Genomic DNA, 72,089 nt, shown 5'->3' with positions numbered 1-72,089 from the left:
GTTCCAAATTGATAGTATAATATATTTTATGAGACTGATATACTTAATGAGACTGATTTGTGGATTATCATTATTTTGACCACCGTGGAGGACACTACACTTTGTGTGGCGCCCCTTAGGTGTTCAACTTGATTGATCTGCCTTTGTGTTGAATGGTTGATGCCTGTCCAATCGGGTGAGATTACCAACATATTGTTGCTGTTGCAAGGACAGCACCAGTGTGTCTTGGTGGCCCTCGCTAAGACGGTATCACAATTTACCAGAATTGCACCCACATTCACCCGGCGCCTGCTCACAGGGTAAGGTACCTACATAGTCTGGTACTCCCATGTGAGGCTGGTACCAATTTCACCTACATGCTATTGTTATGGCCACAGAGTCACTTTCGGGTGAAGTATGAAGTGTTTTGGTGGTTGTAGTGCATTTAGCACCAAAACTTTAGCTGATGTGCTCAGGTGTGTGTCTGTGAAGCAAACTTTGTCTGTAAAGCATACTGTGTGAAGAGTGTTGAAAAAGTGGACATGGTATTGAGAAGTGTGAAAATGATTGTAAAAAAAAAAACTGTAAAATAATTTTACTTCAAATTAGGAGTTCAGAAAAGGTTTTATTTTCAATGTAGATATTTGGTGAAAAGGTCTCAAGGAACACAAATCAGTCAGATAGTTTGGACACATCTCAAAACCGTTGTCTGATTCATTATGTCACTGTGCATCAGCAAAATTAATAGAATTTTATCAGCAAAACCTTTTTTTGGAGGCCTGTTTGTTTTTTGGATTCTTTGCGACTTTGAGCTTCGGTTGTCTCTGTTTTCTATTTTTCCCTTATTCAATATATTTTTTTTTTATAGTTAACATTTTTCCCTCTCCGACGTTGTCTGCCAATTTTTCATACTCTTTGTTATTGTTAATTGGCAGATTGTAGGATAAAACTTATTTTTCTTCTCCAAGCATTTTCTTTGGCTTAGTGATTTTCATGCGCCTTCATTTTGGGGAAATAAATGAACGTAGGTCTATTGAAATATTTTTTTTTGCTGTCGATTGCCGTAGGAATTGGGCTGCTGGTCATAGACTTGCTACCATAGACAAAGTTGGTTAGGATTTGATAGAGTATTATTTTTGGTTTAATTTAGATTGCACTCTGTTATAGTTAAAGATGCCTGTGGTTGATGAGTTTATTCAACTACTACTGAACTCCTTCCGAAGTTCTTTTGCAAAATTGTACTAAAGACCAGTTAGTTCAAATTGCAGGACATTACGACGTTAGCCTTACAGCTGAGGATAAAAAGCTTAAGATTAAGCCTGTTTCAGGTACCTTGGGGATTACCTGCAAGTGCAAGATGCCTTTAAGATCTTACCTGGCAGCAGGACATGCAGCCCCACTCCACCTACCCTTTTCCCTGTATGCTTTAATAAATATAGTTCTAAATGAAGTTTGGGTTTTCCTGTTCTCATTCTGTTGCTTCCCCCTGAGCCAGGGTTGTAGCACTTGGATGAAGTTTGTGGTCAGTGTATGTCTATGGTCATTATTTCATAATATGTATGTTAGAGTGTTTTCACCAATTTCTAACACAAAAAGTCATCCTCACCTGTGCTCTGGCGGCCATCTTCACTGAGGGTGGAGCATGAATTTTGAGATGACATCAGTTGCCTATAAAAACCAGACAGTGGCGAATTGTATAAGGCATGTTAGTAAAAGGTATCAATGTGGGGCCCAAAATAAGTGGTGTTATGACTCATATAGGGTGTATCACAGAACAGTTTGGGTTTGGACATTAGGACCCCATACGTATTCTAAAAAACTATCTAAATCCTGGAAGGGGTGGTGAACAATCCAACCTCTGTATTGTCTGACTATTGTCTGACTCCTATGTATGCTGTATGATCACATGTGTAAAACTGTAACACCTCAGACCTGTATCTAAATGCATCAAAAGGCAGATGTGAGTGTGTGGGATCACCTCAGACCTGTATCTACATGCATCAAAAGGCAGATGTGAGTGTGTGGGATCACCTCAGACCTGTATCTACATGCATCAAAAGGCAGATGTGAGTGTGTGGGATCACCTCAGACCTGTATCTACATGCATAAGAAGTCAGATGTGGGATCACCTCAGACCTGTATCTACATGCATAAGAGTTCAGATGTGAGTGTGTGGGATCACCTCAGACCTGTATCTACATGCATAAGAGTTCAGATGTGAGATCACCTCAGACCTGTATCTACATGCATAAGAGTTCAAATGTGAGTGTGTGGGATCACCTCTCAGGCTTCTCTGGTTCTGGTGTCTGTTCCTCCCTCAGCTGGGAGCAGACAACAGACTCCTGGTCTCCCCCCCCACCAGGCGAAGACGTGTCCACTGGATGGATCAGCTCCTCTGAGTCAGGTGGTCCTTTAATCTGGGCTAGCTCAGCAGCGCCTCCTGGCTGTTCCTCAGGAAAACTGGGGGGTGGGAGGGGGATGGACTCCATTAAACTCTGGCAAATTAAATTATTTTCAATAGCAAATGTCTGCTCTGCTACAAACACTAATCAAAATGAAATCAAATACTTTGTGTCGGACACTGCTGTTATTTCGTGACACAGAAACTCTCCCCTAACTCAGCATTGTCTCGGGCACCTTTGGAAGCTGATTACTTCTCTTAAAATGTAACCCTTTAATTCAATTCAATTCAATTCAATTGTATTCATATAACGCCAAAACAATACAATTGTCTCAAGGTGCTTTACTCATTATCTTTTGGAACAATCAATCGACATCTACAAAATGCATACTATACCGACAATCAACCATAGTTCATATCATGATTATAGGGACCAAAATGATCTCGGTTATCAGTGTTATCACAGTATTGTTCAAATCTGCTGAAAAAATGTTCAAAAAGTACTGATACACAAACTGAGATCACCGGCATAAAAGTTCACAATGCAATAGCCCCGATTAAAAAGGTGTGCACAAGATACAATTTGGGATGAACACGAGACGCATCATTTCTAGCATTTTTGCATCGGTAAAAAACTCAGAGATGGAGATGCAACACACACACACACACACACACACACACACACACACACACACACACACACACACACACACACACACACACACACACACACTCACACATGAAAACGCACGTACGCACACCGACACCGACACACACGCACATCAGCCTCAGAGATGGAGATGCAAGACACACACACACACACATACACACACACACACATCGGCCTCAGTGCTGGAGATGCACAGCCCTAGTCTGAACAATATGACACCAGGTAAACAGGGTAGGCAGATTGGAATATATTCATTTAGCTACCTGGAAAAAATTGTGTTTAAGTAACTACAGTATATTCTACAGTGGTACGTAATTCTAATGTAATTACAAATAAATAAAATGTGTTAATGTAATGAGTTTACGGTAATCAAATGACTTGGTAATGCATTAGTCCCATCACTGGGTATTAATATGTGTACCTGGATCCTTCCCCTGTGAAGTCTGGTCTGATGCCTGTGGATGCATCACTCCTCACAGACACTCTTGACAAAGGGGAGTCTGATCCACTGAATCTGGATGCATCACTCCTCACAGACACACTGGACAAAGGGGAGTCTGTTCCGCTGGATCTGGATGCATCACTCCTCACAGACACACTGGAGACACCGGAGTCTGGTCTGCTGAATCTGGATGCATCACTCCTCACAGACACACTGGACAAAGGGGAGTCTGGTCTCTCCATGACATTCCTGTGAGAACTAGTCATAACATTCATAACATTACAAAGAGGATCCAAACAGACAATAATCTGTATAATAAAATAATAAAAGAGCAAATACAAAATGTGAAACAATTCTAACAGAAATAAAAGAATGAAACTAGTCTAGTGAATCTGCTCCTCTGTGCAGTGAGGTGAGGGTTGACTTACTCTGTGACCTTCTCCTGTTCTACATAGTGCTCTTTGCTTCCTATGACCAGAGTGACTCCTAATGGACATCACACTGGACACAGGAGAAGGTGGCCATTCTTTTTGCGTCCTACGACCACAAGACACCAGAGGAGTTTTGAGACTCTGGATTTGGATGATGTTTTGTGGGGATGGGTAGGGTGCTCTAACTTTAGAAACCAGACCAGTAAAAATGCTCTCTCCCTTAATGAATGTGATAGTTTGCCAATAAGAGGTACCTTTGGAACTTAAAACAGCAGTAAGGGGTTTTGGTCAAACACTAGGGAGATAACTACCTAAAGGCCAAAGGCAAAAACCTGTATCTACATGCATCAAAAGGCAGATGTGAGTGTATGGGATCACCTCAGACCTGTATCTACATGCATAAGAGTTCAGATGTGAGTGTGTGGGATCACCTCAGACCTGTATCTACATGCATAAGAGTTCAGATGTGAGTGTGTGGGATCACCTCAGACCTGTATCTACATGCATAAGAGTTCAGATGTGAGTGTATGGGATCACCTCAGACCTGTATCTGCATGCATAAGAGTTCAGATGTGAGATCACCTCAGACCTGTATCTACATGCATAAGAGTTCAGATGTGAGTGTGTGGGATCACCTCTCAGGCTTCTCTGGTTCTGGTGTCTGTTCCTCCCTCAGCTGGGAGCAGACAACAGACTCCTGGTCTCCCCCCCCACCAGGCGAAGACGTGTCCACTGGATGGATCAGCTCCTCTGAGTCAGGTGGTCCTTTAATCTGGGCTAGCTCAGCAGCGCCTCCTGGCTGTTCCTCAGGAAAACTGGGGGGGGGGGGGGGTGGACTCCATTAAACTCTGGCAAATTATTTTCAATAGCAAATGTCTGCTCTGCTACAAACACTAATCAAAATGAAATCAAATACTTTGTGTCGGACACTGCTGTTAATTCGTGACACAGAAACTCTCCCCTAACTCAGCATTGTCTCGGGCACCTTTGGAAGCTGATTACTTCTCTTAAAATGTAACCCTTTAATTCAATTCAATTCAATTGTATTCATATAACGCCAAAACAATACAATTGTCTCAAGGTGCTTTACTCATTATCTTTTGGAACAATCAATCGACATCTACAAAATGCATACTATACCGACAATCAACCATAGTTCATATCATGATTATAGGGACCAAAATGATCTCGGTTATCAGTGTTATCACAGTATTGTTCAAATCTGCTGAAAAAATGTTCAAAAAGTACTGATACACAAACTGAGATCACCGGCATAAAAGTTCACAATGCAATAGCCCCGATTAAAAAGGTGTGCACAAGTTACAATTTGGGATGAACACGAGACGCATCATTTCTAGCATTTTTGCATCGGTAAAAAACTCAGAGATGGAGATGCAACACACACACACACACACACACACACACACACACACACACTCACACATGAAAACGCACGTACGCACACCGACACTGACACACACGCACATCAGCCTCAGAGATGGAGATGCAAGACACACACACACACACACACACACACACACACACATGAAAACGCACGTACGCACACCGACACCGACACACACGCACATCAGCCTCAGAGATGAAGATGCAAGACACACACACACACACACACACACACACACACACACACACACACACACACACACACACACACACACACACACACACACACACACACACATCGGCCTCAGTGCTGGAGATGCACAGCCCTAGTCTGAACAATATGACACCAGGTAAACAGGGTAGGCAGATTGGAATATATTCATTTAGCTACCTGGAAAAAATTGTGTTTAAGTAACTACAGTATATTCTACAGTGGTACGTAATTCTAATGTAATTACAAATAAATAAAATGTGTTAATGTAATGAGTTTACGGTAATCAAATGACTTGGTAATGCATTAGTCCCATCACTGGGTATTAATATGTGTACCTGGATCCTTCCCCTGTGAAGTCTGGTCTGATGCCTGTGGATGCATCACTCCTCACAGACACTCTTGACAAAGGGGAGTCTGATCCACTGAATCTGGATGCATCACTCCTCACAGACACACTGGACAAAGGGGAGTCTGTTCCGCTGGATCTGGATGCATCACTCCTCACAGACACACTGGAGACACCGGAGTCTGGTCTGCTGAATCTGGATGCATCACTCCTCACAGACACACTGGACAAAGGGGAGTCTGGTCTCTCCATGACATTCCTGTGAGAACTAGTCATAACATTCATAACATTACAAAGAGGATCCAAACAGACAATAATCTGTATAATAAAATAATAAAAGAGCAAATACAAAATGTGAAACAATTCTAACAGAAATAAAAGAATGAAACTAGTCTAGTGAATCTGCTCCTCTGTGCAGTGAGGTGAGGGTTGACTTACTCTGTGACCTTCTCCTGTTCTACATAGTGCTCTTTGCTTCCTATGACCAGAGTGACTCCTAATGGACATCACACTGGACACAGGAGAAGGTGGCCATTCTTTTTGCGTCCTACGACCACAAGACACCAGAGGAGTTTTGAGACTCTGGATTTGGATGATGTTTTGTGGGGATGGGTAGGGTGCTCTAACTTTAGAAACCAGACCAGTAAAAATGCTCTCTCCCTTAATGAATGTGATAGTTTGCCAATAAGAGGTACCTTTGGAACTTAAAACAGCAGTAAGGGGTTTTGGTCAAACACTAGGGAGATAACTACCTAAAGGCCAAAGGCAAAAACCTGTATCTACATGCATCAAAAGGCAGATGTGAGTGTATGGGATCACCTCAGACCTGTATCTACATGCATAAGAGTTCAGATGTGAGTGTGTGGGATCACCTCAGACCTGTATCTACATGCATAAGAGTTCAGATGTGAGTGTGTGGGATCACCTCAGACCTGTATCTACATGCATAAGAGTTCAGATGTGAGTGTATGGGATCACCTCAGACCTGTATCTACATGCATAAGAGTTCAGATGTGAGTGTGTGGGATCACCTCAGACCTGTATCTACATGCATCAAAAGGCAGATGTGAGTGTGTGGGATCACCTCAGACCTGTATCTGCATGCATAAGAGTTCAGATGTGAGATCACCTCAGACCTGTATCTACATGCATAAGAGTTCAGATGTGAGTGTGTGGGATCACCTCTCAGGCTTCTCTGGTTCTGGTGTCTGTTCCTCCCTCAGCTGGGAGCAGACAACAGACTCCTGGTCTCCCCCCCCACCAGGCGAAGACGTGTCCACTGGATGGATCAGCTCCTCTGAGTCAGGTGGTCCTTTAATCTGGGCTAGCTCAGCAGCGCCTCCTGGCTGTTCCTCAGGAAAACTGGGGGGGGGGGGTGGACTCCATTAAACTCTGGCAAATTATTTTCAATAGCAAATGTCTGCTCTGCTACAAACACTAATCAAAATGAAATCAAATACTTTGTGTCGGACACTGCTGTTAATTCGTGACACAGAAACTCTCCCCTAACTCAGCATTGTCTCGGGCACCTTTGGAAGCTGATTACTTCTCTTAAAATGTAACCCTTTAATTCAATTCAATTCAATTGTATTCATATAACGCCAAAACAATACAATTGTCTCAAGGTGCTTTACTCATTATCTTTTGGAACAATCAATCGACATCTACAAAATGCATACTATACCGACAATCAACCATAGTTCATATCATGATTATAGGGACCAAAATGATCTCGGTTATCAGTGTTATCACAGTATTGTTCAAATGTGCTGAAAAAATGTTCAAAAAGTACTGATACACAAACTGAGATCACCGGCATAAAAGTTCACAATGCAATAGCCCCGATTAAAAAGGTGTGCACAAGATACAATTTGGGATGAACACGAGACGCATCATTTCTAGCATTTTTGCATCGGTAAAAAACTCAGAGATGGAGATGCAACACACACACACACACACACACACACACACACACACACTCACACATGAAAACGCACGTACGCACACCGACACCGACACACACGCACATCAGCCTGAGAGATGGAGATGCAAGACACACACACACACACACACACATCGGCCTCAGTGCTGGAGATGCACAGCCCTAGTCTGAACAATATGACACCAGGTAAACAGGGTAGGCAGATTGGAATATATTCATTTAGCTACCTGGAAAAAATTGTGTTTAAGTAACTACAGTATATTCTACAGTGGTATGTAATTCTAATGTAATTACAAATAAATAAAATGTGTTAATGTAATGAGTTTACGGTAATCAAATGACTTGGTAATGCATTAGTCCCATCACTGGGTATTAATTAGGGATGGGTATCGTTTGGTTTTTATCCGATACCGGTACATAACCGATACTTTTAAAACGATACCGGTGCCTAAACGGTGCCGGAACCGATACTTTTATAAAAAATAAAAAATAAAATACGATTGACAACATTTAAGAAAGGCTTTATTGCCAAATATATTAACTGTTTAAAGTAGATTATATATATAAATAAATACAAAACACCTTTTAACTTAAAACTTAAATAATATATGAACTGTTAACAAAAGTTTAGACTATACTTAAATAAATACAAATAAATACAAAACACACACACACACTCTGTACACACACTACAGCTTCAATACTTCAGCAATTCTTTTGTTCAATTACATTTTTTTTCTTCAAATTGAACAATATATTAACTGTTTAAAGTATATTATAAATATAAATACATACAAAACACTTGGCTTCAAACTTTTTAACTTCAAACTATGAACATTATATTAACTGTAAACAACAGTTTATAGTATACTTAAATAAATATAAATAAATACAACAAACAGCTTCAAACTTCTTTTGCAAAAATATGAGCATATTTGCCTTTGGAGTCAAAAATGTATTATTTTGTTTGCATTTATTTCATGAAATTTCACCATTTTATGATTTGTTTATACCTATCTTTTCTATCTTGTTTATAGTTAATCTTGTTACTTGAACACACTGAGTACGAGAAAATGTGTACTGCCCCTTTAAGAGACTACCGTAGGTTAAGTATAGCTGTCATCTCCGTTTATTTTTCAGTCTTCGGTTGCTGATCTGCCGTTGAATTCTTTGTCTTCTCTCCACTCTTTTCACGCAATTGTTTAGTTGCATTTGCTGCACGTCGCGATGTTTGAATATTTTGGTGCGAAATACAGCCACACTTTTGACCGTTTACCTTTCGGTATTTTCTCTGTTTTAAGGTTGATGGCTAGTTCTGTTCGTGCTTGCTCTGTGAAATGCTGCATGCTCTTCACTGTCATAAGACTGTTGCTATGAAAACACCAATGAGCGTGAGCGACACAGGACAAAGTTTACATTGGGAGCTGGGGCAGTTTTACATGTGCCCCGCAGAATCTGCCTAGCAACCGTTTTCAATTGGCTCAGGCACCGAAATGAAGCACCGAAATCTGCGTTGCATTTCGGTCCGGGTAGGTACCGGTTATATTGGAACCGGTTCCATATTGGTACCGGTTCTCGGTACCCAACCCTAGTATTAATATGTGTACCTGGATCCTTCCCCTGTGAAGTCTGGTCTGATGCCTGTGGATGCATCACTCCTCACAGACACTCTTGACAAAGGGGAGTCTGATCCACTGAATCTGGATGCATCACTCCTCACAGACACACTGGACAAAGGGGAGTCTGTTCCGCTGGATCTGGATGCATCACTCCTCACAGACACACTGGAGACACCGGAGTCTGGTCTGCTGAATCTGGATGCATCACTCCTCACAGACACACTGGACAAAGGGGAGTCTGGTCTCTCCATGACATTCCTGTGAGAACTAGTCATAACATTACAAAGAGGATCCAAACAGACAATAATCTGCATAATAAAATAATAAAAGAGCAAATACAAAATGTGAAACAATTCTAACAGAAATAAAAGAATGAAACTAGTCTAGTGAATCTGCTCCTCTGTGCAGTGAGGTGAGGGTTGACTTACTCTGTGACCTTCTCCTGTTCTACATAGTGCTCTTTGCTTCCTATGACCAGAGTGACTCCTAATGGACATCACACTGGACACAGGAGAAGGTGGCCATTCTTTTTGCGTCCTACGACCACAAGACACCAGAGGAGTTTTGAGACTCTGGATTTGGATGATGTTTTGTGGGGATGGGTAGGGTGCTCTAACTTTAGAAACCAGACCAGTAAAAATGCTCTCTCCCTTAATGAATGTGATAGTTTGCCAATAAGAGGTACCTTTGGAACTTAAAACAGCAGTAAGGGGTTTTGGTTAAACACTAGGGAGATAACTACCTAAAGGCCAAAGGCAAAAACCTGTATCTACATGCATCAAAAGGCAGATGTGAGTGTATGGGATCACCTCAGACCTGTATCTACATGCATAAGAGTTCAGATGTGAGTGTGTGGGATCACCTCAGACCTGTATCTACATGCATAAGAGTTCAGGTGTGAGATCACCTCAGACCTGTATCTACATGCATAAGAGTTCAGATGTGAGTGTGTGGGATCACCTCAGACCTGTATCTACATGCATAAGAGTTCAGATGTGAGTGTATGGGATCACCTCAGACCTGTATCTACATGCATAAGAGTTCAGATGTGAGTGTGTGGGATCACCTCAGACCTGTATCTACATGCATCAAAAGGCAGATGTGAGTGTGTGGGATCACCTCAGACCTGTATCTACATGCATAAGAGTTCAGATGTGAGTGTGTGGATCACCTCAGACCTGTATCTACATGCATAAGAGTTCAGATGTGAGTGTGTGGGATCACCTCAGACCTGTATCTACATGCATCAAAAGGCAGATGTGAGTGTATGGGATCACCTCAGACCTGTATCTAAATGCATCAAAAGGCAGATGTGAGTGTGTGGGATCACCTCAGACCTGTATCTACATGCATAAGAGTTCAGATGTGAGTGTGTGGATCACCTCAGACCTGTATCTACATGCATAAGAGTTCAGATGTGAGTGTGTGGATCACCTCAGACCTGTATCTACATGCATAAGAGTTCAGATGTGAGTGTATGGGATCACCTCAGACCTGTATCTACATGCATAAGAGTTCAGATGTGAGTGTGTGGGATCACCTCAGACCTGTATCTACATGCATAAGAGTTCAGATGTGAGTGTGTGGGATCACCTCAGACCTGTATCTACATGCATCAAAAGGCAGATGTGAGTGTGTGGGATCACCTCAGACCTGTATCTACATGCATAAGAGTTCAGATGTGAGTGTGTGGGATCACCTCAGACCTGTATCTACATGCATAAGAGTTCAGATGTGAGTGTATGGGATCACCTCAGACCTGTATCTACATGCATAAGAGTTCAGATGTGAGTGTGTGGGATCACCTCTCAGGCTTCTCTGGTTCATCTGTCTGTTCCTCCCTCAGCTGGGAGCAGACAACAGACTCCTGGTCTCCCCCCCCACCAGGCGAAGACGTTTCCACTGGATTATTTTCCCCCCAGATCGGCTCAGTAGCTTCCCCTTGCTGCTGCTCAGGGAAACTCATCTTCGAGGAGTCCCCTTCACTCCCTCTTCCTCTGAGAGCAGTTCTGCTTATATCACCTCCTATGGGGGTTAGCATGGGGTGAAAATGGACTCCATTAAGCTCTGGCAAATGATTTGCCGTTTTAAGTGCAATATTTTCAATAGTAAATGTCTGCTATGAACACTAATCAGAATGAAATCAAATACTTTCTTGTTTGTAATCCTGCTCTGTCTAACCTAAGCCTCTGTGTTGGACACTGCTGCTAATTTCTGACACAGAAACTCTCCCCTAACTCAGCATTGACTCAGGCACTTTTGGAATCTGACCAATGCCTCATATGGGTTGAATTAAAAACGTACGTAAATGTGTCATTAGTATGAACACTTGAGACATTGACTCCATCGGGCTCGGGTCGGGTTCGGACAAAATATATTTATGGCTGTCGGGCTCGGGCCGGACTAGGACAGAAAAATGTGGCCCGATCCACACTCTAGTGTGAGTGTGTGTGTGTGTGGGGGGGGTGGGGGGGGCTTTGTGTGCTTCCTCCTCTCTCTGTTGTCTCCATCTTGTTGTTCTCTAACTCTTTCACTTTCTGTTATCTCTCACTTCATAGTTGCTAAAATGATACAATACAAATGACAACAGTTACCTAATCTGGTTGTCCCAGAAAAACACTTCCAATCTGCAGAGTACTTCTTTCACCACAGGTTTTTCCTGTTCTTGTACGAACCACTGAGGGCCGAGGTGATGGTGGGATTGGTTCCTCCAATGGGATCCTCAAGTTGATAAATACACATTGCACACATAATAAAATAAAGTTAAAATCTGGATTAGATACTTCTACCTGCTATATAACATGGACATAGGTCAGCTTCTCTGAAGGAAACATGCCTTTCCCTTATCTATGTTGCCTCCTACTTCACATATTTTACAACGGTCAGCCTTAAGGGTGCAGACCATTACATCACCAGATTATATCCACACACCAGGGGGGGTATTCGTCGTAGCTCACTAAGCGATTTAGCGAGCTAATTTTCAGGCTAAGATAAAAAATGCCCCTCTTTTTGGTTCGTGGAAGCAACTTTTGATAAATCACCATAGTTACATATCGATTAGCACTAACCTGCTCCAGGGCAGGCTAACTTAAGTGTAGCTGGATAAGCTTGCCATACCCACGGAAAAAGGAGGGATCCCATTGACCAAGGACTGATGTTAGAGTTAGATTAGCGGAGGGAGTTCTTTGCGATCGCCAAGATCCATTATTCTTGTATGAGCGCTACCGATTCAGCCGACAAGGAATAATTATTTTACAAGACCTTCTCGAGTCATTTATTGCAAACACCACAGTCGAACATTGACTGTCTTGCGCTTTTTTGCGAGTGGTACATTTTTGTAGTGTCGGTGATGCGGAGAACAAAGCACTCATAATTATATGAGTGTTATTAGTACACCATAGCATATCATTATTGTAGAAAATGATTAAGGTGGACTCATGATAAGAATAGAGAGAAATACAGACAATTTATTTTCACTGCTTCAATTTACTGCATTTGTTATTAATACATTTAGTAATTTAACAGACGCTTTTATTCAAAGCGACTTCCAAGGAAATGTAAAACTACATTGAGGAAGGAGGTGAGGGGATTTGAACTAGCACCCATGCAGATTCTAACCGGTAGAGGAAACCTCTGCACCAGTGGACACTTGCCGTCAGATATTAATACATAGATATCACGCTATAAACATCCCAACACACCTTGCTCTCACAGCGGTGGTGGTGTTGAATTTTGCCATGATTATGGTCTTGTATTCTTCATAAGCGTTCATGTTCATCTCCTACTCGCCAGCGGAGAAAAAAAGAGCCCTTTTCTTTGAGTTTAGAACCATTATACCGTTAGAAAATCATGGTTTTGGTGATCGACCTTTCCTGCCTTTTGAAGTAGGACGTGCACGCGCAAATGCCATGATAACTTTAGCCTGGTTGAAATTAACCACATGATTAGGATGCGGATCAGCCGTTAACGAACCGATATTTGCTGTTCTCAATCAGCTCGCTAATCTTAACGGGCTAAAATGCCAATTGATTAACTTAGCTTCAATCCTACGACGAACGTACCCCAGTTCATTGCCCTCACTGTGTAACAACCATAAAATGGTATTCATTAACAGATTGGTCACAGTTTATCACTTATATCTTGAAGCTTCAGCACAGGTCGAAATTGCAATATAAATCAAGATGCAATAGTGAAAAGTATACTGAATAAGTGTGTATTAGACTGAGCCGCCAAACAGGTGCAGTATAATAAGAGAATGTTGGGCGGACTTCCTGATTCTGAGAAATCCTTGTTGAACAAAACATCAAGCACTGATTTAGGCTTACATTATAAATACACAGACAATAGACTGGTTTGTTCCTGCAGAGTATGGCTGTTGTTATATAAAATGTTCTACAATGTTAACGTTATTTAATTTTTAATTAATACATACTTGGTGGGCCTTCTCGCCGTATCCTACGCACACGAAGCAACAATTTCCGCAACACTCGAATTTGAGTCAAAAGTAGTCTGAATCAAACTTGCCTAGGCGAACTGAAAGGTTACACAAATCTCATTAAGTAATATAGTCCAGTTTCTATTCAGTAAAATATGCTATAGCCAAATCATTTTTTCGAGAAAATGTTATAAGAAAACATGACAGCCAGACTCACCTTCTCAGTATGACGTTCACGAAAGTGATAGTAAAATAGAGCAGATACTGAAGTCACGTGACGTTGTTGTTGACGCCTTCACTCCATAGGGCTGAAACACACCAAACGTGTTTTTAAAACGGCAGACGCTTCAAAAACATCTTGGCAAAGTGCAGCGGGCAAAACAGCCGCAGGGGCACCGGCAGTGGCGTATCTAGCCCTATTTTGGGGGGACTGGAGCCCTCCCAAAAGTTTCCTTAGCCCTCCCAAAAATATATATTTGTTTTTATTTTGAGATCGCCAAATTCACACCTAACAACCGATTTAGTGAACTTATTTTGTTTAATTTTTAGTTAGAAATAAAATAGTCTCGAGTAGCACAGGAACTCTGCCTGTTTGATACCATTTAAAAAATGCTAGTGTAGGATATTTTCTAAGACTAAATGTACATGTGTAGAGAACGGGACCTACGTCCTCTTAGTAGGGGTAATTAACTCTTCTCTGAAAGGCTGGAGATAAAAGGATCTGAGTCCCTAACCCCCAGGCCTACTAGTCTCAAGCCTAACCTGCCCGTAAGTAAAACGAATATAATAGTTTAGGCTTTAGGATTTGTACATGTCACGGTGATGACCTAAAGAACAGAATACAAGCATAAGTGTCTGTATGTTCAACTTACCCTGTATTTCCCCTAACTACCATACTCTACTGGCAGAGGATGAGACGCCCCTACTTCAGGGAAGATCAAGAACTTCACCGTATAAGCAATAGTTAAACAGTTGAAAATGAGTGGTCATTTATTATACAAAATCAATTGAAATATTAAAACAAATACAAAGAACATGGAAATATTGCTGGTTACTCAAAATCACCCTACCGTTCACCCTTCACAGTAGTAATTCAAACATGTTACCACTAATGTTGGCCAACATACTAAACCTGAGCGTTCAGATAGGATTTATCATATTAATCTAAATAAACTTGAATTAACCCCTTTCATTCACAGTTGCAATATATTGAAAATAACTTATATAGAATTTAAACAATGTAACTTCACAACAAATTAACAGCAGTCACTAAATACATAGACAATAAATGTCACTAAATACATAGACAATAAATGTCACTGGCCAGTGTCTCCAATAGTTGCTTTAAACAAAAAATTATTTCAGTCCATACAATCAGAAAAATAATAGGTTCCAAGTGGAGGAAGTTTTCTCGTTCAGGAAAAACGGCAAAGTATCAAAGCAAAGGCTAGCCAAAAATGTCCTGGTCCTAGCATGTAACAAAGCGACAAATCAATTAACAAAAGTTTCAGTCCAGGCAGTTATCTCTCTCCGTAGCATTCGCGAGTAACACAATGGTTTATCTCCACTATAGCTTGCTGTTAAATAACAAAGTCAGGTTACTTCACCTCAAGTCTTCCCTTCAGTTTGCACTCGGTCGCTGGAACTCTGGAGCAGTCTCTGAATGGCAGGGAACTGTCGACCTCAGTGGCGGCAAGGATCAAAGGACAGCGGACACCAACCCCGATTCTAACTTCTTCCTCTGGCCGATGCGCTTAAAAGTTGAACTATTCTCAACTTTCCGCGTCGGAGGCGCACCGCTCATCAATGTCAACGCTCAACTCTGTAAACAAACGCAAGTGAATGGTGGAGCTGCGGTTCCTTATCGCAGTTCACTGCTGCCTGGCTGGCTACGTTTCTGACTAGCCTGCTAGCTCGCTAACAACGTGTTCGTTGCAGATAGTGTGCTTGTGTTTTAACATTCTTCTCTACTTTCAGATTGAAAAAAGATGGCCAGACACTACACCGACTGCGGGCACGTCTGTCCCATGGGCGACCGCCACCGTCGGTGCGTGACCTGCCTCGGCAGGGACCACGCAGAGGGCGCGCTTTCGGGCAAGGCCCCTGTCTGTTCCATCTGTGCTAGCCTCCCGCTAGCTAAGGCTACCAGGCGCCTTGCGTTCTGGAAGCGCAAGGACGCCAAGGAGACTGCACTGGTTCCATCCGGGGCTAACGCCCCCATAGGAATGAGTGCGTCTTCAGCCTTGGACTTGGTGAGTGTGAGCAGTCGCCTTGCAGCTGCAGCTCCGCTCCCGGGTCTCTCCCCGTCTCGGCCGCCTGTCAGAAGAGGAGCTTCAACCAAACGGTGTCCAGCCTGAACCAAGGTTATTATAGTTAACGAAAACTAACGAAAAAACGAAAACGAGGTGTGATTTTTTTTGTCGTTAACTGAAATAAAAATAAAAACGAGGCTTTATAAAAAAACGATAACTAATTGAAACTGTATTGTGTCTTTACAAAACTAACTAAAATAAAATAGAATTATAGAGAAAATGTCCTTAGTTTTCGTCTTTGTCAATTTATTTAATACAATTTAGTCTATCTTCCGCCGTACCACTTTTAGTACACGCCCCTCACCTGGTTTCATGGCGGCAAAATTCGGGAGAAAGCGACAGTCCTATTTGGGATTAGGCTACTTGGAAAAGTAACGTGCGGTGAGGTTCGTGGCTGGTGAGGCACTTCAGAGTCAGATTTACAATTATATAAACCCAATACAGCTTAAATCACCAATCAATTTGCAGCTTGCACTTTGACTACTGGTTGTTTTTCATATCAGCATTCTTTACACACACATAGGTAAGGTAGCTACATACAGTTGGCAGCTGCTAGCTTGTGATGAACTCGTGTTAATATGTGTGATTTTGCACTCGTGAATATGAACTCTTACGAAGTTGCACAGGCCCCCTGAGGGTCTCCGCTGTACGTCCAAAACCAAAATCTATTCTTGAGGTTAAAAAATGTTCAAAGCAATTTGGCTTTGGGTGTGAGAAGTCGACCGAGTTATCTTCTGTCCTGTCGTTTGAAGCATACCTTTTAGCTACGGCATTCTCCCATTATTGATCAATTCACGTTTTGATTGAAAGTCCAGTTATGAGAAATGTTTTAGCTTAGCTATAGAATCTTCCATTTTCGTAGTCAAGGTCAAATATACGCAGAACAAGCATAAACCTGACCGGTGGGCTCTCGCATGCTCCCTTCATTGAAGCAGAGGTACAGCATATGCCTTTGGTACTGTTTGCCTCCTCTCCATGCTTTTTCACTGCGGCTTTACGTCAGATCAGCTAAACTAAATAGGTTCTACGCATGCGCTCAACCCAGTTTGTTAGGGATTGCGCAATCTGAGATGAGGCACAGCTCGTCGCTGCCTCACCGTCTCGCTGTCTCCTGTCTGTTTGAACAGGATATGCGCAAATTCTGACTGACACACGTCTGACACACATCTTTCATAGTTGTCTTTTGTGGATGGCTGTTCATCTGTCCTAAGTGAATAATTGTTTGGTGAGTTTTTATTACATATTATTTAATATAGCTTGTATCTTCTATTCATTTTGAGCATTTTGTTTTGCAAGCAAAAAAAATAAGCTTCCCTGACTGGCCCCCCCTTGGTCTGTTGCATTCCGCGGTAAAGACTAAAACTAATACTGAAACCAATAAAAACTAAACTAAACTAGCAAACCTGCTTTAAAAACTAATTAAAACTAAACTGAAATTGAAAACAAAAAGTCAAAACGAAATAAAAATAAAAAATAGTGAAAAATGCAAAAAACTATAATAACCTTGGCCTGAACTCGAACTGGACATCAGCCTGGATGATGATAGTCTGCTAGACTACTCCGATGAGCACAGCTCAATCGCGGAAGTAATGCAGACGAGCCAAGACATTAGGATGCGGGTGGATACACCTCCTCTTTGTCTCGGATCCTGGGCCAGCAACTCCACGAGGTTGCGCTGAGATACCCTACTCGGGCCGAGCCCCGGTGCCGGGGTTCGCGCCCTACATGCAGCTCCACATGGCTAAGGAGAGGGGCTACCTCTCTTTTCCTCAGGTGGAGAATGCAGTAGCGGGCTACCTCTCGCCCGCCTCCCCCACCATGCGCCTCGGCCAGAAGCCTCTCCTGCCTACGCGGGTGGCCAGGCACCAGGCTCAGCTGGCAGAGAAGTCCTATTTGGCTGCAGGGCAGGCTGCCTGCACGACCAATACGGCTGCGCTGCTACAGCGCTACCAGGCAAAACTCCTGACTGAGCTTGCCTTGTCGCTGGGGGAAGATCACCCATCTGTGGCAGAACTCCGTCGCGCGACGGATCTGTCGCTCAGACTAACTCGGTGCACGTCACAGGCACTGGGGAGGGTGATGGGTGCCGCGGTGGCTACCCAGAGGTCTCTGTGGCCATCACTGGCTAAGCTGTCAGACAGAGAAAAAGCACCACTCCTCGACGCCCTGGTCACTGTCCAGGGCGCCTTCGGGGAGGCAGTGGTCACAATGGCTGCCAAGTTCGAAGAACAACAGAAGAGCAGAGAGGTATTCCAGGCTTGGATGCCTCGCTCTAGTGGCACGGGTGAGACGTCCTCCTCAGGACACACCACACCCGCACCGGGCCAGAAGAGAAGCGGGTTCCGCTCGCCAGCGCCTCCAGCAAAGGTGTCCACCGGGCGAGGCTGGCAGAGACACCCCTTCCGCCCTCCAGCGCAGCCTGCAGCACAGCAGCAACCAGCTGCGCGCCCTGCCCAGGGCGCAGCCCAGGCTCCGCGGCAGCACTCCGCTCGCCACGGGCAAGGCAGAGGGAGACCTCAGGCTTCCTGATCGTGACAGTCAGCAACTCGTCACACAGGGGGGAGCGGTGGAGCCCACACCGCCTCCACAGAAATCAGCCCGTCGCTCACATGTGGAAATCATGTCCAGCACGGTAAGCAGGTTCTCACAAGCACCACAATCATATGTCCTAACTCCTGTCCCAGATGGCGCAGTACCCAGGCATGCTTGTGCGACTCCCCCCGCGATGCACACAGTGCAATCGCACCCCCCAAATTTTTTCAAAAACATGAGAGGGCAACCCCAGATCTCGTCCCCCTCCCTAGGCAGAGTGGGTGTAGATCTAGGCTTAGACTCATTGACCATGAGCGGGTTAGTTCCCGACAAATTCAACTCAAAGCACAACCTGGCTGGTTGTGTGGCGAGTTGGCGCGCATGCGCAGTGTCACCATGGGTGCTAAAAACGATCACAAGGGGTTACGTGCTGCAATTCGCCCGTCCCCCTCCGCCATTCAGCGGAGTGATACAATCTGTGGTGCAGCGAGAACAGTCTCACTTCCTACGGGAAGAGATAGTCTCCCTGCTCAGAAAAGAAGCAATAAGCATAGTTCCTCCTGAGGAGGAAGCTGCAGGCTTCTACAGCCGTTACTTCCTCGTCCCCAAAAAAGGACGGGAATTATCGGCCAATATTAGATCTACGTGTTTTAAACAAAGCTCTCATGCCGCTACGGTTCAGAATGTTGACCCCATGCAGGCTTGTGCAGTTTATAAGGCCAAACGATTGGTTTATCACGATAGACTTAAAAGACGCTTATTTCCACGTTCCGATCCACCACAGACATCGGAGATATCTGAGGTTTGCGTTTGGAGGAAAAGCGTACCAATTCAACGCACTCCCATTCGGCCTAGTTGCTTCTCATTCAGAGGCTGCAGCGGTGCAGGACGGCCATCTAGTGGTGGCGCACCTGTATCGACTGGGCTTTGTAATAAACAGGGAAAAAAGCGTTCTCTGCCCCAAGCAAGTTACGCATTTTCTAGGCATGATTTTAGACTCCATCTCCATGGAGGTCAGGCTGTCTCAAGAACGAATAAATGCCATCAAAACATGCGTGCGCCAGTTCCGACGGGGACAGTCAGTCTCGTCGCTGTGCTGCCAACGCCTGTTAGGAATGATGGCGTCAGCCGCCATAGCGCTCACGTTGGGGATGTTGCGTATGCGGCCATTCCAAATATGGTACCTGTCTATGAAGCTCAACGAAGTCACAGACAGGCATCGCAGAGTAGTGGTGTCCTCCAGATGCAGGAAAGCCCTGGCGATCTGGAGAACCCCCTGGTTTCTCGCCGCGTCGGGCACTATGGGCATAGTGTCGCGTCGCGTGGTGGTGACCACAGACGCCTCGACCAAAGGCTGGGGGGCAGTCTGCGAAGGGAGAGACGTGAACGGTCTCTGGTCTGTGACAGAGGCCGCGTCTCATATAAATGTGTTAGAGCTGCGAACAGTAGTCCTAGCTCTACAACACTTTCTGCCCAGACTGAGTGGTCAGCATGTACTACTGAGGACGGACAACACTGCGACCTTGGCGTATATAAATCGTCAGGGCGGAGTGCGCTCCCAGTCACTACACCATTGGGCGACTCGCCTGTTCCTGTGGGCAGCGAGGCACGTCCTGTCCCTCAGGGCAGTTCACATACCAGGTCACCTCAACTACGGTGCGGACCTGTTATCGAGGGGCGGTCCTCGAGCAGCAGACTGGTGCCTTCACCCACAAGTGATAGGTTAGATCTGGGTGCGTTTTTTCAAGGCGCAGGTAGACCTGTTCGCGAACAGGCAGAACACCTGCTGCCCGCTCTGGTTCTCGCTAGGGGGCGACGACCCCCCAATGGGCATAGACGCGCTGGGCCACCAGTGGCCAGCTCTACCCCTATATGCTTTCCCCCCGATCCCGCTCCTCCAGCAGGTGCTGTGCAGGATTGCGGACGAGGGCAGGGATTTGATATTGATAGCCCCCCACTGGCCCAATCAGCCGTGGGCGGCAGATCTAGTCAATATGTCAGTGCAGCAGCCTTGGGAGCTGCCTCTGCGGAGAGACCTCCTAACGCAGGCGCACAGGCAGTGTTGTGCACGTTCATACCTCTCATGAACTAGTTCAAAGTTCAGTTCATACGTACATAAGTAAACATGAATCGTTCACCTTCATAGTTCACCATTTAAATTCATAGTTCAGTTCATTTTCATTTTTTTTTTTAATTATTTCAAACTTTTCAGGAGGACATCATTTGCACAGAAAGTTGAGATTTTTACTGTCGGAAACTTTATCAGACAGTGTGTAAAAATCCTGCACATAATAATAAGGTGGATCGGATGTACTCGTTGAGTCTGCGTCTCTTTTTTCGCTTTCACTTGCCAATTTTTATATTGAGACCGAGAGCTGTTGCCTTGGAATGCGTTGCTTGTTTGATATACATGTGTGTGCGATGATTCATGGGTAATGTAGGGCGAAGTCGAGTTAGTTGATTTAGGTATCGCAGAAATTATACGGGTAGGCCTATTGTTATAGAGGGCGTTCGGAAAATGTGTAATCACTGAGGGTCATCCGATAAGAATGGAAAAGAATGGAGACTTAGATATTCAGTTTGATTCTTCACTCTTTGTATTGCATTAACAACAATGAATGGGATAAATTGTAGGTGTGTGTGTGTGTGTGTGTGTGTGTGTGTGTGTGTGTGTGTGAGAAAGTAAAGTACAAACAGAAAATATACATTAATACACAGCCCTGTAGTACCATTTAAATAATGAATTATACAGGGAACTAAAGGTAATAATTTAACCTCTTCAGCAATGACATGCTACTGGCTTAATCTCAGATCAACAAGGGCATGTACACTAAATGAAAGACAACTCAAAAGTTAGCATAGGGAAACCCTGTAACACTCGTATTTGTACATTAGCAGCTTATGCTAAGCGAGTTCACGAACAGTGCATCATGCTAGATCAATTAAGTGACAGTGCTCGTAACAATTAAGAGAAAGCTAAACTATAACAAACTCATAATGACAAGGTAGGCTACAAAGTCAAACTCACGTATACATGGACGCACACAACTTCAACAAAGTGCAACGTTCAATTATGTGAAAATATGCCCGAAGTTAACTGCTACTCCATCTAAATATGCCGTGAAGCGATATCAAAACATTGCACCATGAGACGTGGAGTCACATGACCAACGCAATTACCAAATATGGTCATTTACAGAAACATGGTCTGTCTGGGCAATTTAACAAATAATTACTATGGCCTTTTTAACAGGTAGCCTACTGAGCAACGACATGGTACAAGCATTCGATTTAGACAGCGTCTTTCCTCAGTAGAAGGAAAACATTCCGTAATGTTTTAGCTTGACCTCAGATAATATGAACGTGTTCACCGTTCAAATTCATTATTTGTCATGAAGTTGCGTTCAGTTCATCGTTCTCATAAAAATGAACGTGCACAACACTGCGCACAGGACAGTGTGGCACCCCCATCCGGAGTGGTGGCGTCTCAGAGCCTGGCACCTGAAACGTCAGGCCATTATTGCAAAGCTTTGAATAGCTAGCTAGCTAGCAGCATGAAGCAAACTAAGTACTCAAGATGCGCTGTGGTGGGCCGCACAGATCTCTACATCACGTTCCAGCCTCAGAAGACACGAGCGAAATGGATTGAATTCATATTTGAAGGCAATGTCCCTGAATGAACTTCAGGCGAGGGAAATGTAAGTATTTTTAAAAATAATTCTGTTACTTGCCCATTCAGTGTGGTGGTTAACGACGTTAGCATGTTGTAGGGGGACTAATTCAAACAGCGATTTATGAACCGTGTTATTTTAGTGGTGGTTAATTGATACAATCGTGAATAAGTGCTGTGTCTTATCTCCTGAGCAAGCAAGAGTGTCAATATGGGCTAACGAGTTGTAGCTAAAGCCCATAGAAAAGAGCTATACAGCTCGCTAGCTATTAGCACTCTAGCTTGCTCAGGAGAGTTTAGCTGCAGAGAGAAGACACAGCAATTATTCACGATTGTATCAATTGTACATCTAGGTTTCTTTGGCGTCTGTTGTCACGTCCAACAGCACAACATATCACGGGCATTTAGAACTTTGTGTGGGTTGTGGCCGTAAACAGCTCGCTAGCTATTAGCGCTCAAGGCAGTATCATAGCTAATAATAGTTGATAACCAACGGATAATAATGTATCGCTAAAATGTATGATTCCCGTTGTTAAGGTTAGAGAATTCTCGCACCAAAAAGGCATCATTCATAAACGACTTGATAAGCAGCTTAGACTCACCTGCAGTTACCAAAACAGTTTGTCAATGTGGGGCATTTGAGGGTTTTGTGTATAGTACAGCACAAGTTAAAAATGCTGTTCACTGTATGATTATTTCATAATGATTTATGAGAAAAATGCCGGGTTGGTAGTATGCCAATGTTATTGTACCTACTTTTCTGTGTTGTGAAACTGATATTAGGTGTAATGGAATACAACATTTCTTCAAATGCTAGAGATGTATTGGCTTTTAGTTCATGTTTCATGCATTGCAGTGCAAGGATAATGGTCAGTGAGATGACATTTTATTTACAGTATGGAGTATTTTCCTTTTATTACATTCAGGAAAAAACATGAATAACATTGCTGCTCTTGTGGTTAAGGAAGAACATCTGAACAGTGTCCTAGGCTACATCATGTGGCCTGTCAGACAGATCCTCCAAAGCAGCATCTGGAGCAGGAGAGCAGGACCACCCAGATTCTCCGTCCCAGAAAGCCCCAAGACCAGCTAACAAAGCTTCTGTACACCAAATACCTGTAACGTCTGAGCAAAGTTTACATTGTATTTAGAGAATAAATGGTGACGCACATCTATTGAGTCTTCCTTTGTTAACAGTATGGCTACTGATGGCACAAATTGTGATTTTGTAATCAATGTTTTTATTATAATTGGTCTTTTTTGTATTTATTACCCATGTACTAGCCAGTACATTTAATAACTATGTTTAAAAAGCTCTGTGGCATTCTTTGAAGCAAGTCTATAGAAACAGTTTTGGTATGTAACATGTCAGTTGACACATGCAAGATGAGCAGTAAGCAAAGTAAGACAGAGGGAAGATGAATTTATTGTATTTTCTTCCCCAGTTATATTTGTATTGCAGAAATCACTGATGACTCATATGCATAAAAAACAAAACAACTTACTGCTATATTCCCCTTAGACATAAGGCCCATAGTCTGCTCTATAGATGTTGAATGCATTCTGTAGTGAGAACACATTCAATCACACAGCTAAAAGTCCCGGATGATGCACGTTGTATGGTTTGGAAGCTGCAGTAGTCTTCTTGTTACCTTGAATATTGAAAGTGTAAGTATCATGGAATATAAAACAAGATGACTGCATAATTATCATGTCATTCACAAATAATTTTACCTGTGGCATCTCCCTGCAGCATCCATTCTCAGGCTCTGTAGGCATTTGCTCACACTTGGCACAATTACGCCTGTATAGATAAAGGGTTTTAAAAAGTGACAACATTGCAGGTGAAGTGTATTTGAATGTTGTGTTACAATTACAGACACAAGTTGACAAATACAACGATATAATGAGAAAACAATGTTTGAACGCTAATAAACGGAGGTAAACTTGTTACGTTATGTTCTACATCTGTGTTAGTGCCATTTTCCACATTGTAATTTAGACTCAGATTAAGATATTATTTTGTTTAGATTCATATTTAGTGATTGCTCATTATAATGATTGCATAATTGTATTTTATAGTTTTGCATTTCAGTTTAATATATGTTTAGTGTACATGCAATGCTTAGAATAACCAGATATGCATGGGACATGAGAGTTGCTTTGGAGTGTGCGTGGTAGTGAGCTACGACGTAGTCTGCTCGACATTGATGGAATGTATAAGAACTGCCATTTATTTCATTGTTCAGTATTCAGTAAGGACGGAGCGAAAACACTGTTTTCTACCGTTGTTAAACGCACTAAACACGCGTAGAGACTCGTTCTTTCCGTCTAGAGTGGTTAAGTGAATGAATATGTTGAAAATGAATTCCTGATAACAAGAAGGGAACTTTAGCCACTACAACCTGCTTGGTCCATTACTGTTGTCAGATAACATTTTGCTTTGCAGCTGGAGCTTTACTCGTGTAGCAGGCATAATGGCGTTCCCGTTACTCGCATTTACATAAACACTTTTCACAAACAGTAACTTACATAAACACACTGTATTTGTGACATACTCGTACATGCACACACTATTATCTAGCATTGCGATGTTCTCGTCACCGACTAGACCGTATGACCTTAGCCAAAGTAAAAACAAGTGAAGTGACAAAGTGTACTTACCATTCAGAAACGTCCTGTTGTACCCTAAATTCTCTAACTTGTTTGGGAGCCTCTTCTTGTTCAGGGTCTGAACAAACTCGTATCCAGTCGCCATATTTTACAAAACTAAACTTGGTAAGAATGAGTAGCTAAAAACTAAAAGGTTAGAATGATTAGCCCAAAACCGTAGAGGAGGGCGGGGGGAGGGGTTAGCTGGCTCATTAGCATAAGCGCTCAAAACAGCTCGCTGACAGAATGGCTGTGTTTGGCAGGGTAAAAAGGATGCCATTAATAATGATCCTTGTGGTATTTTGACCAAAATATGTTACAGACATTTCATTAAGACCCCAAGGAACCATATCAACTTGTGGTAAAATGGGCATACGATGGGTCCTTTAAAGGCTGATTTTTTGCAGTGTAGGAAGAAATATCTTGTCAGACAAAAACAAGTATATATTGCCTTGATTTAAGATATTTCATCTTACTAAGATGGTGTATCTTAATAAGGTACTATAACTTGTTACTGAGATTTTATTACTGGTTCTGAGCAAAAAAAATTGCTACATTTAAGCAAATTGTCCTAGATATTGAGAAAATAATTCTTACGGTATCTAGGCAAATGTTCTTGTTATTAGTGTAGCTTTACTGATTTCAAGATGAATTGCCTAACACATTATCTACATTTCGAGAAAATAATTCTGACATTTTTTTGTATTTAGGCAAATGTACTTGTTTTTAGAGAAGCTTTACTGATTGCAAGATAAATTACCTAGCATATAGCCTCATTTCAAGATGATGGAACTATCATTTGCTGAATATAAGCACATTTTTCTACATTTCGGGAAAATAATTCTTAAGTTTTTTTTTATTGAGGCAAATGTACTTGTTTTTAGAGTAGATTTACTCATTTCAAGATAAATAGCCTGGCATATAGACTCATTTCAAGATAATAGTGCTAGCATTTGCTGAATTTAAGCACATTTTCCTACATATTGAGAAAATAATTATCAAATATTTTGGGTACATAGGCAAATGTACATGTTTTAGTGTAGTTGTACTGATTTCAAGATAAATTAACTAGCATATAGCCTCATTCCAAGATGATGGGGCTATCATTTGCTGAATATAAGCACATTTTTCTATATATTGAGAAAATAATTCTGACATTCTTTTGTATTCGGGCATATGTGCTTGTTTTTAGTGTAGTTGTACTGATTTCAAGATAAATTGCCTATCATGTAGACTCATTTGAAGATGATTGCTAGCATTTGCTGAATATAAGCACCTTTTTCTACATATTGAGAAAATAATTCTTAAATCTTTTGGGTATATAGGCAAATGTACTTGTTTTAGTGTAGCTGTACTGATTTCAAGCTAAATTGCCTAGCATATAGCTTCATTTCAAGATGATGGTTCTAGCATTTGCTAAATATAACTACATTTTTCTACATTTTGAGAAAATACATTTCTTTGTATTTAGGCAAATATACTTGTTATTAATGTTGCTTTACAGATTTCAAGATAAATTTCCTGGCATGTAGACTCATTTCAAGATGATAGTGCTAGCATTTGCTGAATTTAAGCACATATTCCTACTTATTGAGAAAATAATTCTTAAATCTTTTGGGTGTATAGGCAAATGTACTTGTTTTTAGTGTAGTTGTACTGATTTCAAGATAAATGACCTAGCATTTAGCCTCATTTCAAGATGATGGTTGTGCTGTCAGATTGTAACCGGGAAGGGACTTTTGTTTTGAAAATACAACTTTTATTGTGAAGCAGGAAGTGGTCCTCATGACAGGAAATACAGGAAGTGCAGAGTCACTTAACCACAGGTAGTGTGAGTGTTTGGAAAGCATATGGTGACTGCTAATGGGGGACTTAACGTGCTGGCCACTACCAGGGATGCTACTGGTAAGACAATGTTATCTGGTAATCTATTGCAAAAGTGTGCTTTAGTGTTTGAGTTTTGTGGTAGTTTACATGCACTGTTGTTGTTTGTGTATTTGATGGAGGGCAGTTTGTGAGTGCTATATTTTATGTTTGTTTCTTGTAAAGGTTTTCAACCTGAAAAGACGTGTTGCATTAAAAAGAAGTATTTGAACTCAAATAAAACAAAGAAGAATGAAGAAACCGTCAGAGTCGTTACCATTTTAACCCTGTTGATGGCCAAGGCCTTTTTCAAGTTTGGGCAGAAGTTAAAAAATCCCCTGATAACTTGACAATGGTGCTAGCATTTGCTGAATATAAGCACGTTTTTCCTCATTCACTTTAACCTGCTAAAGGATGATAAAGTCTGTTCTTAAAGCAAAAGTTCGACTTAGTTTAATACTGTCTTTGCACTGTATAGTATTTTGTCTACAGGAATACATAATTGCTGTGCTGTAAAAAAATGTTTTATAGATCAGAAGGACAAGATGCTTGAAATAAGAAATTCTGACTTTGACAAAGCAGTTTTGTACTTATAATGCCTTATAATTATGGCAATTCTAGTTTCAAGCATTAACGTGCTCAGAACCAGTAATACAATCTCAGTAACAAGTAATAAAACCTTATTAAGATAATTAAGGACTGAAACACTTGAAGCAAGTGTCGTGGCTGATCATTCCATTTCTTTTTGTTATCAATGTATTTTCTGAGACTGATTGTAGAGAAAATCTGATAATATTTATTGTAATCGTTAATGTCACAATAAGGAGACGTCCATGGTCAAGCTCGATCTCAGCGCATGTACTGGTTTCTTGGTACTATTTAAGCCTCGTTCTTGTGGGGCGTTGTCCCATATTAATTACCCTAATCATCTGTATTTGGTCTTGTATCGACTAACCCCAGGGGGTCTATTTTCTGAGGCCACCTTTGACCTGACAACTGTCTCTTCAGAGAGCCAGACTTCTTGTCTACTGTATACTTGGCACTTCTTACTATTCTAAGAGTTCTTTACTGTAAGCATGTCCTTATCTGGTACAAGTGTCCTTATCTATTCCTGTACTGTACCTTGCGCTGAGAACCAGTCCATTCCATATTCACATTAACATAAAAAATATCCCACATAATCCCCCCTATGTGTCTAAATGACACACAGCACATTTTATGCTATCATAGAAAGTACACACTATCAATAAACTAATCAGCACTAAGAGCATATCTTACTGTCTATGCAATGTAAACCAATTGTTAACCTTATTTTAAACATCATATGCATATGAGCCATTAGTGTACATATGATCATAATACTTTTTAAACTAAACATTCCCCTACAACACATTATTATTTCTCTAGATTAATAAACATTCAACAAGTCAAACGACCATTGGGTCAGTCCCAAATGGCTAAGGCACACATCATAGTATTACATTATAGAAGGTACAACATATGAAGGCATGTAAAAAGAAAAACATCAATTCGGTGTCCATTTATACGGACACTGTACTCAACATTTATACTGAGGTATATGGTCGTCCGTGTACCTCTTTCCACAGACCAAATTAAAATATAGCACCACTTCTTATGCATCCCTTCACATTTTCCTGAGATATCTTAAAATTAATAAATCAATCATCCCCAGGTAATATTACCCCGGGGAGGTCTTCATACATGTAACAATACCTATGCTAATAGTTCCCAAAACCCCCCTATGTATATAAGCATGCATAATTTCATTCTTCATAGGACTGCTCCGAACGGGTCATCAGTGTATGAGTAGTCCAGTGAATGTATTCAGTGTTTGTTATTGTATGTTATGCATTGTCCGGTGTGGCAAGTCTTCAGCTCCTTTGAGCCTGCCCGAGTGAGTCAGAGGTTGTGTCTGTGGCGAACCACACGGTCGCCCTGCTGGCGAGGCAGGCTAGCACTTGACTCTGGCGTGTTATTTGTTCTTTTTTATCCAGGACTTATGTGGTCTGGTCACCCAGTTCCCACACGTCACCGTTGGAGTCAGGTTCGCCTCCTGACTCATCTTGTTCTTAATTGCTCATCACCTGTATCATTTCAAGGACTTCATCATTACCATGAGACATTGTTAGACCAACTCTGCTTTCATTCTTATCAACTACTACTGTCATTTGAGTAAATTTAGAAGCTATTGCTCGAACTGCGAGAGACTTGAAACAGGGAATAAGACAACATACTATTAAGCAGAACACTAATATTATGAGTGCAATGATGCCAAGCACAGAAGCAAACCATGCTCCCCAGGACCCAAAAATACTTTTAAACCAGTTGGATAATAGTGAACCAAACTCAGGAGGACCTGCATTCTCTTTCATCTCATGGCGCAGTTTGAATAGTTTGTTCATTGCTATCGTGAAGTTCCCATCTGGCGCTGTGTTATTGGGAATGAAGGTGCAACAGTAACTCCCTATTTTAGCACAAACTCCTCCCTCCTTTGCTAACATCCAGTCGAGTACCATTCTATTCTGCATGGTCATTCTTGAAGTGGCATCTAACTGCTCTCCTAGTGCTTTTAATGCGTCTGACGTGTAGTTGATGAACCTCTGCTGATTGTAGTAGATATAATTTATCCACTCTACGTTTTTATTAAGCCCCACCCAGGGAAAGATAGACTCAAACCCTGCGGTCACCTCATCTCGAGCTTTGTATTGTTGGGGAATTCCCCTAGGTTGCCCTATGGCATTCAAATAACCCCCGTATGCGAAAGGTTGATCCTCCGCCTCCGCATCTCTAGCCTCACTATCGTACACCTCCCTCTTATACCTGAGTTGAGTTTCTGCAAATCCGTCTCTTTCTGGTCCTGAGTCGTCTATATTAATAACTTTTGCTGGCTGCATTATGGCTACTCTTGCACATTTCCCTGTCCAATCTGGTGGTAAAGTGTTTCTTAACCCCCACTCTTTCCCAAAAGCCCACCATAAGTCAGCCAGTGGAGCATCCTGCAACAGATAAGGGAACTTGTCTGCATACATATGGTTTCTTTTTTTGTCGATGAATTTATCTTGCTTAGTACATGCTTGGCCCACCACACACCTGAGGGGAACCATTCCTCTTAATTCCCATGCTTGTCTGTAAAACACTGATGTGCCTGTGGTAGTGTTGAAAGGACCAGTAGTAACCATGGTCCAAGTTCTATTACAATTTCCTTCAAACACGCCCACATCTTCTCCACCAAGCTGTTTATCTGTCATGTCAAAACATTCATAATTAAAATGCTCTTCCACTGTGTAGTCCCGGATTTCCCCTAGGTCAGTTTCCGGCCAAGTATGTATCTGTAATTTACATGAATCCCGTAATGTATAGCTTATACCGTTTTCTATATTAAAGGTCATATTTCTATGTGAGTGACTTCCCATATACATCATGCATTCAAAAGGACTATATGGATAAATAGAGATGTGGTCTTTATAGTCCCAATCATGTTGAGGAGAGTCCTCCGACCTCCAGGGTACCGGAATGACCACCTTTTCTTCCAATGCCATGGAACACACATAACAGTTCTTTCCTGGTTCAACAGTTGTAGCGGTATATCTTGCCCACTTATACCAGAGGTTGTTACCTCTGGCTATGATTTTTTCGGCTTCATTACTACCCTTCCATTTCTTTAGAGGACTTCTCATACTCACGGATCCACCCCCCTCTGCTGCTCTCCGTTTTCTGGGAACTTTATCCTCATCCAGACTTTCTAGTTGGTCCTTCACCTTAGCCTGGACCTCAGTGGGGGCGGTGGCCTGGATCTCACCAGAACCATCATCCAGGACTTCCACAAGTGCGGGAATCGGGATTGTGTCTGGCCCAGTTAATTGGACCTCATTCCTGGGCACCATGATGGTGAACGGGACTCTGAAAGAAGGGTAAGGGGTCATACTGATACTTGACTGCTCGTTCCGGGTGCTCATGGAGGGCTGCGGGGTCCAGGGGCCTGAGTAATTGCCATGGATGCTGGGGACCCGAAGCACCTTGTTGCTCGGTCTGGTCTTCCTGATGGGTGGCCTTTCCTCCCACAAGGTCGTCTTGCGTTGAGGGAATGACAGGCACACTATCATCAAACATATTAAGATCCCTATTATTGACCCTACCAGAAACCCGTTCCTCCACCATTTCATCCCGTAGTCCTTGTCCAGGAGAACTCGAACTCTCACTTTCTCCTGTTCCACTGGTTCGAAGCTGTCCTGTAGCAGTAGCCTCCCCTCTCTCTCGTCCTGCCCGGGCAGCACCTCCTGTATCTCCTTCGTGCTGCTCCTGTCCATTGCGCTGGACCACATCTGTTTGGCTCTCCTCCGGTGCTATAGCTCTGTAACAGAAGTTAAGATGGTGCCACACACTTGATCCTTGTACTCTTACCGCTGTTGGAGTAACCTGTGTCACCCGGTAAGGTCCCTCTCTCCTTGGCTGGAGACTTTTTCGCTTGAACTTTTTCACAAAGACCCAGTCTCCAGGTTTAACCGGTCCTCCTGTGTCCGCCTGAGGGTTGTTCACTGGTTCTTGTCTTTTTGCCTGTGTATAAATGGTCTTATGGATTAGTGACAATTGTTGTACATAGCTTCTAATTTCTCTTTGAAGTTGTTCCAGGGACGGGCCCTTATCGTCTCCCCTGCTCCGGGGTGTTGGCATGACCCGTCCTGTGAGCATCTCATGTGGTGTGAGATGTGTGATTCTATTCTTTTGAGATCTCATATGCATCAGTGCTATGGGTAAGGCATCCAACCAGTTAAGGTTCGATGATGCACATATTTTTGCTATCTTAGCTTTCAAAATCCCATTTGCCCGCTCAACCATTCCCTGACTCTGAGGATGATATACACAACCTAACCTCCTTTTTATCCCCAAAGCCTGCATTATTTTATTCCATGTTTTTTCCACAAATGCCTTACCATTGTCACTTGACACCACTTCCGGGATTCCGAACCTGGGTAGAATTTCACGTGTAAAAAATTTAATTACAGTTTCTGAGTCCGGTCCTGGACTAGGGCATGCTTCCACCCATCTTGAGAATCTGTCCACCACCACCAATACATACCTGTGTTTTCTGATTGTTTTTCCCATGTCAATGTAATCCATAACCAGATGTTTAAATGGACCCTCTGGCATAGGAATATGCCCTAGAGGTCTTGTTGGTATACCCTGTTTTATATTATAGGTATTACAGACATAGCATTGTGCTAATTTGTGATCTATAATTTCTTGTAAGTAGGGTGACCAAAATCCGTCACTCAAAATTTTATTACGTACAACCCCCCTAGCGCTGTGATCAATATCATGATAATCAGCGATTAATATGGTCAATAATTTGAGTGGCGCCACAATCCGGCCATCCTGGTATCTCCAAACCATATCATTGCCACTTGTTGCCCCCCTTTGTATCCATTTAGTCTGTTCCCAAGGACCAGCATCCTTCTGCATTTGAATAATGTCTGTAATACCTATAGTTGGCTGTAAATGAACTACTGGACCCTGGACATCAGGCAGCCATGGTTCACATGGCTTACCACAACATAAACGACAATCCCCCCTCTGACACATAGCACAACATAGAGGATCAATATGATGGTCATGACCTGGCATAAACATTAACTGACACCATTTGCATTCAGATTCACCAGTGCCAACATATGGGCATAGTGAGGGGCATGGTAAGGTGTTACCATCCCACGCCCCCTCCACTAGGACCACAGCATGTGTTGTTTCTGACTGAGGTGGGACTCCAAGTTCCCTAGCCTTTAATGCTGCTTCTTTTGCACTCTCGTCAGCCTTTTCATTACCCAGCGTGATGTAGTCACCACCCTTTTTGTGTGCTTTGCACTTACATATGGCCAACCGCTCAGGGCGCATCATGGCTGTTAAAAGCAATTGTATTTGTTCTTGATGTTGTATCGGAGATCCATCGGATTTCTTAAATCCTCTTTGCTTCCATTGCGCACCGTATACATGACACACATTATGGCTGTAAGCACTGTCCGTGTGCACGGTTGCTCTTTTCCCTGCAGCTAAACTACAAGCCTCAGTTAACGCCTTGAGTTCAGCCAGCTGTGCTGAACACGGCTGCTTACAAGGAATACACATTACTGTAACATACTCCCCTGGCCTTACCATTTGCACCACGCTAAATCCAGCCTGTGTTTTATTATCATAATGATGACTTGACCCATCCACGAAATAAACTACCTCTGCGTCACACAATGGTTCCCCCTCCAAATCCGGTCTGAGTTTGGAGAAAATCACAGAGTCAGCCACACACCTATGCGGGCTTCCCTCGTAATCCAGAGGCACTCTGTCTGCTGGATTACCCACAGAGTCACAAGTTTTAACAGTTACATCTGGACAGAAAGTCAAATCATAATATTTCAACTGCCTCTGTGCAGTGAGACAAAACCTCCCCTGTTCTGTAAGCTGAGCAATAGCATGGCTCGTATAGATAGTTATTGGCCACCCCATGGTTATTCCTGATGCTTTAACATATGCCATATATACTGATTCCAACCCCTGATAGCAAGGTGGGTAACCCTGAGCTACAGAATCCAACCTAGAGCAGTAATACGCTATTGCTTGTTTGGACTTCCCCTGACATTGTGCCTGCATCAACACACCTGTCATGTAAGCATCACACCCTTCTTCTTTTTTCACTGCAACATACAGAGCAAACGATTTAGTATAATCTGGCAAAGCCAATGCGGGTGCCTGTTGCAGTTCACTTTTTACAAGATCAAAAGCCTCCTGTCCATCTACCGTCCATGTTACGTGGTTTCTCAAATTTCCTATTCCTGCTTTGCTTATCATAGCTCGTAGTGGAGCAATTTTCTGTTCATGACACTCTATCCAGTCACTGCTAAATCCTATGAGGCCTATGAACGCCATCATCTGTCGTACTGTAAGAGGCTTGGGAGCATCTGTCAATGCCTGAATTTGTTCAGGTGCTATTCGTCTTTTCCCATGTGAAATTAGTCTTCCCAGATATGTCACCTGTGATTCTGCAAACTGTAACTTTTTCCGAGACACTTTATGACCTCCTTCTGCCAACGCTGTCAACACTTTAACCGTATCTTTCTCACAGGTGGAGACATCAGGTGAACAAAGAAGTACGTCGTCCACATATAAAAGTACAGTAGAATCCATTTTTAAATGTTTTAAATCATGTCTAAGCACTTGATTAAACACATGTGGACTATGCTTAAAACCCTGTGGCATCCTAGTGTATCTGTACACCTGACCCATATACTGAAACGCAAACAACTTCCTGCTCTGCTCTGCCAACGGTATTGAAAAGAACGCTTGCGTTGCGTCAATTACGCTGAATGTATTAGCTTCTGCTGGTATGTTTGTCAATAAAGTATGAGGGTTAGGTACATCTGCAGGCCAATCTTCCACTATTGCATTTACACGACGTAAATCCTGCACCATTCTCCATCTCACCTTATCTGCCTTGAGTACTGGATAAATGGGCGTGTTGCATTCAGCAAACGGCACTTTCTCCAATACACCAGCCTGCAAGAGTCCCTCTATTGTACCACGTATTCCTTCCGCTGCAGCTGGAGAGATAGGGTACTGCGCCTGAAATGGTAACTGAACTCCGGGTTTAAGTTGAAATTCCATGGGGGTTACAGATTTCACTAATCCTATATCGAAATCCCCCTTAGCCCAGACTTTATCTGGAACCTGCTTTAATATGTCATTTTTGTGTATATCTGTGCCTTCCTGTAATATCATCATTTTCCATTTCTTAATTTTTATTACAGATTTGTCCTGAGGATCACTGATTGGTTTCTCATGTTCCGTTAATGGCTTATGTAAATTAACATGCCAACATCGATAACCTGCTCCTTCGAACTGACCATATAAACAGAATTGATTTCCATAAGGGCAAGCTACTGTGTATTCTTTTTCATCACTCATCTCCACTACCTGTGGCTCCCCTTTTAGCATTGCTACGTGTCTAATTTGCATTAGTGTATCATCTTCTGACACTCCTACTCCCTCCGTGCCTGACTCATCAAGGGGCACCCATACACTAGTTCTGGCTCTCTTCATCATTTTATTTATATCTCTTGCTCTATATCCTAAGCCTACCCTAAGTGTAACATGCGGTGTATTATTAGGCACATTAAAGACTGTCGCATGCAATTTGTTGTCTAACGTTACCTGAACTGCTACTCCTTCAGCTCCTATGATCACCCACTGGGTCCCCAGTTTGACCTGCTCTCTGTCCTGCATCGCCTTCCTCCATTCCGTGTCTTGCTCCTCACATTCGCCTGTGCATGAAATCTCACACACAATTACTGCACAATGTGACGGACAACGAGGTTTTCTTAATGTAGAGTGTCTGTCATGTATCAAAGTTCCCCATTTATCGAAAATTTCGTTTTCCCACCCTGTTTCCAGCAGTCTTATCCAATGAATATGTTTAGTTTGTGGGGTGGAAAGCGATCGGAGGGTCATGGAAAGTTGTGACATCTGGTTAGTTAATGAGAGTCCATCTGGGGTACACTTAATTTGGACTCCTAAACGGCAAAGTACATCACGTCCTAACAAATTAACAGGAGTTTTTTCTGAGATCAATATTGGCATTTTTACTGTTTTACCATTTACTTCAATTGTTATTGGAGCTGAAAAGGGAATTATTTGTACTTGCCCTGAAAATCCAATTGTCTTAGCCACCCTTCCTGTGCTAGACAGGGGAAGGTGACGAGCATCATCAGTAGAAACACAAGTGTAAGTAGCTCCTGTGTCTATCATTACTCTAACTGATTTACCCTCAATTAAAACCTGAAGTACAGGTTCTTTGTCAGCTCTCTCTGATAAAACTGTTAACTGACCCTTCCCCATAGAATCCTCTAGGCGTCCTCAGTATGGCATGCCTCCGTAGGGAGACATGGAGCCCATGGGTGCATTCATCGGTGTCTGAAAATTACTCCTTTCTGCCACATTTTGCCTCTGCGCACATGTTCTTGAGATATGTCCTGGTTGTTGACAACTCCAACAGATAGGGGTTTCTTGGCCTGGCCATCCCCCCTGGTCCCCTCTTCCCCTCCCCCTTCCTCTGAAATTCCCGTGGGTCTGACCCCAGGGCTGCCGAGGCAGCTGTGCCTTGTTTGGTTGCCCATACATGGGGTTTGAGGGGCCAAAGTCATTTTGGGGAGAGGGAGGGCTCTGTGTCATCACTGGGGCCTGAACACTTGGTTTCTTCCCATTTTTCATAGAATCAAGTTGCGTTTGGATGAGCTTGCGTTGCCTCTCCGTATCCTGCTTTTCCAGACATTCCTCTGTTTTCCTGTGTTGATTGACAAAATGGGTTACAGCATCCCTAAATTCATTTTTTGGCATAGATCCAACTCGGTGATCATTTTCAAGTTCTTTTTTTGCCGAAAAAGGGAGAGCATCAATGATTGCCTTTCTCATCATGTTACGGACCATGGGATGCTTGTCGGGATCTAATTCCATCTTCATTCTCCAGTCTGCCTCCACTCGTTCCACAAACACTGCAGGGTTGTCGTCTGCCTTTAGTTTATTTACGACCACACTTGACAGGGAGAATGTGCTGGGGTACGCTTCTCTTAGCGCTTGCCAAATTCGTGCTCTGTAGTTATTGAAAGGCGTTGCATCCACCATTGTATCCCCTATGAGTGCTCCCAAGTTCACTCTGTTGAAAACGGATAAGGTAGTCTCTTTCGTGAGGATATGGCTCAACAATGATTTAATGTCGCCAATTGCGAGGCTTTTTCCTTCCATCTCACTTTCCAGTCTAGTGATGAAATTTGATGCGCTATCCTGCAAAATGGGCAGTCGTGAGACCAGTCCAGCCATGTCCGAATGCCCCCATGGCTGATAAACATCATTCTGACCCTTATTTATAAGAGGCATGACTACGTCAATAGTTTGAACAGGACTCTGTATCTCTGCTTTTTCTCCTTCTTCTCTCTCCTGTCGCTCGAGGACCTCTTCAATTTGTTTAACCTTATCCTGAATCTTTTTCCTTTTTTGTTTTTCTTTCTCCACTTCTTTAAGAACTTCCTTCTTAGTCAACATAGTGACAGAGCATTGCTCTACTATTCCTACGTCTTCCTCTTCTGAATCACTACTTTCTCTTCCCTTACTCCATTCCTTTATTTCTTTCAGCGTTTGTTTTAGCCTTTTGCCAACGTAATTTGTTGCTACTTTCTTTGCTGCCATTCCAAGCTTAAATGGAAGCAGTGGGTTCATCTTTCCTGTTCCCTCCTCATTGGGACTTCCTGGTCTTTCATTTGATAAACTTCCCTCAATGTGCCCTCCTGAGATCTCAAATGTCACTTCTGTACCACCTGTTTTTGTCCCGCGTGCATTTTTTGCCAGCTCTTTTTTCCTAACCACAGGCGTCAAACCCTCCAGGACCTCCTCCCGCATTTTCTTTAAACTTCGTAAATACCTTGTGGCTTTATCGTATTTTTTATGCCCTTTTACTATTTCCCCGGACTCCATAATGTCTCTAATCAACGCATCCTCGTGTTCTATTTCCTTCATCAAGTTTTCCATTCCTTCCTTTGAGATTCGCTGTTTTAGCGTTTGTGTTACGAAATCATTCAAGTGAAAAACTCTTTCATCTATTTTATCCCAAAACTCCTCATAATCTTCGTCTATGCCGAAATTTCCCTTGATATTTGACAGACCACCCCAATCGTCCTTTGCATTCCTCTCACTAAATTCCTTCATCTCTCTCTCTGTGTCACTGATCATGTCTGTCGAAAGACTGGTGAATCTTTCGTATCTTCTTCTTACTTGTTCTCTATCTTCCTCAACTAAATGACTATAATCTTTTCCTTCTATCATTTCATCATTGGTCAAAGACCCAGATTTTCTACTGATACCTTCGACATTTAACTTGCTGTCATTCTTTTCTCCCCCGCTTTTCTGACTTACGGTTCCCCCACCTGCCGCTTGTGGCGTTTCATTTCCAAGCTGGTCCCTCTTTTGCACAGCACCTGATCCTCCCTCTATTTCTCCCAATTTACAGGATATTTCATGTACTACCGTACTCACATCATTCATCATTTGCCCAAACCTTTGTTCTTATATTCTATATTATTCTATTATTCTATATTCTTTTCTATATTTAGTCTAATATACTTAATTCTAAAGGGTGATGTAGTGGGTTGTTGCAATCAATGAAGCTGGAGCGGTTCGGATCTGAGCCAAGATATTTATTGTAGCAGACAAGAAATATCACTAAGTACTTTACTGAGTCTAAGTATTCTAAGTCTAAGTGGAACAGAGCTCTGAGAGTCGCCGCGTGTCGGGGTCTTCAGGAGATGGATGTCCGTCTCTCTCTCCGCGAGCTGAGGTCTGAACGTGGAGCGTTGGGCACCACCTAATTTAACTATGGGTATTACGTAAACGGACACAAATGTATAACAATTCTTCTGACACGTACACTCGTACACATGCATGGCCATGACAGTCCATCAATGTCCTTCAGCCAGGTCTAGGATGGTTCACAACATATACATTCCACAGCGGCGCTGTCTCCGGGTGGGTCGGCATATGGCCTCCCTCCATTCTAACACAACCAAGAATGTGGGCCTCCACACATCAACATGACGAGAGGGCCATATACAAGTTTTTAGGAACATAAGAAATATCACTGGAATCTAACATTCCTCCCTTTTGATCATTCTTAAACAAAGTTTAAAACATCAACAACAACAGTGTATTTCTGGAAAATCTAAACAATAAACATTTTTCATGGCTCTGACATTTTTTGTATGATTATATGGAAAGAAAATACAAAACAGGGAAGGGGGATAAGGAATTGGAAAATAAAGGACAGGAAATAATAAAACAAGGATACTTTGTCATACACTGGGAAAACCAGTGTAGGTTCTTGGGTCACTCGGGGGAAACCCTACTGAAAGTTGGGGAAGAGGGGAAGGGAAGGTAAAGTAAAAGGAAGCATAAAACAGGACTATCCTAATCTAAACAATTCTGGGGAGATGGGTCGGGGGATGGGCAGTTCCATTCTCCGGTATGGCCTTCAGGGCAGCCAACTTGGGAGTGGGGGAAGTACAGGCATGGAGCACAGAGAGGGACACTCTGATGGCGATATAGATCAGGACGATAGGGATGAGTACGGGTAGAGCCATCTGGATGATCTTGGAAAACAGAGACCCACCCAGATCACTCAATCCCTTTCCCAAGGACCAGGGGCTGGTCTCAACAGTCAACCTCGCAACGTTAGTATGAATATCTTTAACATAGCCAGTGACGTTAGCGGACAGATCAGGGACATAAGTACAACAACGTTGGTGCAAGTGTTGCTTAATGAAAAAACAATACCCTCCCAAGCGGACTGCTAAAAAGTCAAGGAGGTATTGGTGCTGGAAAACCATTGTCCTGAGTCCATACAATTCATGACTAAGGTCGCTGAGTCCACTGGCGGAATCGTTGGCGATTGCGTCCAGGGTGTTAACTAGGATTCTAATCTCATCGAGGGCCACAGTGGCACCATACCCAGGGATGACAGCAGCGAAAAATCTCTGAGTTGGGGTAGCAATGGGGGAATTATTACCAAACAGATCACGCTTGGATCTGCTCTGACCAGTGGCATCACCTTTGATATGCTTTTCATCTTCAATTCCTAGAGCAGGGACCACGTAGGCCATATAGCAGGAACCCGACCAGGAGACAGGGAGGTAAGAGTAAGCAGTGGACCCACACACAAACATGGACCCATTTACTGCAAGCATGGTGTCAGTGTCTTTTATACGATGGTCTGCGGCCACCCTCGTAGGGAGGGGGACTTCAATCGTGACACCATCTTGCTCGATCTGAATACCAGGGTTACCTACGTCAGTAGTGTAGGTACATGTACTATTACCCACAACCTGTCCGTTGCCGGAGTTAACCCAACAAATAATTCCTACGGGGGCGTAGCTCAATCTAACCTTAGTGGGGGGACCTATGTCCATGGGCACCGTGTAAAAGGGGGCATCTATGGAGGGTGTTCCATAGGCAGCAGTGTATTCAGGGATTGTGAAGGGGACAGCAATGTAAGGTGGTACCTGTGAGGAGGTTTGCATTAACCCACAAACCCAACAAGCTTGCACTCCTTTAGCCTTCGCCAAACCGTGCGCAGCCTGCAAGAAGGTGTTATCTCTGTGAACCTCATAATGGCTGTCAATGTCACAATTTCCTTTTATACACAAATAACATATCAACAGGGCATACAACACATGGCATTTCATTTTGGAACAGTCGTTTCAAGAGTCTTCTCCTGGGACGGCTGATGGAGAGGGTAACGGTTCGTGGTCGGGAAAGTTCAGAAGATGGCAACACAGTTCAGATGGTGCAGATAGCCAAGCTATCTCAGGATCTCGGTCGTGATGACGATCTTCAGGTTTTCCAGCCACGGTGTACATAGGATTTAAAGAACAAGAGCAGTATCAGTTGGGGAGGGGGACAGTGTGAATCTAACACAGTTATATTAATCTAGCACAGTTATGGCATGCTTTAATGCTAAGCAACTAAACATTTGTCTTGATTAAAGTAACCACTATTATAGCGATAAGCAAGTGTGATTCTAATCTAAGAAGTTGTACCACCAAAAACCTATACCAACATCTCACCTGGACTGGTTCGAGAGGACAGAGGAGAAACCTGCACTTTAATTCCCTAATCTTCCCTTTGTCGCTAATCCCTCCGTAAAAATAAAAAATAAGAAATTAAAGTCTTCCCGCACTCTGACCTCCCTCTGCTCACCTATTCTGTAAAACAGACGTGAAAGAGGTTTTCTGCCAGTCCAATGAATGTCAATCTCAGTCAGTTGGCGCGTCAACTAATTTACAATGGCTAGCATGGATCCATTTTGTCTTGTTAGCAACCCTAATGGCAGATGGAGTAACTAACAGTATCTGATACGGCCCTTCGTATTTGGCCTCTAGCAGAATTCTTTGTGGTTTGTGAATCATGACCCACTGTCCAGGCACCAAAGAGTGTCCTCCCTCTGGCGGCTCAACCCAGGCCTCTTTGACTTGGTTGGACGTCAGCTGGAGGGTCTCTGAGAGTCTGATGCAGTAGTTCATCAATGCGTCTGAGGTGAGGTGCACATCGGCTTTGCGTAGGTCAATTGAGCCTGGGAAGCTGAAGAACCGGCCAAACACCACTTCGTAAGGGGACAGGCCCACATCTTTGTTGTGTGTAGCTCTCATGCTACTCAACGCAATGGGGAGCGCGTCCACCCAAGGTGTTCCTTCTTGATGCATCTTTGCCAGTCTTTCCTTCAGTGTTCTGTTTGCTCGTTCCACCTGTCCTGATGATTGCGGGTGGTAAGGACAGTGAAAAGACCATTCGATGTTCAGCATTCGGCATACCTCTGCACAGACTGCTCCGGTGAAGTGACTTCCATTATCCGAACAGATCTGATCTGGTAGGCCATAGCGAGGAATGAAATCTTTGACCAGCACTTTGGCTGTGTGCGCAGCTGTTCCTCGGCGGGCAGGGTAAGCTTCAATCCAACGAGAAAATTTGTCGATGACCACGAGGACGTCTCTGTATCCTTTGCACGCTGGCAGTGTGATGTAGTCCACTTGGAGGCAACGAAAAGGACCAGGGGGGGCAGGGACCTTCAGCATGGGAAGTTTTACCTTCCGATCATGGTTGTTTTTCATGCAGGTGACACATCGCTTAACAACATCTTTTGCCACGCCGGTGAATTTTGGATTCCACCAGACCTGACTAAACCTATTGCGCATCTTTTCCACACCCACATGTCCTAGTGAGTGAAGTTGCGTGGCTAGGTATGGCAGTAAGTTCTGAGGGGCCACTGTCTTCGTTCCCTGTCGCCACACCTTGTCATCGTGTAGTTTTGCACTGTTTCCCATCCAATCCCATTTCTCCTCTTGGCTTGAGGCATTTTGCATCTCCATTATGCTCGCTAAGCTTTCCTTCCGCCATTCTTCGTTTTCAGATTCCTTTCTCAATCGAAGGCATTTTGCGTAGTCGTTTTCCATTCCGAGGTCAGTTTTCATTTCAATGTTTCCATTTCTCCTCCCCTCTTTTTGTCTTGCTGCTTTTCTGGATGCGTCATCAGCTAGCGCGTTACCACGGGCTTCTGGGGTGTCCAAGTGAGTGTGAGCTTTCACCTTGACCACCGCCAGTTCTTCGGGGAGTAGCATTGCGTCCAATAAGTCTGCTACTAATTGACCATTTTTTATGGGCGTGCCTTTGGCCGTGACAAACCCTCGTTGGGCCCAAAGACGGCCGAAGTCCATCACGACCCCCAAGGCGTAACGGGAATCGCAGTAGACTGTGGCAGACTTTCCTTCAGCCAATTTGAGTGCTTGGGTTAATGCTTTCAATTCTGCTTGCTGTGCTGATGTTCCGGGATCCATAGATCCTGTTTCCAAGACTTCGTGTTCCGTTGTGACAGCCCATCCTGCTCCCCGGATGCCATCCTCCACCAGTGAAGATCCGTCAGTGTACAAGACAAGCTCGGGGTTGTGGAGAGGATCTTCTTTCACAAAGTGTTCCTGATCCATCAAGGCGATCAAGTCTTCACACACATGGTCATCTTCTTCGTTCGTGGCGTCCGTGGGGGCAATCATGGTTGAGAGATTTGAGACAGAGGCTTTTTGGAGGGAGATGTTGGGTGCTTCCAGCACGGCTTGCCAGTTTCCCCAGCGGCTATCTGAGACGCATGGGACTTTCCTGCCAGCCAGCAAAGCATTCACAGAGTGTGGGCAACGGATGGTGATCTTCTGATCAAGCACAAGATTGGTCAAAGCCCAGTGCAGTTGTGTCCAATTTGGCCGAATAGTAGCCCACAGGTCTCCACAATCCTCCATGTTCCTGTGTCAGTGCTGATGTCATGAACCCACGACACTCATTGACAAAGAGTGTAAAGGGTCTCTGCACATTGGGAAGTCCCAGCGCGGGGGCTTCACACAGGCTGTTCTTCAAATCCTCAAAGGCTTGTTGTGCTTCGGTTCCGAGGCTGATCTTGTCTCGGGAATCTGGTTTTGCTTTTAGCATGTCGTTCAATGGTTGGGCGGTCTCCGTGTAATTGTCCACCCAATTCCTGTTGTAATTGCAGATTCCCAAAAAAGCACGTAGTTCTTTGATTGTTCGGGGTTCGGGGGTTTTGCGAATTGCAGCTGTCCTGTCATGCGTGATCTCTCTTTTCCCTTGTGAAATCTTCTGTCCAAGGTAGACGACTTCTTGTTGGGACATCTGTGCTTTATCATAACTCAGTTTGTGACCCATTTTGTGCAGATAGTCAATCAATGCTCTCGAATCCGTGTCGTGTTCTTCCTCCGTCTCAGATGCAATGAGAATATCGTCCAAGTAAGTGATGACTGCTGAGGTTAGGCGTGGAGCTTCGGGCAGAGTCAGGTGTCGTCTCAGGGCCTGGTGGTAGATGGTGGGGGCTGATGCCAGCCCTTGCGCAAGGCGAGACCATGTATACTGACACCCATCAAATTGGAAGGCTAACCACTTCTGACACTCAGGTGCCAATGGCACGGACCAGTAGGCGTTAACGGCGTCAAGCACTGTGAAGACCTTGTGTGCTGGCGAAAGGTCTTGGAGGAACTGGTCACCAGAGGCCACAACTGGACTCAGGTGGGCGAGTCCTTGATTGGCCAGACGGTAGTCCACCGTCAGTCTCCAGGATCCATTTGGTTTCTTCACAGGCCACACGGGGGCGTTGGAGGCAGACTGAGTCTTGTAGATGATTCCTTGGGCACACAAATCTTTGATGATTGGTTTCAGTCCGTCGACAGCAGCTCGGTTGAGCGGGTATTGTTTTACACTTGGGGGAACTTTTCCAGTCAACATCACAGGTTCCATTTTCAGCAGGCCGCAGTCAGTCTTTCCCTTGGCCCAGACGGGGTGGTCTTTGAGATCTTCTCTCTGCAAGCTCCTCAAATTCCACGACATTCTTCCATCCTTGAACTCGAGGCTTGTGTCCATGAGCAGGAGAACGTCCATTCCTAGCAAAGCTTCGCCTAGGTCGTCCCCCAGCCATAGAGTTGTCACCACGCTTTTGGGGCCGATGGAAAGGTTGATGGGGTCTGTTTCTGAAAGTCTGATGCCATGTCCTGCTGCTCCTTTGGCTGTGATGTGTGTTCCAGACATCGGTGGGAGGGGCATCATCTTCTTGGTAGGGACAGTTGTATATTCAGCACCAGTGTCAATTAAAAATTCAATTTCCAATTCGTGATTAATAAGAGCGGTAACGTAGAAACTGTTTGTGTTTCTTCGTCGGTGGACAGCAGCAGCGATGGCACACAGAGAGGGGGTTTCTAGTCAATCATCTGGTTGGCCCAGTCGATCGAGCTCCTGCAGGCTCATTGCTTGAAGTTTCCTGATCCATTGTTTCCGGCCCTCCTCACGGTCGTCCCTTGGATCGTTGTGTTGACGGTCATCCTTGTAGTTCCTTGCGTAGTTCGATGCGTCGTTTTCACTCGAACTGCTATGTGGACGGTAAGGGCGTTTTGGTTCTTTGCATTCTCTGCGCCAGTGACCTTTCTTTCCACAGTTGTGACAAGCAGTGTTCTTTTTATCCGGAGCGGGTTTCTTCTCCCCGTTCTGTTGCGTGAGGGCTCTGATTTTGATCTGTTCATCTCTTTCCACTTGGTAGCCAACGTTCATGACTTCTTGAAGTTGCTTGTTGTCATCTTCCCATAAAGTCATTCTGGTCTTTATACCCTTTTGGAGTTCAGGCAAGATCTGTTGCAGGTACAAGGTCTTAAGAGGTGTGTCGGTTGATGAGGGGAGTGTGTCCAAATCAAACTTCGCTGCGTGTCCTGAATGTAGTGTGTAGCATTCCAGGAATCGATCGTTGAAATCGTCCAATGTTTCTCCCTTCTTTTGTAAGCAGGCAGTGACTTTTGCCCAATTCAGTTGAGACTTTGCGTTGGCAACAATCCAATCCTTGATCTTGGCCCATCCTGCATCGAGGCCCAGTTTTTGAGCACCCAGGGCCTCTTCCACGGCTGCACGCATAAGTGTGCGCTCGCAGCTGTTGAGGTGTTTGTGAAGGATAGCCAGGGCATCATAAGGATGTAAGTCATAGAGCACCTTCAGTTCCTTGAGTGTCATCCATGGCTTCAGTCCGCCCCTCTTTGGGTGTTCCATGTCCTTGCTCCATTTCTCAATCTGATTCGGGGAGGCAGGTTCATACATAATGGTGGTCCCTTCTACATTCTCCATGCGTTTGACTGGTCTTAGCTTTTTGATCTCTTCATCAGCATCCTCAACCCTCTCCTCACACATCACGAATTTTGCTGCTTGCCTGCGAGAGGCGGCACCGTGAGCTCCATCCGCACCACGTGTGAGGCTCATGTCCCTATCATCGCGCACCACGGAGTCTCCTGTAGACGTGGATGCTTCCTCGGTGTGGGAGGCTGCGTCGGGGCTTGTAGGCACAGCTGCGGCCTCGTTGCTTTGTGGTGGGTGCTGGTCCTGTTGTTGAAGTTGTTGTCGAGGAGTGGGAGCAGGGCGGTAGGGCTGTTGAAAGAGGTATGGCAGTGGGTATGGAGTGCTTTCAATAGGCACGTGGTCTCCTGGATAGCTGTCATCTGGGGAAGCAAACATGCTTGTGTGAGGATCCCGCCCATGGCCACTAGGGAGCGCCATGCTTGTGGGTTCCCCCCCATGGCCACCAGAGGACGCCATCCCCAGTTCGTAGTTGGGGGGAGGTGCTGAGGGATTTGGGTACATCCCTACGACCGCCCCAAGTTGGTCCCGCCCTCCTGGAGGACCCAGCCATCCTCGGGGTGAAAACGCCAGTCCGTCCCTGGACTCACATGCCTCAAGTTTCTTTTTCAGTTCCGCAACCTCTCGTTTCAGCTGTTGAATCAAATCAGTGGTGTGCTGACACTCCATCCTTCCCTTGTTATAAGCATGGTGTACAAACAGTCGCTTACATTGAGACATCAGCAAAAAAGCAATCGAAACATTCTTTGTCTTTTTCTTTACCCAAGACTCATACACCGCCAGAAATTTGCGTTTTGGCCACCAGCCACGGGCCTCAGGGATGTTATATTTCTTCTTAACCTGTACCTCTTGTTTGCTGAGTTTATACTTCTTTTCAGCCCATGCTACCAGTTCCTTATTAATCTGATAGCCATACATGTCACCAACACAGTCTTCAAACGAAAATTCCCCTCCTTCACTCATTGTTAAAGTTATCGTGCTTTCATCCACCTCTGTGGGTTCAGCAGCCGTGGCCATTTCCAAAGTGTTCTTATAGCCACACCCTACAAATCAAATTCAATTCAACTTTCCCAATTTATTAGCTGTAATTTTAACCACAATGTGTTTCCTCCACACTATAACCGAATTTAATTCTGACTTTCCCAATTTATTTAGCTGTAATTTTAACCACAATGTGTTTTCTTTGTCTCTTCACACACTGCACAAATTCCACAGCATCTCCTATCTTCTCTCACACACACACACCCCTCCCCCTCTGTAGGAGTCAAAACGGGTGCGCGCGATCACCACTAGCCCCCACCCTACTCTGTCTTGGAAGAGGAGAGAGAGCGCGCTATGAATGATCTTGTTCTCTGGCTTACCAGCCCAGAACCCTGTGGATGTCTCAGAACTATTTCCGGACCAAATTCCTCTTGACCACCCTCTGCCGTGCTGGATTCGGCGATCCGCACCTCGACTATATGTATCTTATCCAAGCCTTCAGAAACAAAATAACCAACGGTTTCCACATTTAGAACCAGCTAATCATAGAAACAGCCTTCACGCAACCCGGCCGAGTTAAGTTCAGGACACGTAAGCAAATTGTCGTCTAAACACAAGAACAGATCATATATCGGTTTTCGAAGTAAACTCCGAGCCTGACGTCAACCCCTCTACAGAATACGGCGAGACTGATAGAGTTAGTGCACAACCAAATAGCTATATCAACAAACATTAACAACAAACATTTGTAACAAGCAATTATAGCAAACATATATAACAAACATAGCATGTATCAAATGACACCAGCGCTTGAATCATTGATACAGGTTAATCATCAAAAGTACTAGATCCTTGATGGTACAACATTCCCACTCTTTTTTTGTTTTAACTGATTGGCAGACTAAAAAAGAAACCTAAAACAGACTTATCTAAACTAGTTCTTTAACTTCGTACTGGAACTGAGTGAGGTCAGCGAACATCACCTGGGGATGTGGAGCGGGCTCCAGTCCAGATGCGGCCTTCTGTGGAATGCGTCTTCCCTGGACCAGGCAGGCGATGTCACGACGACCAGGCAGGCGATGTCACGACGTCACGCAGCGGCCAGTAGAGAGCTCGGTTTTCGGCACCACTGTTATATTCTTTTCTATATTTAGTCTAATATGCTTAATTCTAAAGGGTGATGTAGTGGGTTGTTGCAATCAATGAAGCTGGAGCGGTTCGGATCTGAGCCAAGATATTTATTGTAGCAGACAAGAAATATCACTAAGTACTTTACTGAGTCTAAGTATTCTAAGTCTAAGTGGAACAGAGCTCTGAGAGTCGCCGCGTGTCGGGGTCTTCAGGAGATGGATGTCCGTCTCTCTCTCCGCGAGCTGAGGTCTGAACGTGGAGCGTTGGGCACCACCTAATTTAACTATGGGTATTACGTAAACGGACACAAATGTATAACAATTCTTCTGACACGTACACTCGTACACATGCATGGCCATGACAGTCCATCAATGTCCTTCAGCCAGGTCTAGGATGGTTCACAACATATACATTCCACAGCGGCGCTGTCTCCGGGTGGGTCGGCATATGGCCTCCCTCCATTCTAACACAACCAAGAATGTGGGCCTCCACACATCAACAGGACGAGAGGGCCATATACAAGTTTTTAGGAACATAAGAAATATCACTGGAATCTAACAACCGTGAGTTAACTCAATTTCGCCCTGAATGGTTCCTTGTATTCCTACAGCAGCGCCTTGCACAACAGGTAACTGTGGATACAGTCTATTTACTGCAGGAAAAGATTCATTTGAGAATACATACGGTGGGGGCCTGAAGGCATTTCTGTCTTCATGTTCCCTTTTCTTACTTTGATCATTAACTTGTTCTGAACTTTGTTTCTGGCTCAGAGCCTTGTTTTTCGCTATTTTCATAAAGACGCGCAACGTTAATAATTCCTGTTTTCTCTTTGTCTCCCGTACTTCACTTGTTTCTTTATGCTTATGGTCATATATTTTTCCTTCCATTTGCAGAATCAACTTGAGATCCCAAGAGCCGTTCTTTGGCCACGGGTTCGCATCATTCTTAGTACGATCACTCCACTTTTTACTAATTTTTTCAATAATACTCGCCTCTGATGAGTACAATTTACTTATCTCCTCCAACGGTGTAATTTGTTCTGTGTCTACCAAAGCCATTTTTAAGTCCAGAAATTACCACAGAATTATTTGTATTATATTATTCCTTTCTACTCTTGGTTCTACTTGTGTATGCAGAAATTCACTTGTGGCTCAAATGCGCATAACAGCCCCTCCTTTACCACGCACTCAGGCTTGTGGGCTTGGAATAGCCCCCACCCGTTGCCTTCCTCGCCTGTCTCCCTTTCTCTCTCTTGGGAGCGTCTCTCCCGTAAACTCACAATGATTGATTCAAAGAAGTCAAAGTTGATCAGTTATTATGGTCAAATTACAATACTTTGGATGATGTTAATTACGATATCATTCAATATTTTACGCGTATGCATCCGCATATATATTTCACACCATTTCGTATTTCCTTTGTTAGTCACGAAATTACCTTTTAAAGGGATATTCAATGACAGTTTTTCAAGTTAAATGTTTTACAGATCACAATTCTCACTCCTTCACAGAACTGTTATTTCCTGAAAAACAAAACTCATTTAGCACATACATCAACCAATCATTCAACTTCACTTTTCTTCATACAATGACCAATATCAGTACTTACTGACATACCAAACATTTATCACAACTCAACAAGTTGTTTTTCCAAATCTTCCAATTGACAAGGAAGACCCCTTTCTTTACACACAATTTTCTACTCACCATTTACCACTTTCTTTAGTAAATTAATATATTAAAGGCCCTGCCTTTTTCCACGGCAACCCCTGATTGCCTAAATAATTTTATCAGATTATTTTCACATGCAACACATGCAATTCACATGCAATGTGCCTAATGAGTTATAAATAACTTTTTTCTAGACACACGGAAAAAAAACCTTGTTCTTTCCTTTTTCTCAGGCCGTTCCTCGAACGCCTTAATAATCTTTTCAGATTATTTTCACATGCAACACATGCAATTCACATGCAACACATAAAACGAACAGTTTTTCCTAATTACTTTCAGATTTTACACACTCAGTCTCATTACAGGGTTTTTGTCTGAAGAATTTTGTCCAGGATAGGGTTTTCCAATTGACTCAATTTCCCCAGTCTGGCTAGCAAAAATTATTCTGCTTACCGTTTTTTATTTAGGTGCCTTGGGTCAAGCGGTTCCCCCCACGGAGCTTTTTCTCTGATCAGTCCCTTTCGATAGGTTGCCAAATATGTCGTGGCTGATCATTCCATTTCTTTTTGTTATCAATGTATTTTCTGAGACTGATTGTAGAGAAAATCTGATAGTATTTATTGTAATCGTTAATGTCACAATAAGGAGACGTCCATGGTCAAGCTCGATCTCAGCGCATGTACTGGTTTCTTGGTACTATTTAAGCCTCGTTCTTGTGGGGCGTTGTCCCATATTAATTACCCTAATCATCTGTATTTGGTCTTGTATCGACTAACCCCAGGGGGTCTATTTTCTGAGGCCACCTTTGACCTGACAACTGTCTCTTCAGAGAGCCAGACTTCTTGTCTACTGTATACTTGGCACTTCTTACTATTCTAAGAGTTCTTTACTGTAAGCATGTCCTTATCTGGTACAAGTGTCCTTATCTATTCCTGTACTGTACCTTGCGCTGAGAACCAGTCCATTCCATATTCACATTAACATAAAAAATATCCCACACAAGTCAAATGCTCTAACATAAAAAATGCCTGGTAAGAAGAAATATCTTGTCAGACAAAAACAAGCATATATTGCCTTGATTGAAGATATTTCATCTTACCAAGATTTCACTTTTTGCAGTGTAGAAATATAACTATAATGCCATTAACGTGCATCCTGTGAATAGAATACTTGCTTACGATACAAATAATAATACAAGAAAGCTTACACATATCACACAGGTCTAACATACTCACGGTGGGTGTCCACGGCACGCGATATCGTGCTGCTCTCATTGGGATATAATTGAAGCGATTTGCTGCCTGCTGAGGAAAAAATCGTCTTTGCTGCCTGCTGAAAGTTGGGCATTCTTTAACTTTATGCAAATGAGAGCGATTTGCTGCCTGCTGAGAGCCAATCAGTTCGGCGTGTGTGTGATTTGGAAGCCAACGTAGCTCATAGGGGCGGGAGTAATCAAAAATATCGAAACAAGATGCCGGAGTCTCGGAACTGTGTTACTGGGAAATATTTTATGTGAATAAAGGTTATCTACACGACTTTATATGTCTAATCGACTCGGTTTGTATGCTACATGAATGCTATGAGGTCAAACAGAATATTGTAGGTCTTAACTGAAGCTCTCGACTATTACTGTTAGCTTGCCGCTAACACTTTAACCAAAAACTCATTGGAAACACATAGTAGCTAGCTAGCTAGCTGCTAACTAAGTTACATATAACGTTTTCGTGATTCAACTGGCTGATATATATGAATTAGATAGAATACATTAACATTATTATTATAAATTAAATTAATCAGCCCATGACTGACTGCCGCAACATCTATCATTATTTTTTGGGGAGTTCACAAGCTAATGTGCTACATTAGCGCAGCACTGCACCTGAACTTGCTACTTGAACTTTGCTACAGCCAGTGATTTTTTCTGACCACACCCCCCAGGCGACTTTACGCCTAGCGATTTAACGCATGTAATTTATGCCGTGGACACACACCATCACCAACATTAATAACAGTTCAACTAAACTGCGTTTAAACTAGCCAGACATACAGCTATCATCTCCACATACCAGTGTTGTATAGTAACGAAGTAGAAATACTTTGTTACTGTACTTAAGTCATTTTTTTGGATATCTTTACTTTACTACTTATATTTCTGTTTACTTTTACTTTTACTTCGCTACATTTTGCAAAGAAAACTGACACTTTTACTCTGATACATTTCCCCTGAAACCTTCGCTACTCGTTACAAAATCAAATCATCTTTAGAAAAAAAAAAAATAATCATGAGAGTGACGAGACCAACGTCGAGGATTGTGGTAGAACACAGACTGCAAGCAGGTTTGGCGAATCAGTGGTCCTAGCACACGTTATTGACCGTTGGCAAAAGCCTGTTGCTACGTCTTTTGAACTCGTTCATGCGCTACACTGTCTGTCAGTGTCAGTGATTCTTTTTTGGGTAATATCTCCGCGATATCCTCCAGATCAAGGCAAAATGGACTGCAATATGCAGTGGAAGGATATATCCAAAACATTAAGATCAACAACGAAGGGGACACAACAATAATCGAAGCAAAAGCACACAGGTCAAAAAATGAGAAACCCCACGACCTCTTCATTAAATGCCAACCTTGTAGACTAGTCATGTTCTTTCACCGCTGGGTAAGATCTGTATATAATATTTCAAGCTAGCTAATAACCTACAAAGATTATTTATTCTTATTCTTTATTCCATCTCTGGCGAGGTATTTAGCTAGCTAGCTAGGATGGTGACAATCTAAAGTACAGTACAGTAACGTAGCAGTGTGGAGCAAAATAGCTGCTAGTAACGTTATGGTTCAAGGGATGTGTGTGCATGTTGCTGAAAGTATTTCACTGTACCGATAACTTGCTTGTAAAACTGATGATCCTGATGTAATGCTATGGCTTTGTATCATATCGCCAGGTTATTGCTCTCAGGTTGTGCCTTATGCATACCTTGGGATACTCAGGAGCCCATTCACAAAATGTTACAAAGATTAAAATTAAAAAAATTCATAATGGCCTTTTGGGACGTTTTGTTTGAAGATGAACAAAACATTTGTCAGTTTCAAGTAATGACTGGGTTGTTACTTTTGGTGCTGCTTTAGTATTGCTATTGTGTTCAAATAAGGCCCACAAGTATGCTCATTCTAGTCGGAATAAACTTCATAATTCTCAAAATTCTGACCCTTTGCTTTTTTATTAACAGCATTTACTTGTACTTTTACTTTCAATACTTAAGTACATTTAATATCAGAAAATTACTTTTGATACTTAAGTACAGTAAAAAATCAGATACTTTAAGACTTTTACTCAAGTAGTATTCTAAAAGGTTACTTTTACTTTTACTTGAGTCATTTTCCAGTAAGGTATCTTTACTTTTACTCAAGTATGGCTTTTGGGTACTTTATTCACCACTGCCACATACTAACAAACACTAACATACTAGCTGCTAACTAAACCAACGTCATTAAAGTACGGAATTCTCGTGTATTATTATATAATAGAAAAAAAACAGACTTACAGTTTGTCAGTGACGCACAAACATGTCTGAAAGGAATATGAAACAGTAATAACCTTAACTACTAAACTGAATAGAAATAATGAAACTAACACCGTGCACTCCTGTGGTGTTTTTGCCGCCAAACTGACCAAATCACGAGATGTGCTGAGGAACAGATCTCTGCGCATGCGCAATTTGCTACCGTATCTGGCCTTTCTAACAATAACCAAAATCCTATCTTGTCAGTGATGCTTTGACAGTCCCCAGTACCTGACCATAATCAAGCTCCAGCACAAATGACTTCCTCCAAAGCACGCTGCACCCTCGGTCAGGCGATCTGCATCAAGCTGATCTTGAATCGCAAGGTCACGGCACCAGTGTGACGGTGGTCAAACAGGGGAAGAGTTAATAAAATAATGTTACTCGTATTTTGCTGGAGGGTACAAAGCACAGCTCCTGACTAAAATGCCACAGATGATCAGATACAAATTTGTAAAAATTACATTTTTTTTTTTTTTATTTAGGAAAAAGACCCTGCTTCAGTATGTGGTGATTTCAACAAATATCCAATTTCATGACATCTGTGAGCATGTCCATATGGGCGATTGGAGCGACGCACTGCCTAGAAAAAAAAAAAAAAGAAAAAAACTCCTGATGTATGAACGCAATATCCTTGTAAGTCGCGTAAATGACGACATGTACATTCAAATGTAATAATTTTTTTTCGGTCGGATTCTACCACCAGACCGTCTGATCTGCCTCTGTATTTTTTTGTCGAATCAGGTAACAGTCATTCAGTCAGCCTAAAGTCGTGCTCCAAAATGGCCCCGCCACTTCTGGGGCGATTTGAAAATCTCTCCCATTGACTCCCATGTTAAATCAATTTTTTTCACAAAACAGAGCTCTCAATGCATTCTCTATGGCTTCCGTGAGGGCTCGCCCCTCCATGTCGTGTCATAAGTAATGGACGTTAAAGCCTATACGAACGTCTTACAGCTTCGACAGAGGCATATTCGCTCTTTGTGTCGCTACACGATGGTAGTCCTCTACCCGATGGTAGTCCGCATGCGCACTACCCGATCATTCGCCAATTTGCGACACTGTAGACAGCGGAATACAATCGCTGGCTAAAGCTGATGGAAGTTCGCGAAAGACGGTATACTTTAAGAAGTTTGGTCATTGTATACAGCTGTAAGTTCTTAACGTTTGTATAATAAAGAAGTAAAGAAGTTAAAGATATACTGGATATCCTCTTTTGTTCTCCCTGTCAAGTTCTATTGGCTAGCACATCAATGCTTTATTTGTTTTACCTACTGCTATATTTTCTCACTTCTTCATTATACAAACTATTTGCCTTTTACCCTTACTCCGTCTCCACACTTTTAATAATTAAATATTACATTAAATATACCCACATTATGCGTTAAGACGGCCCCATATGTTGACGTTGAGCCTTCTGCCGTAAAACGTTTGTGTCTGAGCATGCGCGATGTGCGGGACTATCGGGTAGAGGACTACCATCGTGTAGCGACACGGCGTACTAATGAAGATAAATTGACAACAAAACAATTAGGACTTCCTAGACCAAATGTATCCATTCAACAGGTTTCTACAAAGGGAGGGAAATCCTACATCCAAGAATTGGAACGAAAGAAAATCGTGGTCGTGAAGTGGCTAACGCGGTCTGTATTTCTATATACCACTGTCACTTTTCATAGGTTTCACAGTGTGTTTCACAGTTCGCTTCTTGCACTAACACTGAATAATTTTTTATGTGATGACTTATTTTGCTTTTGTAAGCCAATACTTTCAAGATCACTCAATAAATATTGTTGGTTTTGACTTATATGTTACCCCTTCTTTATGTTGTTACTGGACATATCATGTGTCCTGTTAAGCTATGTTACATCATACAACATTTGAGACACGTGGATAATGAAAAAATGGGATAATTTAATGTGGAGCCACATCATGTTTGCTTATGAAGGCTCCTGGATGCAACTTTCTTCCATAGCTTTCCACCTGTAACTTGCTACTCTAGCTATGTAGCAAGAGGGGACATATTACTGTTGTGTGTTGCCTAGGTGGACAAAAAGGTATTGCTGTATGAGTTAATCAGCTAACTTAATGTACCTTCTGAATGGGTCGGAATTTTTTCAGGAGCCGCCACTGATTTTAACTAATATTGTATTAAATGCACTAATACAATATTAGTTAAAATCAGTGGCGGCTCCTGAGAATGAGAGAAAATAAAGACACGTCTGAGGTTCTGGGAAATCAGTGCAAATACAAATTCTTCATCCACGGCAGAGACAACCTCCCTGGGGAAGGTGAGCGTGTGTGTGTGTGTGTGTGTGTGTGTGTCTAGTCAGCTTCAACTTCAGTCCGACCTATTCCCTGAAGCGACTGGCTCTTAGAGGTGTCAGTCTAATATCTAATATATATGTCTAACATCAGGTGATAAAAGTCACTTGGCAAAAATGACATAAACCAACTAAATCTGTCTGGAAGGGGGGTGAGGGGTACAGACCATGTCATGTGTTAGATGATGAGAAGAACAATGTGCATTCTTCCAACGGCTACGGCTATCAAGCTAACAAAGTGTTTAGCATCTAGGTAACAAGGATGTGGTATTTCAGTTTGATTAACGCTGACTGAATTGCCTGCTCTGTTGTTGTATCTTTTGCCTGTCTTGATTAAGCTTGTTAGCTAAGTAATGCTGTACACTGGGCTTAACAAGGCAAACTTTAAGACTTTAAAATGGCTGCATTAGACCTCTTTCTAATATATGATTGGTTGCCATGTCTTTCTCTGTCTCCGCCCATCTCTGTGACATCACCAGACATGTGCCTCAGCCAGCGACTGCTAGTTGTCATGACAGCAGTGGGGTTGTGTGGAGGTCAGGTGATGGCCCCGCCCCTAGAGGAATTTGATTGGCAGATGGGGGTTCACAGTGCTCTGGTACAGGAAACCATCAGTGTGATTGTGGTGCAGGTGGGGGATGGGAACACACACACACAGTCACATAATATCACACACACACACCTGCACACACACACACAGTCACAAAATCTCACACACACTCACCTGGACACACACACACAGTCACAGAATTTCACACACCTGGACATACAAACACAATCTTAGAAACTCACAAACACACTGGCAAACGCACACAATCACAAAATCTCACACAAACACAATAACAGAATCTCACATACCTGGACACACACTACATTACACAAATATGATTGTTGTGCCATTTATTGAATACATGTCAGTGAACACACTTGTTAACTGGGTCATTAAATCATACACCACTGCAGATTAATCAGCTTTGTAATATGACTGGAGTGGAATAGAAAGATGGAGAGTTTAAAGAGCAAAGAGTTCTGTATGAATAACCTCTCGTTCCGCTTGCTAGAAACACACACTTTAACTGCCATCCCATAGTAAGCCCCAAACACAATGAAGAAAGAAACACATTAGTATATATGAAGGTAATATGCATACTTGGTATCAATTACACAGTATTAATTAAATTGGGTTGATTGAAGGCCATTGCTGTGGTAATATCCATTTCATAATGAAAGATGGTCACTCAACCTAAACAAAGATCCAAATTAATTTGAAAACGTGATAATATAATAACAACGTAACAATAATAAATCAAATAACTAGTGACCTCAAAACAAAATTAAGATCATTTCAAACCTGTATATCAAAAATGTGAAAATGTCTAAAAGGTAATTTATTCACTTCATGATGAAACTACTTGAACAGAAGAGAAAATAACCAGGTACTGAACTTCAGTGTGTGTGTGTGGTACTGAACAACAAACTGCAAGTTTACTGATGACGTGTGTTCTAACTCATGTAGACAATTAAGAGGAATAATCAATGCAGTTTGGTGAATTTAAAACACATAATCTTCCATTATCATAACAAACACATAATTTCATACTTACCGTAAATCCTAAAATAAAGACCGGGATTCAATTAGAGGCCGGGCTTCAGATAGTAGCCGGGGGCGTGGTCGATACGGACAAATAAAGGCCGGGCCCCGAATACAAGCCGGGGGTAAAAAAGGTACCGGTAGCCTATTTTACTGTAGCCTACCAGCATCAGTCCATCAGCACAAAGCAAACATCACAATTTAATTGAATGCATTTCATAAATACATGTTCTCCTCATGTTTAATGTTGTTGGCCAATTTCATGGCTGTTTGCAATTAAAAAATAAATGTTTCAGCCTACAAGGCGAATTTGTTATTATACAGTTACTTGCCTAAACGATAGAAGACATTCCTCCAAAATACCTCTTTTTAAAGATTTTGTTGCTGTTTCATGACTTCCGCTAAGAATTATTTTTTCTTCAGGCTAATAGAACTTTAAAGTTCCAGGTGTTGCGTAGCAACCCATTACTTGCTGACTTCAAGTTACAATGACCTTCCGCTACGTTAAATGACCGGACTTCTTGCGGAATGATATGAAAGATGTGAATTAGAAGCACAAAACCCGTTGCCAATGACAGCGGTCATTTACTTTTCGCAGTGGTGAATATCAAGAAATTACAGACCTGCTAACGTTGGGGTTCCCCATTCAAATCAACAGAACTTTTTGGAACATTCTGAAGAGCCGTATAATAAGTAAGAAATAAAGGCCTGCCCCTAATACAAGCCTGCCCCAAATACAGGCCGGTGCGCTGTGCAGCCTAAGTAAATAAAATCCCCGGCCACAATTTGAGGATTTACGGTACTCATGTTGTTTGATTTAACGATCATATTGAATAATATCCTTAACATCTGACTTGATTAATCTTGAGCACATTCTTCATGTTCCCCCAAAACGTGATACAATAATACAGTACATCCTATTCACTGATGCCATATTCTGGCCTGATTCACATTTCATTCATTTCATTCCAGACTTTTCAGTGCATCCTCTGCTGTCAGTGTTTTCCAGGCCTCTGGGATATCTGCAGGTAGGGCATCGTAAGCTTTTGCAAACTCATTGTTGAACTTCGTCATCACGTATTTCCAGTAGGTTGAGGCCTCTGTGTTCGGGTCTCCCCTAATGTCCCACTCAGGGTAGATCTCCCTGTACCTCTTATATGGATGCCATTTATCACTCGTTTTTGAATTCTTAAAACGACTGTCACTGATCACTAAAGTTGTACAAATGTCTATTACCAGCTTCTGGGAGGCAGTCCATCTATACTGTGCAAACGCTTCGGATCGGTGCATGCTGGAGAAGTGTGTTTCATGTATCTGACCTCCTGCTTCACATGGTGTCCCACAGAAGGGACACTGTTTCCCACACCCACACAGTCCAGAGAAAAGCAGCTCATGAGGTTTAGAGGGCAGGTGTGTAATTCTTTCAGTGATGTGTGAGATGCCTGTTTTGTTGGCATACCACTGAGCTAAATGTGATTCCAATTCCTCAATGAACTCCTTGAGGTTGATGGCAAACTGGTCTGTTTTGGCATTGAGGAGAATCAAAAAGCTGTCTAAGGCATCTCTTGGGAAGACCAGCTGATCCTCAGAGCAGAACTTTCGTATGAACTCCTCTATGTCCATGTTCTTGGAGATGCTGGTGATCTTGTCAGTTATTCTCTTTACAACCCCAGGAAGGAGTTTTCTCTCTAATTGTTGCATCTGTTCACCTGATGACATTTCCTCAATGATTTGTTCCTTTATCCAGTTTTTCACAAATGTTTCATATGATGTTGTGTACTCCTTGTACTTCTGAAATGAGTTATCATGGAACAACTGCTTAAAAAGGTCATGAAGAAGGTTAGTCCGTGTGTTGTAGGTCACTCCCCTGTAGGTCACGCCCCCATCTCCCATCTTCATATGATCTGCGATTGCCTGCCCAAGATGTTTAGACACGTAGTCCTCAACTGCTGGCTTCACACAGGTCTCTGTGAATTGTTTGGCTCTCTTCTGGCACTGATCTTTTTCACTGAACGATTCTCTGAATTTCTCCAGAAATATGGGTTTACACTTCAGCAGATGATTCTGTGGGTCGTTGCGGTCATTGAATTCCTTATGTGATTTCTGGAAGAGCATCGCTGCACAGCCACAGACATGAACCTTAAGAGAAGTTTCACATTCATCACTAATCTGAAGATCTTTCTGGTCATCGACGGCCTTGAGGAGGTCTCTGATGTACGTCTCATGGTAATCTGTATTGTTTCTCTTCATGACGCTTATGCGATCTGAAATAAGAATGTCACATTGCCTGATGATGTTATCACAGATCTCTTGGATTTCAGCAATGAAGTGATTGTTATTCATATGTGCTACGGCACTAACGATTCTCTTTCCAACGTAAGTCCAGTCTGAAAACCAGTCAGTTTTAACAATGAATTCCCCCTGTCCACTAGATCTCAGGTTAACTGTGTTGAGCATTTCTGAGACAGGTCCACCCTTTGAACTTAAATCTGACCAGAGCAGATGGTGCACATCCTTATACACATCTATCTCTGGCATTCTGACTTCAGATAGCTCAGACATGATTCCTCTCCACATTTTCTCAAATTCACTGGTTAGTCCATCCTCAGATAAATCTGATTTTCTCTCTCTACACTCTTTCAGCAGCTCACAGACCATTTTCTCAATTGTATCCATTTGCTTGTCCTTGATTTTGTTTACCTTTTCCATTCCCTCTCTGATTTCAACAGCCTTTTCCAAAGAGTGTTTTATAGATATTTCTATCTGTTGTCTGAGAGAGATGGCACTTGTTTGGAAGTCCTGTTTGTATTTCTCTACTAAACACACTTTGCTGTCCTTCTTCTGAAAGTATGTGTCAAGGTTGGACAGGATTGTCTGTTCTTCTTCACGCAGCTTCTCTGATGCCTCATGTTTCCACTCTCTGAGCCTGGTGCGTAAGAGATTCATTTGGACATTCTTTTCAGTCACTCCAAAATTGGATATCTTTGTTTCCTTGGTTATAAGCCACTTGTTCATCTCAGATCGGAAAGACCACTCCCAAGTGTTGTACTGAGTGCATAAATCTGTGTACGCATCTGCCACCAAACTGTTCCTGAAATTAAAGATGAAGTTCTCAAATTTCACAGCCTTCCACAAATCCTGAGTCCACCTGAGGAACTCTGTTACATCATTAGTCTTGATATTATCAGATGTTTGTAAGGAGCCAATTAAACTCTTCTTGAGTTCATAGACAGCTTCAGTGTAGCCAGCATTCACTGGGGCCATTGGGGGAGTTCCATGCCAAAGTCCAGGGATGTAGTAGCTGTCTTTGTCAGGATTGTATTTCATCACATCAGTGAAATTTTTATACTTTTCTTCTTTCTTCTCCATTTTAGCTGCTATTTGGGTCATCTCATCCAGCTGCTCCATCAGCTTCTTTCTGTCTCTCATATTGCAGTCATGAGCAGACATGTCTGACACGTTCTGATGCACAAACAGACATCTAGGCTTCTTCCCAACCTCCTTCATCCTGAGAAAGGCGTGGACCACAATCTGCAGAATGTCCTTCATCTCTGTGATGTTCTCCATGGCAATATTCATGATGGTGATGTCACTGAGCCCTATGACCAGCGTTGCTAATTCGTTGTCGTGTTCGTAGCTTGTGTCCAATGCTGCCAGCTCAGGTGATTTTAAGCCCTCTGTGTCAATGATCATGATGAAGTCACACTTGAGCTCAGATCTGAGTTCCTCAGAGACTTTAATCAGCAGCATGAAGGCTCCTCTGGTGCATCTTCCACTGCTGACTGCAAACTGCACTCCAAACATGGTGTTGAGAAGGGTGGACTTCCCAGTGCTTTGCACTCCCAGCACAGTCAACACCCGGATCTTACTCTTGGTGTCCACCAGCTGGTGTAGCTGAGTCAGAACCTCTTTTATCCACTTCATTGGGATGTTTGATGCGTCTCCATCGACCAGCTCAACTGGAAACCCATTCAGCAGCATCTGAGCACACAGAGCAGGTAGGTACTGGACTTTTTTGGGGGCTGAGTTGTCTTCTGGAAGGGAACAAGCACACTCATAAATCTGGCCCAGCTCACGGAAGAAGTGCTCAGGACCCAACGAGCAGTTGGAGATTTGCTCATCTAAGTTTGCAATCAGCTCCTTATTCTGTGGTGTGTTTCTACAGCAGTCTTTGTATTTATCTCTCAGTGTGGACAGGTTATGTCTAGAGAGGGTGTCCAGCTGAATCTTCAGCCACTTCAGGAAGTAGAGACGCTGTGTTCCTGACAGTGAGATTCCAGCAGTGAATTTCTCCATGGCGTCTGACATATGCAACCGATTCTGCTGTTCTCTCAGCCCCTTGTATTGTACACTCAGTGAACTCTTGTGGAACTCTATGCTCTGGTTTCTGTCAGCCTTTCTCAGTCTACACATCTCTTTCTCTAACAAACTGATTTCTTTCCAGATGTTTCCATGCAAAGGTAGCTGGTCCTTCTTGAACTCCACGATATCTTTAATATTTTCAGTGATGCTTGTAGCATGACGTCTGCCATTCTCACAATTCTCCCCGTCTTCATCAACAAGAATACCAACACGTCGAGCAACAGCAGCCATCCCTTCCACTTTCATTGTATGTGGATTATCACTAATGGCTCCACTCACTCTGAAACGCAGGGCTTCCACAAAGTTTGCATCATTCTGCTTTTTCTTGATGATCACATTGGTCTCTTTCACCTTGTGCTTCATGCATGTATCCCTGAGTGTCTCCATGTTGAAGGTCTTACTCTGAGAGTTGGTGAAAAGGAACAGCTCAGCTCTGCTCTCCCTGTTGTTCAGAGTGCTGAGGTCTCCCTCTAGGTCATCACTGAAGATGAAAACTGCAGCTGAGGTCTCATACAGGAAGGACATCTGGGTCTTAAACAACCTGCCATCTCCTCTCAGATTGGCTATGGCCACTGGCTGTGTGAACATGTCATTGTTTGTTTTCCCACAGGGTAGATACCAGCTGACTTCAACCAAACCATCTGAGATTGTCCTGGGCACATCACCACACTCCATGTCACGGTGAACAAATGTGTCGTTGTGCTGATGAGGATTACTGAGCAACTTGTTCAGAGTTTGAGATTTGGACAGACTGCTCTCTCCTAGTCTAACAAAAGACACCATGGGGATGTCCATTTCTACGATGCCCTCTACAAATGTCGTGTCACCTGCTAGAGGTCTGAACTTTTTAACCAGGTCTCTCATGGCCCACAGCATCAGAGTGCTCTGCTGTGTGTCACAGTTTGGCAGCAGCAAAGGAACAGCAAACTGACACATGGACATTTTGGAGACCATTTCCTGCTGGAGGAAAGGATCTGAGCAGTGGAAAAGAGCAGTGATCAAATCTAGAGGATTAATGGCATCAGAATCATCATTGGCATCAGTGAGACTACAATTATACATTGACTGGTCTTGTGCACATTTGATATTTCTTGCATTTAAATTAGACATCATCAGTTTCCTTAAGAAGGTCCATGGTAGCTGCTTCAGACTGTGTGCTGGCTTGTCAGACACTGTGTACCTGTTGATCTCCAGGACTGAGCTGAGTGTGAGCTTCTGTCTGAAGTTGTCCTCCAGGTGTAATGCAGACAGCACATCAGAGAGGCACACTCCTGTTGAAAACCAAGTATCATATCATTTTAAAATCAATACAAAACATGTATGGCTACATGGCTTACATAGGCAATTTTTCACGAAGATAGCAAAACACATTTTCACCCATTGCCTGCATTTCCCACTTAAGGGAGATTTTTTAAAAAAGAAGGCTGTGTAGATGTAATGTTTAAAGAATGAAAGTGTTTCATGTTCCTAAAATCCCCTCTCATGATGACATGATTACCAAGATGTCAGTGCAAGTCTTTTTTCTGGCAGAATTGATTTTCATAGTATTATGGATATGGTAAAACCAGTTCCTGCACCATCCTGTTGTCCATGTGGACTACGTTAAAGAGCTTACTTGTCTTCATCTGAACAGAAGCAGGCTGGCTCTTTCCTCCATGTTGCAGCTCAGTGTAGACTTTAGCAGTGTACTCAGTTCCTGGTTTCAGGCCTGTGATGACTGTGCTGCATGATCGAGTAGAGATGGACTTTGGCTCAGTCCCTTCACTCTGGTAAGAGACCAGGAAGCTGTGTGGAGTCTGCTTCATCTCAGGAGACACCAGCCAGCTGAGGTTAGCAGATGATGCAGTGATGGAGCTCACAGTCAGACGCTCTGGGACTGGAATCTCTGAAAAGGTAGAAGACATCATTGGCACCACCAATAGCACTCAGGGCCTTATTATATTGGGGAGATCACAGTCATCATGATTTTAAGTTGCTGACTTGTGATCAGTATCTGAATAGGGCCCAGTATCAAGATTACATTAGAAGATTAACTTCTGAAAGAATACTGGGGTCGGATTAAATCTGGACACCTTCGAATATTTTTCTGAAAGTGAAGGTGGTGATTAAAATAGGAAAGTGTTTTTTGTTCTTGTCAAGTTGTGATTTTACGATGAAAAATTGACAAATATTTCTCTCAAAATGTTCATTCTCCACCAGAAGTGCAACACCACATTTTATGTTGCTCAAATGTAATATCTGGCAAGTGCCAAATGCATGTAGATTTTACATTAGGCAGGACACTGCACAGGACTACTGTCTACCTAGGCTCTAAAGGAATCACTTCAACTTTATTTCCCTAATTCTACTTTAACCTGGTGCCGTTTTTGCTACAGTGTTTGCAATATCTGAGATGTATTTTTTTTTTTTATATTTGGTCATATGAAAATAAATGGATTTCATGCTGCCATAAACATAATTGATTATTATGCTCTGAGACCATGGCATACCAGTGAAACCAGTCCCTGTCCCTTTCCTAGCACTTCTAGAGTTTGTCAGTATGTATTCACTGCGTATGAAATTCAGACCTGTTTTGATTTTAAGAGAAGCAGGCTGGCTCTTTCCTCCATGTTTGAGCTCAGTGTAGACTCTAACAGTGTAGTCAGTTCCTGGTTTCAGGCCTGTGATGACTGTGCTGCATGACTCAGTAGAGATGGACTTTGGCTTAGTCCGTACACTCTTGAAAGAGACCAGGAAGCTGTGTGGAGTCTGCTTCATTTCAGGAGACACCAGCCAGCTGAGGCTAGCAGATGATGCAGTGATGGAGCTCACAGTCAGATGCTCTGGGACTGGAATATCTATATGGATTAAAATGTTAGTCGTTAAATAACTGAATAAAATTCATGCTAATTTTGCTAATTGCTGTAAAGAAGACTTCCTGAAAGGTCTGTGTGAAAATTGTCAATGTTTGGTTGCAATATCATATATAATCACTATGCTGAAATCATGTGACGATTGACAGATAAAGTGTGTATCCACATTTATTTTCTAGGCCAAGCGTGAATTATTGGGACGTAATCATGTTTACATGTTGCCTCAGTATGGGCCTCTGTCCACCATATTTACTACACTTTGGCCTGTGGACACTCTTTCTCTAAGTCATATTATTGCTGCCAACTGGACATACTAGTGCTGTGCCTCAAAAAGCTTCAACAACACAGATCAAACATAAATAACACAGATCAATCATGAATAACACTTCAGGGAATTATTCTCCCCTTCCTGATATCTCACCTGTCTTCATCTGAACAGAAGCAGGCTGGCTCTTTCCTCCATGTTGGAGCTCAGTGTAGATTTTAACAGTGTAGTCAGTTGCTGGTTTCAGGCCTGTGATGACTGTGCTGCATGACCCAGTAGAGATGGACTTTGGCTCAGTCCCTTCACTCTGGTAAAAGACCAGGAAGCTGTGTGGAGTCTGCTCCATCTCAGGAGACACCAGCCAGCTGAGGCTAGCAGATGATGAAGTGATGGAGCTCACAGTCAGACGCTCTGGGACTGGGATCTCTGGAAAGGTAGAAGACATCATTGGCACCACCAATAGCACTCAGGGCCTTACCCATGATATTGGGTATCAAGATTACATTACAAGATTAACGTCTGAAAGAATACTGTGGCTGGATTCATTCTGAAAATCCTTCCAACATATGTATATCTGAAAGGTGGAGAAAGTGATTCAAATAGGAAAGTGCATTCTGTTCTTGTCAAATTCTTACGCTGAAAAATGTTCATTCTCCACCAGAAGTGCAACACCACATTTTATGTTGCTCAAATGTAATATCTGGCAAGTGCCAAATGCGTGTAGATTTTACATTAGGCAGGACACTGCACAGGACTACTGTCCACCTAGGCTCTAAAGGAATCACTTCAACTTTATTTCCCTAATTCTACTTTAACCTGGTGCCGTTTTTGCTACAGTGTTTGCAATATCTGAGATGTATTTTTTTTTTTATATTTGGTCATATGAAAAGAAACGGATTTCATGCTGCCATGAACATAATTGATTATTATGCTCTGAGACCATGGCATACCAGGGAAACCAGTCCCTGTCCCTTTCCTAGCACTTCTAGCTGCTACCACCCTCAACTACACCACCATATATAGATAGATAGATAAATAGATAGATAGCATATTGTTATTGTTAGGCCTGACATGTCAAGGTTAGGCTATTGTTATTGTTAGGCCCATACAGACAATTATTATTACAATTTTGTGTTGTTGTTGTTGTTGTTGTTTGTTATTATTATTATTATTATTATTATTAGTAATAGTAGGCCTATTAGTAGGCAATTCATTACTATCACCATCATTATGTTATTATTATTATAATTAACGATTATCGACCTATTATTATTGTATTATTATAATTATCATAATAATAATAAGTGTTATTATTACTATCATTAAGATACTGTTATTATTATGGGCCTCTTGTGATCTTTACAAAATCCTACAGGTCTGTCAATGTGAGACATGAGCCTGCTTTGCCCTGTGAAGGTCCTCAAATCTTGGGGCAATGTTTGACAAACATTTTCTCAGGTCATCCTCGATCTGTGCGCGGTTGCGGTATTTAGTTTTGAGCACAGTCAGTCTTGAAAAACCTGCCTCGCACAAATATGTTGACGCGAAAAGGAGGAGCATTTTTAAGGCTATGTCGCAAAGCTGATCATTGCTACCCAGAATGACGAAAGAGGGGAGATGCTTAAGTCTACTGTCACTCTTCAGCTGCTCTTTCATGTCTATTGACAGCTCGTCTGCTGAGCAGAGAAATGGATCCTGAACTCAGGCGAATGAACGGTAGTCCTCTTTGAAATAGGACTTAAACTGATTTCTGATATTCGGCAATTGTATGGGGTTTGCCAAGCTTAGCAATTCTATGAGCAACTACATAAGATGCCTCCAGACACTGCTTGGAGATGGTGGTTTGTTGCTGCTGGAGGCCATCACATTTATGTTTAAAGAAGTCCACAGGCTTCTCTTTCTGACTTTTACGAATCAGAAACTTGTCCATAGTTGTGTTTGTTTGCTGATACAGTGTGTGTGAAGTTAATACAGTTCTAATTTCAACGTCGTGTTCTTGTGAGTGTGTTTGTATGTGTGGCTGTGAACGAATTGCACACGAATAATGGATAAGGCTGTGCTAGGCAATGGTTCCTAACAAACAAACTGTACACAATGTAGACAGGGCCAGCACAAAATAGTATTCAAGTGCTGGTGTTTTATTTGTTGCAACACGGTGGATGATCAAAAAATGTAAAGGTAGGTGTTAAGGAGAAAAGGGCTAGCTGCAGTTGGAAGAAGGTAGCTAGCTAGAGGGCTAGCTCTCGGGGCTACGAGCTTTTTAAAACGACTGTGGAGCAAATTACTCCTTAGAATAGGCTACGAAGCGACCTACTGCAAGTGCAGTAAGGTATTACTAAGGAAGGAGTGAGTCTTTAAAAAGACTGTTTATAAAGCAATGAATATCTGAATGATAGAGGAAACAAGATAAATCGAACAAACTCTGCAGAGTGTCGTCTCAGGGTGAGCGCTTACCATGCCTGCGGTTTTTTTTTTATACTCGGAAGCGTAGGTGCAACTCGCGTTCAAATGATAAGACTCCGTTTTGATTGGTGGATCAGGAGCAAAACAGTATTTGATTTGTTTGGGTCATTCCAGCTCCTTGCATTTCACCTCTGAGGGAGCTTTCACTAACCAGTGACAGGTCGGCGGTGATTTTTGTTTTTCTCCGTCTGTGACATCGCGTCCCCCCTGGAGAGTGTTCGCGCCCCCCACTTTGAGAACCACTGAAATAGAGGGTAACACCCCTTAAACTCAGTGCATTTAACTGCAAATCTTTGACTGGCTAATCAGATAATCTAAGGTGAAGCTCGGTGAGTGAGTGGAACTCAGGCTCTGTCTCACAGTGGTGGCCGCCATTGTTTCAAGATTAAAACCTGTTTCATGGACTGACTAAAATCCAACACCGGGTCTCATAATATATGGTATGAAATGAAATACTATTAGATGGAGGTTCCCTACCGAGAGATACATTCTTGTATTTGCTGATTCGAGTTTGCTGTAAGTTTCCTCATCCCCCCGGTTGGCAAAACACTGATAAGTACCATTTCAATTCTTAGTGCTTACCTAATCTTAGGGAAATATGTGCTATAGATTTTAGACATTTCCAACAGGAAATGACAAGTTTTGGAGATAGACAAGTTTTGAGCTTGAAGTCTCAGACAGAATTGAGCCTGAAGCTCATTCGAGTGTGTGAGCTTGAAGCTCCATATTCATATCAGAGTGTTTGAGCAATTCTCCCCTGAGCCTGAAGCTACACTCTGTTCCAGCTCTGTTAGAGAGATTGATGAACATCTGATCCAACACAGTCTGAGCTGTCAGTTGTATCATTTGTTGAATCTAGTTTTGCCGCTCAGATATTTAATCCCAGGAGAATAGAAGTGTTTGTGTTCATAACGGGTGTTTGGAAAAGGATCTTCAGCGTTTAAATATTTGAATTTAGAAATTGTTCTAAGTTCATTTGTAAATTGTTTACATTAAATTGTCGAGACCCGGTTGTTGGATGTGACCAGCCATGATTCAAGCCATAAGATTCCTTTGAGTGTCCAGATTTCACAATGCTTTTGATAAAGTCAGATGTTAAGATTGCTAAATGTTAGACTGTTTCTATTCACACAAAAGTTACAGACAGCGCTCACGCATAACATTTAATTCACACTTCAGGTCCAGCCGCGCCTGTGACCCTGATGGCCCATTAGGCTGAAGTCAGCACACCCTAGCCAGATAGCAGGACTACAGACTTTAGGTATTTTGTGCCTAGACATGATTTTCTACACCCAAATTAAAATCGTTGTATGAAGTGTTACAATTACGAATGATTGTAAGCATATATATATTTTTTGGAACAAAGTCTTCATTCTGCATATGTGTGTTTAAGGTAGGGATGGGAATTCCTTGGAATCGTTAGCCAAAATCCTTTTCGATTCCGCTATAGATACTTTAAAAAAAATATATTAATTTTTATATATATTTTTTTTTATATATTCCAGTATCATGTAAGTGCCGTTTAGGTATGTCACGTGCACGCAGCTTTGATTTGTTTCAGACTGCAGCCAACATGGCGTCTAAGCAGAGGTGTGGTTATATTTCACGCAAAAAGACGACCACAGGGCCACTTGCAATGCTTGCAAAACGTCTCTTTCGTCAAAGGGGGGAAAAACTACCATTACCCCGAAACATTTGTCCATACTGCATGCAATAACTTTGCAGGAATGTCACGTTTTTGAGCGCTACGGAGTGACAATAACTTTAATGAATCTCATTGGAATCTCATTGGAATCTCAACCAAGCAACAGCAGCGCGGCTAACGTTAGCGCTTCATCTGTTCATATTGAAGGTAAACTCTAACAGTCTATTGTGTTAGTGCCATTGGTTTCATTGTGTAAACCAGCTTACACTATTTGTTTGTCAGTTGTATTGTTAGTTCAAGGAGAATACACTTAAAAAAAAAAAAAAACAGCACTGTAATTGGCAAGTTCAAATATTATTTAGCACAGCGGTTCTCAAACTCTGGTATATCAAGTATATATAAGATTATTTTCCAGGCTCCCCCATCTGATGAGATTTTTGAGTTTAGATGTTTTATTAAAAAAATTGTATGAAACCTATTACCAAATCAGTCATACATTCTGTTACTTATGGTTGGAATTATAGTCAAAACAAATACTTTTTTACTTTGTTGGGACCCCCTAGCACCCCATCAAGGAAAAGGATCCCTAGGCTATGGGTCTCTGGACCCTACTTTGAGAGTTTGTTGACCTATTCTTAGGTTTGTTTTTGGTTATTTAAAACATGTAAATGTATACATACATACTGTATATGCGGTGCATCATCTATTCAGAGAATATTATATAAAAGAAAAATCATGTAAAGAAACCCGTTTGTACTCTTTTTTTTTTTTCCTTGCCCAAAAAGAATCAATAACAGAATCGATAAGGAATCGAATCGATAAGCAAGAATCGTTATGGAATCGGAATCGTTAAAATCTTATCAATTCTCATCCCTAGTTTAAGGTACATAAAAGAATTGGCTGAGTAATGATCTCACAGCAGCAGAAGATTGCTGTTAGATCAAAAGGGGGAGGAGCTGAGCTTCAGAGCGAATTGCAAAACAGAACAATAGATTCTCTTGTAGAAAGTGCTTACCCTACCAGTAATGCATACCTTATTAAGATGATAACTGCAGAATGTGTTTTCTCAAAACAGGCCTTAGCTGCTAAATTTCTGACTTCATCAAATGATCCAACAGCACTGAATTCATTATGAAGAACAGGAATGCCTTAAATGGTTTGGCATTCAAGGGCCATTGGAATCTGGATGAAAAAGGGACTTTATGAGATAATTCTATAACTTAAACAGTTTGCTTCCTTTCTCTAGGCATGGACATCTGTCTCCTGAGCAAGCAAATGAATATGTGTGTGCGTATGGGCTTGCCAGCTGTTGTATGAATGGATTTACACGACTCAATTCCACTCACCGACTGAGGGAGAATATACCAGGACATACATTTGACCACTGACTTTCTTTTGTCTCTTGTCTGATGTAATCTAAGTCTGACAATGCCTTGCTTTACCCTGCCTTAGCATCCAGTCAATGGTGATAGCATCCAAGCTATCATATGGGGGATTGAAGGCTCTTTGTGACTTATCTACTGACAGTGCTTACACTATTTTATGTTATAACAGATATTTCCAATCTGCCTTTGTCTCTGAACTAACCAAATGGTCACTCTGGGCACAGAGCTTGTTGTCTGCAGCCTTTCACACCCAAAAAGGATCTTCGGTATTAATTATGTTAACAGAATTTTTTTTGCTTCCTGTCTTATGGAAATGGGCAACACCATTGTGTCACGATGCTGGCAGCGATTACCAGCAATTGCCACGTACTGGGACATTGGCGGCCTCTGGTGGCCAAGGGACAAAAAGAACGGACTTATTTTCGCACACATTTGCATTTGTTGTGATTTGTGTGTTCACCTGTTTCCCATTGTGGTCCCTCACCTGTTTCCCATTGTGGTCCCTCACCTGTTTCCCATTGTGTGCCCTCACCTGTTTCCCATTGTGTGCCCTCACCTGTCTTGTATTTGGTGATTGTCACTTCCGTTAATTAGCCAGGGCACAAATACTTGGCTAATCCCTCTGGACCTTATCGGGTCGTTAGATTGTTTTGTTGCTAGACTGTCTTTGTCCACATAGTAGCTTGTAGTGCTCTCAAGCACCTTAGTTCACGGTGCTCTCAAGCACCTTAGCTCGTAGTGCTCTCTCGCACTTGTTTCGTCTCTAGCCATAGCTAGTTTCAGGCTAGTGTCTCGTTGCCTGAAAGCTACACCTTTTGTATCTCCTTAGTTTTTGGCCTTTTGCCAGCACCTGATCTGTGTTTTGGACTGAAACCTTTTTCGTTCTTATCCTCTGTTTTTGGAAGTGTCTTCTGTGTTTTGGACTATCGCTGCTTGGAATTATCTTTTGTAAATAATAAAGAAACCAAGTTCTGAACTGCATCCTGCTATTGGGTCCTCTCTGACACACTTGGCTGAAACGCGAGACCCGAGAGCGATCCTGACACATTGAGCCTCTTTTGATCACAGATATAGCCTGTTGCTTAGGATTTAAACTGTTTGTTTTTTCAGAGTCCTCTTGCCAGTTTCAGGAAGTTGGAGAACAGCAGGGCATCAGCGCCTCGTCACGATGACAATAGGAAGCAGGAACTTGCCAAGATGTCGAAAGGGGGACAAACATCACAAACAGCCAACACCCTCAACCATCAAGACGATCAACACCTCCACGGGACCACGGCAACACCTGAACTGATGGCCACCTCCTCCCAAGGAGAGTTGACGGAGACACCTCAAAGAAGAACGGCAATCTCCTAATATGCTAAGAGATGCATAGGCTGAATGACCCCATATGGAGCAAAGACCACAGGAGGCGAAGAACTGAACCATCACCATCACCATCAGACACTCACACAGACACTCTGGAGTCTGTCAACACAAACACACACGCACACACACACGGACACACACATTTAACTGTATTCACAGTCAACCCACATTACCATGAAGTTCATGTACACCTCAGTAACCAGAAAGGAAATGTGTTAAGATGTTGTAAAACTGTTATGTATCTCCCATAATCTTATCTTCTGTTTGTATAAGACTATTGTTTAATCCTAACATTTTCATTTTGTTTAGTTTATCTTAGAGTTATCATGTGAGTCGTTAAGTTTGTTCCTTGTTGTCACTGTTTTAATTTCATTCCCCTGCTGGCTACAATGTACATGTACTTATTACTGCTGTTTATACCTGGATGATCTCACGGCTGAGAACAGGATGGTCATTTTTAAATGACATCGGAAAGAAATTTTGCCCCAAATATTCTCAGAAGCTTTTCCCACCAAATTGGCTTAGCGGTGGTTTACTCTGAGAGAACATGGTTTTTCGCCTTTCCTCGTGAGAGTATTATGCCACTTCCATGAGACAGAGACTGAACAAGCCACTCACTCAAGAAAATAAGTTACTATGATCTTATGTCCAAGACAGAAAGTCTTAGAAAGGGGGACTGAAGGAACCGGAATTAAGATATTTATAGTTAATAAGGATATGCCATAGTCAATAATTCAATGTGTCTTACACCTAGTTGTAATTGTTACTTTTATTTGGACTTAAGTTAGTATGTAAGCATTTCTGGGTGAATATACTTCGATGGGTTGACCTGAGTGAGGAGTGAGGTGTGACAAGTGGTCTCACTCCCTTCCCCCAGGTCAAATCAAAGTGTCTTGTCTTCAAGGCCTATCGAATAGAGGGTAACACCCCTTATACTCAGTGCATTTAACTGCAAATCTTTGACTGGCTAATCAGAAAATCTAAGGTGAAGCTCGGTGAGTGAGTGGAACTTCAAGCTCTGTCTCACAGTGGTGGCTGCCAATGTTTAGAGATTAAAACCTCTTTCATGGACTGACTAAAATCCAAGACCGGGTCTCATAATATATGGTATAAAATTAAATACTATTAGTATGTATTCACTGCGTATAAAATTCAGACCTGTTTTGATTTTAAGAGAAGCAGGCTGGCTTTTTCCTCCATGTTGGAGCTCAGTGTGGACTTTAACAGTGTACTCAGAGTCTGGTTTCAAGCCTGTGATGTCTGTGCTGCATGAATCTGTAGAGATGGACTTTGGCTCAGTCCCTTCACTCTGGTAAGAGACCAGGA

The 72,089-nt window shown here is 42.7% G+C and overlaps 1 protein-coding gene across 1 annotated transcript; it reads right to left on the bottom strand.

Moving 5' to 3' along the window:
• Positions 1–44,258: 44,258 nt before the first annotated feature.
• LOC122128984 (interferon-induced very large GTPase 1-like) lies at positions 44,259–64,265 on the bottom strand. Its single transcript, XM_042704029.1, has 6 exons — positions 64,062–64,265; positions 59,213–62,059; positions 57,401–58,690; positions 46,532–46,647; positions 45,933–46,073; positions 44,259–45,845 (listed from the first exon to the last, which is right to left on the bottom strand). The coding sequence occupies exons 1-6, from the start codon at positions 64,249–64,251 to the stop codon at positions 44,259–44,261; spliced, it is 6,171 nt and encodes a 2,056-aa protein (XP_042559963.1). The 5' UTR covers positions 64,252–64,265.
• Between the last annotated feature and the right edge of the window lie 7,824 nt (positions 64,266–72,089).

This window comes from Clupea harengus, unplaced genomic scaffold, assembly GCF_900700415.2.
Source record: "Clupea harengus unplaced genomic scaffold, Ch_v2.0.2, whole genome shotgun sequence".
In the NCBI taxonomy this organism is placed as follows: Eukaryota; Metazoa; Chordata; class Actinopteri; order Clupeiformes; family Clupeidae; genus Clupea; species Clupea harengus.
The sequence above is the reverse complement of the archived record's forward strand: the minus strand, read 5'-3'. Positions and strand labels throughout refer to the sequence as shown.

Coding starts and splice junctions, on each gene's coding strand:
- LOC122128984 (XM_042704029.1), bottom strand. CDS start 64,251: ATGGAGCAGACTCCACACAGCTTCCTGGTCTTTTACCAGAGTGAAGGG. Junction 46,648..57,400: donor AGCAGAGGATGCACTGAAAA/GTCTGGAATGAA, acceptor TTGTTTCTGAAG/GCTTGGATAAGATACATATA. Junction 46,074..46,531: donor ATCCACAGGGTTCTGGGCTG/GTAAGCCAGAGA, acceptor TATGGCTATCAG/ATTAATAAGGAACTGGTAGC.